This window comes from Pararge aegeria, chromosome 7 (genome assembly GCF_905163445.1).
Source record: "Pararge aegeria chromosome 7, ilParAegt1.1, whole genome shotgun sequence".
Classification (NCBI taxonomy): domain Eukaryota; kingdom Metazoa; phylum Arthropoda; class Insecta; order Lepidoptera; family Nymphalidae; genus Pararge; species Pararge aegeria.
Genome location: NC_053186.1, coordinates 1,851,002 through 1,923,090, shown reverse-complemented (window position 1 = coordinate 1,923,090; position 72,089 = coordinate 1,851,002). Strand labels below are relative to the sequence as shown.

The window sequence follows — 72,089 nt, the reverse complement described above, 5'->3', positions numbered from 1 at the left end:
ACTTGAAATAAATGAATTTTGAACTTTTAACTGCCACACCCCTAAATGTTTTGCTCGTTTTGTTCGTTTTGATATACCTATTGATTCCTTTCATGGTATTTTTTAAATTTGGTTGCAAATAGGAACAATATATAATGATTAATTGTAAAGTCAACTTCTCTTGAGGATGCTCCGGTTCGGAGCGTAACGTGCGTACAGAGTACATTGCCAAAGATCTGTTTGGTGTGTAGTATAAGGATTGTAGAAATTATAAATTACACCACACAGATTCTTTTGTTTTGTCGCCTTTAAAGATGTATTGATTATATTATTGTAATACATAAACTCAGTTTCATTTACTCAGGTTCGGTTAGCCCGTTACCATCTTACTCTGTATCATAACTTACCAACCGGTGAGTTACCAGCAGGTGAGATACCAGCAGGTGAGATTGCAGTATAAACTTGTAGTGGAATAAAAGAAAAAAGAACCGGTCGTAGACTGATCATCATGATGTCTGCCAGTTTACTAATCGCTGCCGCTTGTTGCCGTGTCCCAGGCCTATATCATCATTCGAGGCTCGCTTTTCGCCCGATTGTGATGTAATTATCCACACGGGACCATACAATATACAAATTGTGTTTTATAATAATAATATGAACATATTTTTGTTCATAAATTAAAGCCTACTTGTAAGTTACATTTGAATAATTGAACTTTATGTATTTTATGCCCGCTGTGGGCAGGAGAAATTTTATATTTTAAAGTGTAATAAATAATGGGATTCTCTTTTATTTTATTAGTGTTCTATCGACTTCTATGCGAGGCTATATCATACAAATAGGACGAGAAAATGGTAGTAACGTATAATTTTTGACAACTTTCCTCGCGCAGCGGTGAGCGGAGAGGTTCCGGGTTCGATCTCCTTGTGAGCTTTTTTGGAATTTTCAGAATTATTCTTTGATCTGCTCTGGTATGTGGCTAGTTACTTATCTTCCTACCGACAAAGATAGGTGGCCAGTCTTTCCTGTATAACCTACGCGTTTTTTATAAATTTGAAATGCATATAAAAATTTTCGGAACCGACAGGATTTGAACCTGCGACTCTCTGGCAGTCGCGGCCTTATTGCTTTCTCCAATTAAGCTAAATTTTATAATTTTTATAAATTATAAAAAAGCAATGTGTCATCGCTTTTTTCAAACGTGTCTCATTGTAATATGGACCTTTGAAAAAAGTAGATCGAAACTGCAACGTTTTCTTCTAGATGACGCTACAGTCGCTATAAGACTGATGTGAAAGGCATATACTAATTTCGGCATCGACGGTAGGAGAGCCGTAGCTTAATTGGAGAAAGCGCTCAGGCCGCGATTGCCAGAGAGTCGCAGCATCAAATACTGTCGGTTCCGAAAATTTTTATATGCATTTCAAATTTATAAAAAACGCGTAGGTTATACAGGAAAGACTGGCCACCTATCTTTGTCGGTAGGAAGATAAGTAACTAGCCACATACCAGAGAAGATCTAAGAAAAAAAAATTTTTATATGCATTTTAAATTTATAAAAATTGATAATTCCTCCAAATGTAGGTAAAAACACTAATAAAAATTATAAAAACCTACGGGTTATGATTCATACTCATACCCTAAACTTTAAAGGCATTTAATATTTTACTGATTCCAGAATAAAAAAATACCTCCAAAATCTGCTTGTATGATAGCCCCCTATTCCCCGATAAAAATCAATCGGGTGGAGGTATTTTCTATAATGGTAAAAATTATAATAAACTAGCGGACCCCAGCGCTATCTGTCGGGCTAATTTGTGAATCTAAACCATCCAGGGTGCCACCCAAACGTATACCAAAAATTCATTCAAATCGGTCCAGCCATCTAGGAGGAGTTCAGTGACATACACACGCTCACAAGAAATCCCTACTAATATTATAAATGTCAATGTAAGTTTGTTTGTTACGTTTGTTTGATACAAAAACTCCTTAACCGATCCTCATGAAACTTTGTGCACATATTCTTGGAAGTGTTAGAAGTAATATAGGATACTTTTTATCCCGACATTAAGCTCGATTCCTTTGGGAGAGGGGATGAAATATATACATAAGATATATTAATGTGCCATGTCTCACAATATCTTAACCCGATGGCTTATCTAAAGGTAAAGGTAAGGTTGTTTTTTGAAAATTATTTGCTTATATCAGTAACCTGTGCGTAGGTACATCATTTCCAGTCACATAAATTTTGTGATATTGGAGTTGCTACATTCCTTAGTAGAGAGGTTAAAGATTAGTTAAGTAAGTGTAGGTTAAGTAGTTAGATTAACAGACGGACGGACGGATAAAAATAAATTTTACCCAAGTTAACTGTATATCGTATATCGTTCAATTATACGTATGTCAGTTTAGAATTAAGAAATAAAACATAACTCAGTCCAAAAACCTTTAAAAACCATCACCTACGTGGCATATCTAATCGTAACAAGAATTCGCCACATCTTAAAGTCAAATATAAATAAAATCGTCCAGTCACAGTCGTATTTCACATTCAAACGACAAAACGATTTCATACTCGCCACACAGCACCACAAACAGTTCGAAATTCACAATGAGCCTTAACGGTCGAAATGCGTACACCTGATAATCAATTTCCCACAACAATTTACTCTTAAACTCCACACAAAGTTAGGTTTCCCCAAAACAGGCAATTTTCAACTCTAAAAACCTGGTAACACGTCAAATTTCAATTTTCGAACTGCATGTTGTCAAACCAAATATTCTAAGAAAACCCGCAGTTTTAAATCCGATTCATTAAGGCCAAGCGTAGCATATTAGGCATTCGACTATTGTTAAACCTTATCCTTATTATACAAACTTTTCATATCCAACCTTATTTCGTGACTGAAAAGGTTTTATTTTGAGTAAAAAGCTTAAAATTTACCCCCACTGCGTTTCGAATCGCGCCAAAATATTGACATTAAATTTGACAGCTCACAGAGTATTAATTGTCACCTGGACATAGAGCATAGAGTATAAACAAAGCCCTGTTTACACCGTTGCAAATTGTACTTTTTTTTTGGCAAAGGTAAACTTTTGTCCCTTTGTTTGTTTTCATCGCTTTGTTAGGGATGAAAGGTTTGTTCTACTGTTTTACGCGTGCCATGTTCTTAATGTAAAAAAACACACCTAATTTGGTTTCGTAAGCGATACCTGAAACCCTGTTATTTTATTAGAACTATCATACCTTCTGCCCTGCTGCTGTAGTCGAAATAAGATATCTATCTTCTTCCGACATAAACTGACTATGTATTAGGCAATTCATAATAAAATCATATACCTGATTGGCAACGACTTCAATTGACAATCTACGTGACAGGTATTACCTAAGCGTTAAATTGCTTGGCGGTACGTTTTTGTCAGTAGGGAAGTAACTAGCCACGGCCGAAGCCTCCTACCAAAAACAGTACATACACTAACTATTGTTCAGTGCTATACTTTCTATCTTGCGACATTTCTCGTCTACTTGGTCCGTCAATTACAATTTTTACTTTGTCGCAGAATAACGTTATTTATATGACAACCGAATTAAAAACGTTTCAGTAGTTCTTGAGATGCGCACAGAAAGACAAATTCGACGAAAATAATTTGTTTTATATTATTATGTACATCATCAATCATCACAGCAACCCATTATCGGCCCACTACAGAGCACGGGTCTAATCCCATAATGAGAAGGGGTTAAGGCCGCAGTCCACCACGCTGGCCCAGTTCGGATCGGTGGACTCCACAAACCTTCGAGATCATTAAGTAGGTAGCATGCAGGTTTCCACACGACGTTTTCCTTCACCGTTGAAGCTAGAGATATTTTAATTACTTAAAACGCACATAACTTAGAAAAGTAGAGGTGCTGGGATTCGAACTCGGCGCCCAGAAAGTGAAGTCGAGCTTCTACCCAATGCGCTATTACCGCTATAAATTTATAATTACAATTATAAATGTACACTATACACTACTTAATATAACCAACATTAATTACGCTTTCTTAATGCGAAATGTAAGGTGAAAAAAAAAGTTTTCTCGCGTGCAGTTTATAAGTGAAAAAACGCCACCATTTTCCTTTATAACGCGAAATTTATTTCTTAATTCTACATTCTTTCGCCTTAATGTACTGTAAAGTAACACGTAGTAAATAGCCCCAATGATATTTTAACGGCTTCGATATCGGTCAAGGGTGATCCGCTGAATGTATTCGTGGTTCCGTACGACCATTCTTTTTGATGTAAAACTCATCTTGGGAGTTATAGTGACCCTAGGCGTCACGGCAAACGACATGAAGCTCTTTCATGCCATCATGCCACCGCTCTCGACTCCTTTGATTGTAATAATGGAAGGATAATGTGTTTAACTGACTATGTATTCGTAATGATTGATTGTTTTTGTATACAATTAGATTGTTTTTCATTAATTACACATAAATATTTGTGATGTAAAAGGTAATCGTCAAATAATTTGTAAAGTTATTACAAATTTGTAGTTGCTATGTTTACAATGTGAAATTAAATAAATAAAAATTGATGTAATACTTTATTGGACCGATTCTTGTAGTTTCATTGTCTTTGGCCTCATCTAAACTTCCCGATTTTTCAGGGTTACTAAACAATAGAATAGAATAGAATAAGTAATATGGTGTTGTAAGTGGGAATAGTTCCAACAGTTTGCCACTTTCTGGCGTTCAATTTTCTTACATACTTATTTAGAGTTAATTCAATATGGCGGATATGAAAGACAGATTTATTTTAATATAAGATCTTTGTTATTAAATAAGGGCTTATAAATTTTTTTTTGTAGCTAATCGTTTTCCAGTTCAACCCAGTTTTAAATTTCTATAAAAATTAAACTTCTCTGATCTCTAATCGGGTTTAAGTTTTCAAAAACTTAAACCCGTTATCAACCCATTACCGGCCACTATAGTGCACTATAGTGTACTCCTCTCAGAATGAGAATGGTTTAGGCCATAGTCCACCACACTGGTCCAGTGCGGTTTGGTGGACTTCTATGTGAATAAATGTATTATGTTACTAATTTTTTTTTCCACACGCGCAAAAAAAAAAAAATTTATCTAGGAAAATAATAATTACAAAATAAAATTAATATTTACAATAAATATAAGCCATCACAAATATAAACATCTTAACTTTGTCGCAGAATCAAGCAATTTATATGCCACAACCGAATTAAAGCCATTTCAGTAGTTCTTGAGATTCGCACAGACAGACAAACTCGACGAAAATAATTTGTTTTATAATAGGTATTATGTCACACGGGTGCAATTACCAGTATAAATGTAGGTACACTGTACATTACTTAATATAACTACCTACATTTTACTTTCTTAATACGAAATGAACTAAAAATTATTATCTGACTAACATACTTTTCCATTACTACTTAAATAAAAATGAATTTTCATCTTCTTTCCATTATGACGTTTACTTTCTTTTATAAAGTTTATATTTTTTTGTTTTTATATGTGATTTCATAACTGGACTTCCCTCAACTAAATAGGTACTGACAGAATACCAGCGTTGTGGTTACATTAGTATCCGGAACATTAAGCTGAGTCAGAACCTTTTTGTTGGCACGACACATCATAGACTTACGCTATTAATAATTAAGTACAAAATTTTAAGTTACTCCGTATGTAAGTCTGTTTGTGTTGTTCTGGTAAATAAACAAATTCTATTCTATTCTAAATGTAAGGTGTTTTTTTTTTCACAGAGTTAGTAGAACATTATGGCAAAAATCGACAAGGGATTCTATTTCGAGTGGATCTCTAGAAGAGCTAATTATGATTGCCTTTATTGATGAAAAAACCTGCATATCTAGAAACGCGCAGGTGATTCAAAATGGTGTTTGCGGTAATTACACCAATTACACGAGCATCCGTCGCCAATAGCCGGCGGGAAGGCTTATTAAGCGCTAAAAATTATTTGCGAAACATTTCACGCAAAAAAATGTATATAAACTAGAAATAGGTACCTCGGTCGGTCATTATTTGTCGAATAGCGAATAATTTAGTACATTATTCGATGATCTATACTAGTTTTATAAACAGACAACATTCTTTTTTTTGTATGTTTGTATATTATAAAGAAAAACAAAAACTACCACATAGTTATTTACACCGAATTTAATATTTATTTTAAAAATCCTTTAATCTATAGGTATAATAATGTTTATACTTTATTTATACTTTATTACTCCCTTCAATGGGTAGTTGAAATAAAGACGAAATTGCGTTTCTGTGACAAAACAAGAAACAACATTTAAAGCCCTTACAGGCCCTCCAGGTCTTTAAAATCAAATCATTTCTTCCTAAAATAAACTATATTTTAAATGTCACTTATCACTGTAAAAACATTGGTGACTTTAAGAAAAGGTTCGATATATGAATTCGAAAAAAGAGTCCTTTACATCTATAGACAGGTACATTCTAAGTTTCATAAGCTATTTTCAATGCCAAGTAAAATAAGATTTCAGACTGAAATAGTGGTGTTTTAAACGAAGCTACAGGAATGTGATTTCGGAGCTCTTATTTTTTTTATTTAACTCTTTATTTGTAGACCACACTGAAGTTAGGGAAATAAAAGATTAATAGATATACAAAGGTGGAAGTAGGATACAAAGGCAGCCTTATCGCTAAGTAGCGATCTCTGCCAGGCAACTAAAATTTAAGGATTAAGAAAACTAAAAAGAAAAACGAAAAGGTGGGATACACTGTTTAAAAAATACATACGAATAACTACATACTAAAACAAAAAAACAGACTACACAAATACAACAATACTATTGATAATTATATAGAAATAACTATACTTAATATATATACCACCCTCGTAGCTTTAGTTTTAAGTTTACGATTGTAGTTATCGCCATCACTACTCACTGCTATGTACACATTTTGTATACAATAACGCATCAAAAGTGCCATCTATGTGCCTATTTGAATAAAGGAATATTTGACTTTGACTTTGACTTTGACTTTATACTTTAACATACAATAAATACTTAAATATGAGTTAGAGTGAATAAATAATTAATAGTCGTCTTTACTGAGCGAGATAATGAGCCTTAAGAGCATTTTAAAATATGCCCAGTGACTTCGACTGTCTTATGTTCAATGGGAGTGCATGTTACTCGTATGTGCGTTTTAAGTTATTAAATATCACTTGCTTCAACGGTGAAGGAAAACATCGTGAGGAAACCTGCATGCCTGAGAGTTCTACATAATGTTCTCAAAGGTGTGTGGAGTCCACCAATCTGCACTGGGCCAGCGTGGTGGGCTACGGCCTTAACCCCTTCTCATTGTGGGAGGAGACCCGTGCTCTTTAGAGGGCCGGAAATGGTTTGATGTGATGATGATGATTTATTTATTAATTTAGGGAAACCAACCGCTGGTACATTTCTTCTTGTCCAAATTTCTACGTTATGAGCTAAGTGAATAAAATAAATAAATATACAACGACAATACACACATCGCCATCTAGCCCCAAGGTAAGCAAGCGTAGCTTTTGTTATGGGTACTAAGATGACTGATGAATATTTTTTTATCGCGTTAACACCAGATTAAAATAATTTAAACCCTTTGCCCTAAGTGTCTACAAGAACAATACTTCCTTTTACAATCTTATCGTTCGCATGTGCCGCCTTTATAATGATTTAGTATCAAATAATCGTAATATTGACATTTATAACAAAAGGGTAAATATTTTTAAAAATCAAATTATTAAGCACTGTTCCACATAATCTTTAGGGAAATCATATATATATATATATAATTTTTTTTAAGTGTTTCTTTTTTGTTTCAACTTTAATTTTATCTTTACTCTCTGTTTAATTTAATTCCAAGTTGTGTACACATACTTTGGGTTGTAGCTTAGAACAAAACTTGTAATTACTTATATTTAGATTTACTTTTAGTTATTACCTGTTTTGTGTACTTAATAACAATAAACAATAAGAATAAATACTTATAATATACAGATAAACACCCAGACACTGAAAAACATTCATGTTCATCACACGAACATGTTCCAATTGTGGGAATCGAACCCACGGCCTTGGACTTAGAAAGCAGGGTCGCTGCAAACTGCGCCAGTCGGCCGTCGTTGTTCAATGTTCAGCTTATTACAGGTTTTCACAACGTTTGCAAATAATTGCAAAATTAATTACATATTAAATATACTTACTTATCAATAAGGTTATAATGTTAAAAAATAAAAAAGAATTGAAAAAAAAAATTAAAAAAAATCACATGCATGTATGTCCAAGTTTGTTTAAGCTTATTAATTTTTATAATATGTATAATGTTGATGGATTAGTGCAGCAGTTTACTTAAACCTTTAAACTTAGTTGAAACCGCGGATAACAGCTAGTGTTATAAACAAGAGATGCCGCCGTCAGCGATTTTTTGTCGATTAGCGAATAATGGTGTCTTTTGTAAGTTAATGAATACTTAATACAAGATAAAAACTCACAGATACTTATAGTCAGTGGCGTGCACTTCATATATGCGCAAAAGCACTGCATACCCAAATTATTTTATTTAGCTCGTATTGAAGGGGATTTTTTTCATTTCATGCTATGTATCTACTTTATGCATACCCTGGCCGAATACCCCGTGCACGCCACTGACTTAAGGGAATGCTTTTTATAACTCTTACAATGCCTATCCTTAAGTTTTTATGACTCGTAATGGTGATTTTCTTCATTTTATATCATCTGCATACCCTGTGTATACCCTCTATGCACGCCACTGCTTATAGTGGCTTTGGAATAATGCATTTAACAGCCGGTTGGCGCAGTGGGCAGCGACCCTGCTTTCTGAGTGAAGGCCGTGGGTTTGATTCCCACTACTGGAAAATGTTTGTGTGATGAACATGAATGTTTTTAAGTGAGTTAAATATAACTCACTTAAAAACATTCATGTTCCGAAGCGTGTTATTAAATAATGAACTTATGTGGTCTACGTCTACATATTAATTATTGTTTTACATTAAAATTCTGGTAATATAAAGTAGGAAAAAAACGTGTGTGTATACTTATGTACACGCGATAGACGTTATACTTCTTTGGCGTAACAGGATAAAAATCTTTTAAAAAAATTTATCTTTCGCCTCATTCCGCGTTTGTAAAATCTACTCTAACAATAGAAAAAGTTATTTAATACGTTGAAATATTTATTATAACGCATTATCTAGTTATCTCATTATCGAAAAATCAAGTTTCATCATTAATTTTTTTTAATATTTGTTTGTACAATTGAATCAATTAAATCACCGGAATGAGCCCGCAGACTTAAAAAAAAATAATTGTTGACTATAGCTAACTTCAGGGTGTCGGTTTTTCGTGACGGTGTGCGCGTCATAAAAATTTACTCTCATCATTTTTCCCTAACTCGCCAAAAGAAGTATAACATCAATAATGAATTAGTTACAGATGATGTCAGTCCCCACCGAAGTGAGGTGAAGGAAGGAATATATATTATAAAATAACTGGCGAATCATGTAGCAACCAGGATATTGTGCTGACATGACGAGTCGGCTTCGTAACTGCGTATTTATTTGTATATTATATGTATTCATGTATATTATTCATAAAACAATTCATCAGTTATCTTAGTACCCATAACGCAAGCTACGCTTACTTTGGGGCTAGATGACGTTGTGTGTATTGTCGTAGTTTATTTATTTATTTCATTCAAAATTATTTCAACAAGGCTCGAAAAAACAAGCCTCTCTGTTAGTACTTACTTAGAGTCTCTATGCACCGGTTTTTTTAGAGAAAATGCCTGATACATACCACTCCGTTGGGGGAAACGGAGTAGTTATGTGGGACTTGCACCCATTAAAAACTCTGTGTGTACCTCGATAGACCTATAAGTGAGAGGAGCGCGGGGTTCACTTGCGTATTCACCGCACTCTCGCCAAGGTTTTGACCCCCCAATGCATGCGGGTCCCATCATCAATGGCCTGATCGCTACCGATTACTGCACCTACGGTAGTTATATCCACCGACATTCATCTGCAAACAAAAACTTAAAATAACCTAAATTAAAAACACACAAACGCAAAAAAAATATAATACAATTAATAATTCTAATCTTAGGTAATAAAATTATACATTACGAGAAATATACGTGAGCTATAAAATAATCCCATCAAACCGACGCATAAACCCCGAGACATAAACAGCGTTAATGCCCGATTCACATCACTCCAGTCACTGGAACCAGAAGAATTCATACTAGTCCATCCATACTAATATTATTAATGCGAATGTTGTCTTTTCTAATCTGCTGAACGGGTTATTTAAAATATGTGCACGGAAATAGATATCTCGAGGAAGGCGTAGGTCATTTAAACATTTGATTTGGATTAAGCGTGTTAATTAAAGGATGAAAGTTTGTATAAAAGTCAAAATATCTTATATTATATTAAGTTATCATTTGCATTGATATGCAAATTGATATTTTAATTGGTTGTCAATAAAAATTAAAATATTGGTATAATTTTAAGCTTTGACATAATTGTCAAGTTCAATTTGCAAGTTCAAGTATAAACTCGGAAACTTATGTGTCATTATTGTAGTGTCTTTCTACAACATTAAAGTTAATGCTAAGGTATATGTATGTGTTGGTGTACAATAAAGTTTATTAAAAAAGACGATGGTAGAATCAAGACTAAGGTCTAGATGCGACAAGTTTGATGAATAGGTATATATAATAGACTGCGATCAATCGGAAACAGAAAGGATCGTTATGAAATTTAGCAAGGAAATATGTTATAACTTAAGGAAGGGCGTAGATTACACAAATTTTTAATTTGAGAAATAAATAAAGGATTACAATTTGTATAAAAACCCGCGATTTTTTATAACTTTGAATTGATATTTTGGTTGCCCATGACAATAAAAATACAGATGAGTTTTACACAAGATTGTTAACTTCCATTTCGCTCTATCCGGCTGTTTGATTACTGCCGCAATGAATGTAGGGTTTGAGAGATTTGTTTTATCTGGCCTTTAAATTATTTAAACCTATCGAAACGACCGCAAATGGACGCTACTTCCACAATTTGCATTTACAAAAACCGCTAAAACGAACGGTCGGGGAACACCCAGGCGGTGGGGATGAAATTGGTTTCTGAGACCCGTAGTACAATCTTAAAATACGGATAACGATGTTTCTGAAGTCCAACAGATACAAACGTATACGTGCATAACTTGTTTTTTAACTGAAATTTATTATTGATAGTCCCGTATGGCGTTAACAAATATTGTTCAATACCGCGTAGATACATTGAAGATAATTGCACAGAAGATTCCAGAAAACCTATCCTCAGCATTATCATGACAGCTAATGGAGGTTCACTGTTTAAAATGGGTCTTTCGTAGGGAGTTCTAAGTCCAAGGTGTAGTGCCTCTTTGATTCCCTGTAGTCTAACCACCTAGTGAGGGTCTACCAAAGCAACGTTTGCCTGTGCGGGGCCATTCCAGCACCTTGGGACCCCACTACGTAGCTGGATTCGATTCATCATAATTATTATTTTTCTTAATTTTATGAAGCTTAAGCGCCTGTGATAGGTCTACATGAATAAAAAAAATTTGAATTTGAATTGTTAAAAACTACAGGGCACGGATCTCGCAAAATAAGATGGATTTCGGCCGCAGTCCACCACGCGGGCCAAGTGTGGATTGTTGGGCTGGAATAGGCTCGATGGAATGGTATTGATACGCAACTGGAACAATGTGTTCCAGCATTAACGTCGATATATAAACAGCCTTAAAACATGGCGGAAAACTGAAACCAAAACAGTTTAATTACTTACGCTGCGTTCGTTAACTAAGACCCGGCTAAGACGCTTATCAACGATTCTAAGTTATAACTTACTAGTTTCTGCCCGCGACTTCGCCTGCGTGGACTTCAGACTTGGGTCCAAAGCTTCGCGAGTTAACAATTTTTAATCTTACCACGGGAATTTTTAAAAAACTCAACTCCGACAGGGCAGTCCGCATTCAAAGATTTTTTTTTAGGCAAAGGTATCAATTAACTATCTATGAGATACCAAAAGAATAATATATATATTAAAATAAAAATAAAATACTTTATGTTCCGCTATACAAAACACCAATTTCTTATGTAAGGATCTAATTTATTTAGAAAGATTATTTTGTATGTTTGTACCGAATATTCTCCGAAAGTCCCTACTGAAGCAATTTAAAGTCGCCAGAAGGATAGCTTCCTTCTACTATGATGAAAGTACTAGAATTTATTTTCAAAACTATTGGAGATCCTTAAGAAAATTGCCAAAATGTAAACCAAAGTAGCACAATTTTATTTAATTCATTCGTTGACGTACGCTGAGAAAGTTATTGACATACAAATGATGTATTTATGACTAAATTACTTACTCATTATTACCTACAAAAAAATAAGCGAACTATAGTGAAGTCGCAATAGCAGGTTCTATGTTCTAAAATTTTATGTATCGAAATAAAAGTGAGACGTAGTCAAAACTCTTATTCAAATAAATAGTTTTATCATCAAGGTTATTAATGTAGCAGTAAAATACTTTTTTACTCGTTCCAATTTGATATTAACACACCTAAACAAAACAATAATTTAATGGACTCATTTATAGAAGTCGCAATAGCAGGTTCTATGTTCTAAAATTTTATGTATCGAAATAAAAGTGAGACGTAGTCAAAACTCTCATTCAAATAAATAGTTTTATCATCAAGGTTATTAATGTAGCAGTAAAACACTTTTTTACTCGTTCCAATTTGATATTAACACACCTAAACAAAGCAATAATTTAAAGGAATCATTTATATGAAAAGGTTATTGTTATAAACACCCTATTTTTATTACAAGAACACACAACTTAAAATATATCTGTAAAACTAATTCTTTTTCTTAGTCGTGCACTCTTGGCAGAGTGGTCGTGGCTGCTGAGATGAATATAATGGCGTTAGACATCACTGGATTGCACGGCTTCACGCGCGAGTCTTCTCCACTTTTGGCGGTTGGTAGCATGTCGAAAACATTCTACCACAGTTGTCTGGGTCATTTCACCGTATCTATCCAACGAGTAGGTGACCGCCCTCTTGCCCTTTTTCCTTCAACCTGTCCTTGCACCACCAATCGTTCAATCGACCCCTCATTCCTTTAGATGTGGCCAAAAAACTTGAATATGCGTAACTGCACCGTAGACGAAAAAACTAATTACCTACACGTAAATTGAATGCCACACAAATTAAAACAAAACCAAACAGTACGAAGTCACGTGCAACAGCTAGTACCTTACAATATCTTATTATTAGCAATGTTAATTCATATTTTACACTACTTATCTGTCTTTAAAAGTCTACACGTAAATACAAAAAATACAATTTGGTAGAAAGCTAAAAAACAATTATTGATGATTAAACGAACTTACCTGTAAGTAAAGTTACCTGTCGAAATCAAATTAAGGCTATTAGGCATCTTCCCACCCCGCTCGTTTACTGGTTAGTGGGCCGGTAGTGGAATGATGATTATGAAAAAATGAAAAATTTGAGCTAGAAAAAGTAATAAAAAATCCATAGAGGAATATAATAGAAACCTGTACCGTAGAATCGACTGTAAATATAAAAAGTCTTATTGTACTTATAATTCTGATAGAACTTCACTTACAGGTAAGTTCGTTTAATCATCAATTACTTTTCACTCATATCTCGAAATATACTTTTCACAGTTAGCTGCGTTTCACTTAGCGGCTTTACAAGCGAGGACCACACACGTAGCTCACTGGAGCCGAGTCTCAAACTCATAACAATAATTACGGGCGGGTATAATTTCGCGGTGTTGCCAGCGAAAAAAAACTATTAAAACATAACATAACCTTACCTTATTAATCTGTCAACAACTCAATTTATGGCGGGAAGCCGATGGTGACGCCCTCTGCGATTCAACTCCCAACCAATGACGCGACTCCTGCTCTGACTTGACCGCAACATCATAAATATTTTTGTCTCATTCTAACGTATGGTGAAATAAGCTCTATGATTTTTTTTGTTTCGTTCACTCGGTAATGGGGTGCTTTTCTTGTCGTTTTCCTTATCAAAGTTTTGGATTGAAATGATTTGGTTAATTGGTTATTTTTTTTTAATTAAGCTGACATTTTCTTTTAGATTTAATTAGAGATTTGGGGTTTGAGTTTTATTTATTTGTAGTTTTCTGCGTTGCACGCAATGTTTTAGTGTTTGCTACCTTTTATTTTAATTGAAGTTCTTAAAAATAGGTTGCAATTTAATCTTAGAATAGGTAACTACTTATTATTTATAATTGCATAATTCATTCTGTTTTACTTTAAAAAAAATTGGACCTAGGATTAAAGTTATTTACATACAAAATACATATATTTTAATGTGTTTTATATAAAAAAGTATTTCAGTCCAATTAGGTAGGTATACGAAAGTGAAAAAATTATGAAGTATTAAAAACAAGTCATAAAATATTCAACTGTCTTTATACACGTATATTTCACGCGCAGATTCACTAAAATAGGAGGTATAAATTAATATACTGCGGTATTTCACTAAAGTATTTAAGTTCGTTTATGATTATAGTTTCTATGTTGATTTTTCATACACAATTTAAATCCCTGTTTTACCCCTTATAGTTTAATTTTAATCATTATTCGCCAAAAGGCCCGATCTGACACGTGGTTTGAACTGCGCTTTGATAGACTAGTCAATCAGTCACATACCTACCTATTCCTTTAAATTTTACATACATAAAACCTAGTAATATGGTTCCTGTAGGTATCAGCAGAGGTATATACCAACCTAATTACTTACCCACACAAATAATTGGGTATCCGAACCACAACATAATCAACCTTTCACAAAAAAAAATCCCTAATTACATTACCAAAGACAACCATTACTTTTTTAATTTTCGGGAACCATATTCGGATTTCGAACGTCTTTAATTCACTCCCAGCGTTTCCCGCCTCGGCCCCGTAATTATCGCGCCGAGCCTAAAAAAAAATAATTCAACGTCGGCCATTTTGTTTCGGGTACGGCTTAAAAACTTAATTTTAAACGTCGTTAGTGAGAATTATTTTTGTGGGGATATAGTAATCAGAAGGGACTAGTTTGGGAGTTTGGCCCGGTTTGAATTTCGAACACCTTTTTGAAATTAGGTTCTTTGATTGTATTTCTGAGGCTGAGTTTCTGAGGCTGTAGGCTGAGTTTGCGGCCATTTGCCATATTGTTAATATTAATGGATGATTCTTTTAGTTATTAATCTTGTATTAGCAATAGTGTATGGCAATAAAGGATTTTTATTATTATTATTATTATTATTATTTACTGTTGCTTTTTATTTTTTATCGGAATAATAGGGAGTTCTTTTTAGGTCATGATTATGTAATCATAGGTCATCATAATGAAAACATTTCTGGTTTCTTATTTTCTGATTTCTCTATGTAGGTATAGAAATCAGAAAATAATGCTTGAATGTTTTTGAAGATGAGGTTTTCGCTACTTAATCAAGGCTCAAGTGCTTAAGTAATTTAAATTAAATTTGGAATTTAGTTTTCACTTAGTTAATATTTTATCTGTAAGAAGCGGTTTACAAACTAATGAAGAGAAAAGCAGGTACATTTTATTCGGTTCGAATTTAAAAGCAGAAACGAAACAAATAAGTCCGACCGTAACAAATCCGTACGATTTAAACTTAATTAGTTATTAAAACATTTTACCTTTCCAAAAACTCTCCGATGTCCAAAAAACATGATTCCAAAAACAGTTAACCTAAACCAGAAAATATGTTATTAAAAACCCAAAGTTTTTATGGTTCATCAACTAAAAAAAAATATGGATGGACCCCACGGTTTCTAAAATATAATTTACCTCGGCTTATACAACATATTCAGCAAAATTACGACCCGATTAATACATTTATAATGACTCCATCCCTTTCTAACATACAGTAAAAGTTAGCTCGCTCTCTCTAATGTCATTTTGAAAATGGAACACTGCGTGAGCGCATGAAATTAGTCCCGCTTTTTCATCTCCAGCCGCGTCCGATTTGAATTTGGAAGCTTTTTATTTTTTATCGAGAGGCGAAGGACGTTGAAAGCGTCGGCCATTTTGTTCTTTTTTTTTAATTATCAATGTTTCGGAGCTCGGAGCGAACATACTTAATGTGGCTGCCTTATTTTTTTGGGGGGGAATTTATATTTTTCGGTAGAATGTCATTTGGGTAAATTGCGTCTCTGGAAGGAGCTATCGGCTTAATGTTCTACACAGGGTGCTCTTAAACAGTCCATACTAATATTTAATAATTTATTAAGTTCATATCGCATTTGCGAAAAGACCGCCATTGCGTAACACTTAAACTAGCTTTACGGTTTCTCTATCGTAAGTATCGAGTGCAAAAAGGAATTCAATCAATCAATTAAATTTCAAAGAAGTTACAAAAGAAGTAACAAGATGTGGATGGACAAGGAATCACTTTTTTAACCATTTTTTTTTCATCATTGTCATCTACAATCAGCCGATAGACTATAAGTAGATGACGCATATCACCAATGATCCTAAATATTGTTATTACTTATTTGAAGAAACAATACTTTTGAATTGGTGTAAGTATCTACTTGCATCATAAATAAAAAATAGAACTTACACTATACAATTTACGATGTAGATACAAACATTGTTAATACGAAAGACTGTTTGTTGGTTTTTCCTTCTTTCACGAAATATAGGGTACTTTTATCGCAGGAAAAATAAACGCGGACGAAGAAAGTGTGTAACAGCTTATGTTGCAGAATAAACACACAGTTTATTTTGTGTAAAGCACAATGCTGCAATTATTTAGTCACGTTATTATTAATTATTGTATAAAGATCTGTGTACGGTAGTGGGTTACAATGAGCTGGTGATGATTATATTGATCTAAGATAACCTACATAACTATCCAGATTTAACTCTATTGCTGCGCAAAAGAATATAATAGAAAGAATGTTCACCAATAATAAGAAGTATAGCTTCTTCTTTAATTTATTTTCGGAGCAACCTGTATATTATTTTCTCGTCTTAAGAACTTTTTCTTGTAATTTCTTCGGTTCAGATTATAACGTTTGTGCCCACCGACCGACAGCTGATTTTTTTATTATTAGATATCTTTGTGTTACGGACTCTTAACTCTCATGTGTCTCTGGTCCTTGGTGACTTATTTAATTGGTTTTGTAGATAAGATGTGATAGCTTTACATACAGGGAGTAAGTGGTTTTTATTACAGTGAGTAATCAAAGCGGTGATACTTAATAGCCTAGTGGGTAAGGCTTTGGCATCACGTTCATCACATCACATCGGAGAACCACGTTTCATCTCCGGCAAACACTTTTAACTTTTCTGAGTTATGTTACTCTCCGTCCTTTAAACTAACTCTATGCCAAAACTCAAGCTGATTGGTTACTTAATTAGGGCTGAAGCAAGGACAAACAAACAAACCCATTCGCTTTATAATATAACTAGCTATTGCGACTTCGTCTGCGTTTGATTTTGTTTTTTGATGTGGCATTCAATTTAGTTGTAGTTCTAAAAAAATTTTAAGTATTCAGTGTCGTATTCAGTACCTTAAATGAGGGGGTTGCTGTTGGCCGCTGAGGAGTTATTTCCTCTATCTTCAATCAAATTCATCAGATCTACACAAAAGTTGGGCAAAATTAAACACATATTATAACCTCTATAGTTAAAAAATTATTTAAATCGGTTATACTCGTAATTTGTCGGAGTTATGATGTAAAATCGTCGAACACTTTCATCCCCTCTCTCAAAAGAACGGAGCTTAATGTCGGGATAAAAAGTATCCTCCTATATTACTTCTAACACTTTCAAGAATATGTGTACAAAGTTTCATGATCATGATCGGTTAGTTTTTGCGTGAAAGCGTAACAAACAAACTTACATTCACATTTATAATATTAAGTAGGGGATTGCAAGTCCCTATCCCTATCCCTACATAGGAATGGGACTTGCAATCCCTCGCGACTTCGTCCGCTTATACCTTAAAAGATAGACACATGCTGTCGCGACCTTTTTTTACAACTTTTAAAGTGGAAAATCTTTGTGTCAAGTATGATTTCATGGAAACTCTTACTATTTACGCAGCGGAAGCTCTCAAAAGGATAAGAAAACCTCGATTTTGATAAGTTCTTCATTGGTGCTGTAGAATTATAGCTCACAGCCTTCCTCGATAAATGCGCTTTTTTTCTTTTATTCCTCTACAAGCTAGCCCTTAACTGCAATCTCACCTGGTGGTATGTGGTGATGCAGTATAAGATGGTAGCGGGCTAACCTGTTAGGGAGTATGGTAGTCGTACCCCTAATCGATTCATACGCGACATCGCACTGGAACACTAAACCAATACTGAAATAATTTTTCAAATCAGGCCTGAGATCATTGCATTCAAGTAAACAAACAAACAAACAAACTCTTCAGCTTTATACAATAAAGCTGAAGAGTTTGTTTGTTTGTTGAATATAAGTTAGATTTAGGACTAGTATTTAACCCAACTACGGTTTTCTTTATTTACTAGCTAACCCGTGCAACTTCGTCGGCACCAAATCGGTTATTACAGGTTTTAACATCTTAAAAAAACATAGACTAATTGCAGCGCCGCCAGGGCCAGATTTATTCCAAAACTATATTTTTCGCTTATGTCCTTTATCTCCGACAATATTTTTCAGATTTTCAGTAAAATTAGACAACACATGCTTGTTAGTAAAAAATCGGTTCAAATTTAACGAAGCTATGAAGTAAACTTGACAAATTTTTTTATCCTATTTCCCGGAGGAAACGGTTTATCGACATAAAAAGTATCCTATATGTTGACCCGGCTGGTTGTACCAGCTACCACTACACCAAATTTTATTTATATCCGTTCAGTAGTTTTCACGTTTAGTAGTATGCCCGGACAGTCAGACAGGCAGACTGACAAAAATTAAATAAAAATCTATTTTGGACTCGGCATCTATTACAGACTTGACGTTTCAAAAGTGCTTGTATTAGGCTTACTTGAAATAATGGATTTTGAATTTGAATTTTCAATTTTTGAATTTGAATTTTGAATTTGGATTTTTGAATTTTGAATTTTGAATATTAAAAAGCATCCCAAGGTTAAAATTTTCAAAATACATTAAATGTACAGAAATCTGCTAGTTACAGTTTTATTATAAGTATAGATATAGATTATACAATTCCACTGTCTAAATTGTATCCGGTAAAAAAAATTGGCAAATATTTTCGCAATTTACTTACCTACATCGGTTTGTGAATTGTTTGTTATGAGGTAAAAGTTACTTAACGGGGAGTGATCTAACCCTCCCCCGAGGGTAGATTAAGAAAAATGTTCACCCGCTTATGAAATATGATGATTCGCCCGATTTCGGGGTACCCTGTAGAGTGTCCATGAAATCTCTTAAAATTTTATTTGCATTATTTTATTCCACTACAAGTTTGCGCTTACTTGTCTGTTATCTCATCTGGTAAATTTATCTCATTTGACGCTTTTAAGAGACGCTTTAAAGCTGAGGACGATGATGAGTATAAGGAGAAGTTTACCTCTGCTCAACGAGGATCTTGGTCAGCCTGGTGACTTCTGCTCGGAGCTGATGCAGTTCTTTGTCTCGAGCGCGAGCTTCTTGCTCGGAGTCACGCTCGCGAGCAGCAAGACGAGCGCGCATATCGTTTAAGCTATGAAATAAGGAATGTTAACACTTTCCCTGAAAACACAATACCATAATGTTTTGTTGACCACTCAATTGGCGCAGTGGGCAGCGACCCTGCTTTCTGAGTCCCAGGCCGTGAGTTCGATTCCCACAACTGGAAAAGGTTTGTGTGATCATGAATGTTTTTCAGTGTCTGGGTGTTTATCAGTTAACATTATAAGTATTTATGTACATTGTTCATAAAAATATTCTTCAGTCAACCTAGTACCCAAAACACAAGTTACGCTTGCTTTGGGGCTAGATAGCGATGTGTGTATTGTCGTAGTATGTTTATTAAATTGTAATGGTAGCGGGCTAACCTGTGCTATTGGCAGTTTTATTAAAGAAATTAATAACAAACACGTTTTTAATAGATTTTTTTTTAAATTTGCAATCAGAGATAAGCAGTTCATCATCACCATCATCACATCAACCCTTCAGACCGGAAAAAAACAATGTTGCTTGGCGGCAGACATAAGAATTGGTAGTAGGTTCTTACCCCGACGTGCTATGTAAATTTTTTTTTCTTAGAAAAAAGTTAAGTGTTTATTATTATACGGTATAATTTATACCGCATAAGTTGAGTACCATTTTCCAACTAGCCTTATGTATTTTGTAGTCGTGGGAACCATACGCCTTGAAAGCGCTAGTAATTTTGTAAATCCCAGTGACTCTAAAGCCGTGGTCACTCCCGGGAAAGGCCAGGTGCGTATACAATGCTCGCTAATGTAGAAGACGCGCCCTCACCTTACAATATTTATTTATATACCGGCCCAGTGTGAACGCGCCCCGAGTGATTTGTGATTTGGGGTTTATTTCAATATAGTGTTTTGAAATGAGGTGTCTATATACTACTATGATGTGATAGCGTAGTAGTTAGGTCTTCGTCTCCCCTTTAAAAAGGACCGAATTCGATCCCCGGCAAGTGCAATGTTTTCGGAGTTTTAAGTTAAGCTGTTACCTTGTAATTAATATTTAAATGACATCGATGAAAACCGCGTTAATAGACGGTCACATAGATGTTGTCGACCATGGATACCGTGTGTTATCTGTGGTCACGAGGGTGGCAGCATTGAACTAGCGGCGCGCTCGGCGCGCGAGTTAACGTGAAACGTGTGGTACGACGGCTGTTGAAATGGCGGCAAGGCTGTACCTTTTTCCCATCAGTTGGCCCCATGCGAAAAAATTATAAGCGTATTGCGAAAAATATCAGTATCCTCGGTATTGTATTAAAGCTTATTTAATAAAAAACTACCGTTCGTATTAAGCCTGTACCGTTTTATTATTTGTAATGTTCATATTTATCAATTGCATTCTATAAATACGTATTCATTCAACTCCTGCGAAAAGAACATTATTGTACCTACCTGCATATTGATGTAAATTGATAAATGGTGTATGTTTTTAGATTGTCTTTTAAGATAGGTGTCATTTAAATATGCAAATAATCACTTGATTTAATGGTGAAGGAAAACATTGTGAGGAAGTCTTCATAACGTTCCAGAGAGTTCTCCATAACGTTCTCAAGAAGCGTGTTAAGTCTACCAATCTGTACTTGGCCGGCGTGGTAAACCCCCTCCCCCAACCCTTCTCATTCTCAGAGGAGATTTCTGTAAAATTATATAATTTTTTGGATATAGTAGATACTTGCGACCATCGTAGGGTAGTTTTTTAAAATTATTCATCCTGCCTGTTGTCGGTGTCGTGCGAGGCGACTAAGGGAATTTAACAGAGAACGGGCATCAGCTTCCTCCGTGCTACTACTAGTCTACTGCAATGATAAGCGCGTTTGCCCAGCATGGTGATTTTGGCAAGGGCAATATTGGAGGAAGCCTTCCATAGTTCCAGGTTTTTGGACTGTTATCGGCTAAGGCTATGTTATTTTAAATTTATATCAGTAACTTTATGCGATATTTTTGAAAGGTCACCCCTTAATCGTTTTTCATGAGAAAGGTGGCCCAGCAGTGCGATATCATACATAAACAATAAATACGCAAATATACTACGTCATTACACACATTGCTATTTAGCCCCAAAGTAAACGTAGCTTGTGTTACGGGTACTTTTTTTATTTTTTTTTTTCCACTACAAGTTAGCCCTAGACTGCAATCTCACCTGGTGGTAAGTGATGATGCAGTTTAAGATGGTAGCGGGCTAACCTGTTAGGGAGTATGGTAGTCATACCCCTAATCGGTTTTCACTTGCGGCACGTCTTTCTCGGTAGGGTCGTGACTAGCCACGGCCAAAGCCTCCCACCAGGCAGATACTAAGATGACCGATGAATATTTTCATGAATAATACGTATAAACACCCAGACACTAAAAAAAAAAGACGGGTTGCCCTCCGGGAGTGCCGGCAGAAGTGAAAACTTGATTATTAATTAACGTTGAGCATGTTTGATATTTTGGAATGGTTAGGGAATAATTTTGCACCAATTGCTTTATCAGTATAAAAGTACTATCATTTATGTGGTAGAATACAATATTCATTTATTGCGCTATCGTACACAAACATGACAATTTATATTACATTAAAAATGTAACACTTTAAAACTATTAATATTACACTATAACACTTAACTATTATTATTAACTATTATTATTAAACTATTTATATTACATTTTCGCCGCGCCGTAGAGAGGGGATAGCTGTCTACTCTCCATCCGTCTTACGCTTTTTCGATCAGGTCACGTGTCCTGACGCGAGTTTAAGATTTTATACCCATTACAGAAAAAGTGCTCAACGTCGCTAAAGAAGTTTTCACTTCAAAAATTCCCGGTCGTCACACAAACATTTTCCAGTAGTGGGAATCGAATCCCCGGCCTTGGACTCAGAAAGCAGGGTCACTGCAAACTGCGCTAATCGGCCGATAGGTACTATATCACACTATGTCACGATATCATGGGATATTATTATTATTTTTAAACGTAGCTTAGTACCTATAGCAAAATTACAGTAACTCTATACTAAACACATTAAGACAAATCAAAACCCCTCCTAATTCAACATCATTATATAACTTTTTATAGCTGTGAGTTCAGTTCCTGAACGTAATCGATTCCCGCCCTCGCGGACACTGACAGCTGTCAAAGTTCCCGCGCCCGCCATCATTGCTGCAGACATCATCAAAATTCGATTAAACCGGTACATATAGCTTAGAACGTAATAATTTTAGAATTAGAAAAGTAACATATTAACTGAGAAATTTCAAATGTTTTATTTTGAATTTTCAAACGCAATTTTTCGCGTTTATAAAAATCCCTTGGGACCGTAAGTTTTACACGTACCTACGAGTAATTATAAGAGAATCATATATTTGACGGCCAATTGGCGCAGTGTGCAGCGACTCTGCTTCCTGAGTCAAAGGCCGGTCGATTCCCACAACTGGAAAATGTTTGTAAGATGAACACAAAATGTTTCTCAGGAGATACTGAATATAGATACTGGTGTTTTTAAACGGTTTTATTTAGCTCACCCCTTTTGTTTTATTTATTATTCTTGGGTCAAATTTAGTAATTCAAATTTCACCCTCTTCCTGTCAACCGATTAATCTGAAATTTTGTATACACTTTGGATTTTGGTGACAATACAATTATGTTTATTTGAAGTATTTATGTATATTATTCATAAAATATTCACCAGTTATCTAAGTACCCAAAGCACAAGCTACGCTTACTTTGGGGCTAGGTGGCGATGTGTGTATTGTAGTAGTATATTTATTTATATGTCTGCCTCTGAAATGCAAGCCATCCTTATCAAAGACTAGCGTACCCAGCCCGCTGCGCCGGGCTAGATTTTGCTTTATTTTATTTAAACAAGATACTGACATCAATAAATTTTTAATTTAAGTCTCACAATATATAAATCATTTATTTCTCTCCGTATTCATTCTCTTCTATTCTCTTTTCGAGCGGGTGAAGATCATTATCTACACCCGTGTACACCCAACAATAGAATATCATCATAGTAAATAAAAGCTGTATTTGACAGTTTGACAGTTCAAAAATAGGAGTGATCCGATCGTCACCAAACTTTACAGGATTACTCGGGTCTATCCGGAAATTCCCGGAAAGTTTCATCGAAATCGGTCCAGCCGTTTCGAAGCCTATACGGAACATACCCACACACTTTCTCTTTTATATAGGTATATAGATTTGTTTAATTCTGAAGCCTTGCATAGGTAACAAAGATAAAATCCCTCGGGAGCGTCACCCTGGGGCCTAGGGTGGGATAAGAAGTATCAAAGGTAAATCCATCTGCAGGTGGCTAGCTATAAATATTTCACCAAGAGCAAGAGTATCAGTGGCACTTGGTTTGCAGTAAAGGTACAAATACATATGTAATTTAAATAAATATACCTAATATATATATTTATATATATTATGTATATTATATAACAAACATAATATATGCAAGTAGATTTTAACACACAGTTTGAAAGAAAAAGAATTTAAAGAATCTACTTCTAATTCCATCAAAAGAGAGGTAGTAGTCCTTCAGACGACTCTTAAATATCGGAAGGGAACTACTTCCACGGATTTCAGCAGGCAGATTGTTCCAGAGCATAATTGCCTTAAAGGTGAAAGAATCACTGAAGAACTTAAGAAGAAGAAAAAGAAATACTTTATTGCACACAAACATCAGAATATACATAAAATATAGAATAAACAACAACAAGAATTGTAGGCATGCAAAGGCGGCAAGATTGCTGCAAGCAATCTCTTACAGGCAACCTCTGGCAGAAGGAAAAGCTGCAAGAGAGCGGGATAGTGCAATTATACTACATATAATATTCACATATATTCGGCAATAAATAGACATACATATAAAATAAATAAATATATAAATACATATGTATATATCTTACAGAAGGTTTTACAAAATGGGAGTACCAGACGGTTACCAAGGCGGGATCGAAGGTTGGAATGAGAAGATGAGTCAGAAATAAAGCGAAAACGATCCTTTAAATAAGAGGGAGATAAATGACTATTAAGAATAGAATAAAAGAAGGAAAATAGATGGAGTTCACAGTTCAAGGAGTTTATTATCCGCAGTCGAAGTTGGAACACACTACCAGCAGTGGCGTGCACAGGGTTTTTGACCAGGGTATGCATAAAGAAGTGTGAAATGGCATAAAATGGAAAAATCCATCCCCTTTATGAGTAATACAAATTTTTTAGGGTATGCAATGCTTTTGTGCATGTCTGAAGTGTACGCCACTGACTACCAGACCATTTCGGCGTCGAGTCGACTAGAGCTTATAATAGTCTTTTAACTATTACTGGTAGTTGAGTCAGTAAGTATCTCTTTCGATAATGCACGTAAAATGGCAGCCTCGCCATAATACCTACCACTTTATTACCAACCAGTAGCTGTTCAGCGTGCAAAATTGTTTAGTAGTGTGACCATGAGGTGTGAAAATCGAGGGAATTTCCGTATGTGTCACCATCGAGTCAACTAATTGCAAATATTATAAATGCAAGAGGTCGCAGCGGTGATAGCCTAGTGGATAAGGCTTCGGCTTCCTTTTCTGGGAGGCCGCGTTCTATCCACGGAAAGCACCTCCTTTCAGATTTTTAAGCAATCTATGTACCTATATGATAATATTATAAAGAGTAAAGATTTATTGTTTGTATGGTTGTACCCAATAGGCTCCGAAAATACTGGATCGAATTTGACCATTTTTTAGCCAAATAATAAATAAATAAATAAATAAATAAATATACTACGACAATACACACATCGCCATCTAGCCCCAAAGTAAGCGTAGCTTGTGTTACGGGTACTGAGATAGCTGATAAATATTTCTATATGAATATAATACACATAAATACTTATAATATACAGATAAACACCCAGACACTGAAAAACATTCATGTTCATCTCACAAACACTCTCCAGTTGTGGGAATCGAACCCACGGCCTTGGACTCAGAAAGCAGGGTCGCTGCCCACTGCGCCACTCGGCCGTCAAAATGATAGTTTAACTATCAAGAAGTAGCATAGCCTACAATTTATTTTCAAAAAAGTTGGAGATCCTTAAGAAAATTGCAATAATGTTACCCAAAGCAGTAAAATTTTGCCTTTACTGGACGTGCGCTGAGAAAACTATTGTTGCATAAAAATATGTACTACATGATTAAAGTTCTTATCAGAAGAAAGTGACGTTTGACAGCAATGATACGTAATCGTACGTAATCGTACGTACTGTCGTGAGATAGGTACGTAAGAACCCTGTGAGTTAGGATGAAGACGAGGTATAAGATAGTGTGGTCACCCCACTCCCAACCGGTTGTTTTAGCCAATTTTACGATTCAATTATTCATCACATTATAGATGGCTACCTACCGTTCGATGACCACCGCGCGTCCAATAAATCATTTATTTATTTATTAAGAGCACTAACGACACACATTTTTTTTTTTCAATATAGCACACACACAATGATATGCACTGATATTAAATTACAAGTATACATAGCATTGACAAAGCCTCATGTAATTTCATTAAAAACAAATATATTTTCATTTGTTAAATACAATAAATGGGAGTAGAAAATTGAAGGTTAGCTAAGCACACGTCAATATAACCTTGTCATTGAATATTATAGAATATCGCAATCGTCAGAAAATTTATTAATAATTTATTTATCACAAAAGTAATAAATAACCAAGTATAATTAGAGATTTACAAAAAACTTTGCAATTTAAAATATTTTTTTTAAAACTATTTTTGACGGCCGACTGGCGTAGTGGACAAGCGACCATGCTTTCTGAGTCCTAGGCCGTGGGCTCGATTCCCACAACTGAAAAATGTTTTGATGAACAAAATTGTTTTTCAGTGTCTGGGTGTTTATCTGTATATTATAAGTATTTATGTTATTATATTCATAAAAAAAATATTCAATAGCTATCTTAGTACCCATAACACAAGCTACGCTTACTTTGGGGCTAGATGGCGATGTGCGTATTGTCGTAGTGTATTTATTTATTTATTTTTATTCACTTTTCTATTCACAATTGATCCGTTTGAAAATATTGGAAATGAATAATCCTAATTGATTATGATATTTGCCACTAGCTGGCGTATAAGTCAAGAAGCGTGGTGTATATGACATGTACTGACGACCAATCCAAATAATTATTAATTATAAATAGAAGAAACTAGACAGACGTTTGAAGTAAGCGTTACTTCTGTCAGAAAAAAATCGGATTTACTTCCTAGTCGCGCCTAAAGAAGTTTTACTTAAATAAAAAATTCTTTCGTCCCAGTAGTTTCCATCCAACTTCCGCGGGATGAAAAACATAATCAAACGCGAAGCATGTTTGGCTAGATGTAATTAAAACGTAATTTCAGTGCTGTTACGTGTGTGTTTGTATGTGTGTTACGGCGAGTGGAAGTGCTACGTTTATTTCCGTTCGCTACGTGTGTGGTCCCGGGTTTTATTGGCTTGTACGGGCTCGTTAAGGCGAGGGCTTCAGGTTTCATAACAACGTGTTATTTTTAGATTTATTTTGCCGACCTCCCTGGCACAATCGTGTGATTTAATAAGTGCAAGTGCAATGTCCAGGGTTGGGTTCCCAGTATAGTACATATTTGATTTGCATAATCGAGACTACATAATTTACTTGTATCCAAAATATATATAAGGTAACACTAATATGTATAGATATATGATCATCAGCGTTGTAGTATTCCTTGGAAGGTACCCACTGTCATGTTACTGCAACACAGAGCTGAGGAGGTAACGTAAAAACGAAGGGGTGTTATAAGTTTGTGGTGTCTGTGTATGTGTATGTGCGCGGGTGGGTATATGTCTGTCTGTCGTATTTCCCAATTTTAAATGCTATGATAATATAATATTAAGGATTATTTAAACGATAAAAAAGCTTGGGTGTGAATTGCTCTAGCTACATAGCTTAATTTAAATTTACTGGAAGATGATGGTGATAACAAAAAAAATAAATTTACCCGGCTAAGTTTGTTGTGGGCTCTTCTTAGACCAGGGCGCGTTTGGAACCCTCGTAGCTTTAGATTTAAGTTGGCGAACGAAGTTATCACCATCCCGTAACAATTATGTAAACAAATATGTATGAACGCCTCATAAGTGCCTGTGATAGGCCTACATGAATAAAGAAATTTTGATGAGCTGTGCCACAAAAAGTTCTACTACTGTTAATAGTCAGCTATCGCCTTAAGCTGCGTCGGTGTAATTTTGTAAACACACCGCTCGTTCGCGGTTTCGCCGGCTCTTTATTGCGATATAACGCGGTTTATTTGCTCTCCAGCAATTATCTCAGGGAAAAGTAACATTTTTTTTAAGTGAAAACTACTTTAATTCAGTACTTTTTCGGTGACTAAAAAATTTTTTTAATTAAAAGTATAATAAACCCCCAGCTTTCCAACTCCAACGTTTCATGTATAACAGAGTGTAATAGTGTATTGTATATTCTACAATATATCAGTCCGCCATTTTGTGGCAGCGGCCATCTTGTTCTGATTTTAATTGAACATAACTAAGAAGTAGGAACACTTCCGACAAATTCACCTTTCAAAAAAAATAATATTATCAAAATTTGTTCAACCGTACGGTAAGTATGTGTGCACACACACACAAACACACGCGTGTCACAGCAGATTGCCTAGTTTTGTATAATCTTTTGAATTTTTTCATACTGTTATATATATACAAAAAAAATAGTTGAGTGTTTGGGAGTCACAGTAAATTATTGAAACCTCAAAACATGTACCTACTAAATTCTAGCTAGTAAAGTAATTCTATTCTATTCATAGACACAGACACGTCAAACTTATTACACCCTGTCGTTAATGCGTTGGGGGTTACTAAAAAAACAATGTTTTAATCCGTTACACGTAACGCGCAATTAGTTTCTGTCAACATGCAATTTGTAATTTTCAATACAATGTTTCTACAGCCTATATATCTTATATTATCTTCAGATGTCAAGTTTACGCGATGAGTGGTACCTACTTAGGTAATTTATAATACACATTGTATATAAAGCATCTATAGATGTGCCGACAATTAGAAAATATCGCGTATCTACTAGCGACCCTTCCCGGCTTCGCATGGGTGCGATGTAAGTAACCTATGTAGGTACATTTTTTAGCGGGGTTTGATTGTTGCCCCAGCCCGCTGCTAGACCGCCTCTTTTAAAATCTCTGATATCTTCTCAGATATTCATTTGAATGAAATACAGATATAGACAATATTGATCTACTTACATGAAATCCACACACGTATATAATGTATGTAATTGGATAAAGAATGATACTGTATTTTTTTAAATAACTTTGTAAATAAACTATATATTTTTTTGTAATATGTAAAAGATTAGAATGGTTAACCTTAGGAGATATACGCATACAATCTTTGTAAGGTATATTGATTTGGTACACTGATTTGATCTATCGCGCACCAAAATAAGTTTACATTACAAATCACTGAATTTCTTGTTTTTACTCTACCATAATACGCTTGTATCTATCTATATATATATATAAATGTTATGTTAGTTTGTGTACATCCGCTTCAAAAACTCAATAAGTTCTGCACCGATCGAGCTGAACTTTTTGCATGATATATAATACGCATCAAGGATTGTTTTTTATCTATTTTTCTCAACCATTCAATCACAATGTGCCACAGCAAAGCATGGTACATATACCTTCCTCTAGAACCACTCTTCCTATGGCTGAAAACTGTATTAATATTAGTTGCGTATTGTAAAAGATGTAAACCTACAAACGGCGGGAGCGATTTTTTTACTATTATAACTAATCATCACAGGTAGGGTGGTAACTAGCCACGGCCGAAGCCAGACCAGAACAGAGGAAATTTAGAAATTGTAAGGAATTTACAATACACAAGGATCTCACAGAGCTCACCCCAGCCGTAAAGACGTAACGCCAAGGAAGTTAATAATAAAAATATTTTTTTTTCATTTGAGAAAAGAAAACAACACATGAAACTACATATAAAGTACCCGCTGGACAAAACACACTTATCAATGAGAACATAAAAAAAAAGATCTTAAAATTAGGTAACTAAATAAAATAAACTATAAACAAAGAAATATAGTTCTATGTTGGCAGTGACATATTAATATGTAACGTTAAAATTACTGTGGTGTTGTATCTCCCAGCGTTATGCTGTAACAGTGGTTTTGTGACCACGTTAGTATTAAGTTAGCTAAGATAGCTTTTTCTTTACGATGTCGTTGACGTTATAAAAAATTATAAACTGGTTACCTCGCTACCATCTTAAACTCAATCGTCACTTAAAATAACGTCATCTAGTGGAATAAAAAAATAACTTACAAACTTAGATTTCACACTGCGATTCATTAAACAACTATATCCAAAAACTCCTCATCCGTTGCTCCGTTGCTACGTTATTGAAGAACAAACGAACATACATACGCTCGCATTTGTAACATTACTACTAACGATAAATAAAATGTATAAAGTTAAAGGTCGGTACGTCTGTTGATGCTGAAATCCGTTAACTTAATATTAGTCTTTCACCATAAACTTAATATTAAAAGCAACGAAGCCTAAACAAACTAACAATTATACTACAATGGCGGACGATTGACAGTTGACAGCTATTTAGGCGGGAAAGCTGTGACAGCGCGCGACGGCTCGTTAGTGACGCCATGTTTTTTTACGTTTTTTTTTCTTCACATTGTTCTTTAGAAAGTTGGTTGCTGTTTTTGCGTTCGACACTTCGGTTATTTAATTCGCTTTTATAAGCTTGACTAAAAAAAGAGCCACGCAAATCGGCCGATAAACTTAAGTAATATCGGTGCATACAGTTAAATTGGGTAACTTTGCTTTTTAATCAGTCAGTCAAATCCAGAATCTTCAGTTGATCTGAGGATTCTGAATCGGATCGATTATTAGTATTAGGCGTAAGAAATCAACCCTCAAAGTCTAATTCCAAAGCCAAAACTCAATAACAAAATGAATTTTAATATCAGACTGAATACACCGACATCAACGGGACATCCCACATCCATAGAGCTATAATTATTTTTACACAGACACCTATTAACATAAGTGTAAGTGTCAAAGTATACAATCAGCCATTTTGCATCCGTTTCCGTTCTAACAAGGTCTAGGTCAAGCGGATTTCTATTTTCGAACTGTCTTCCAAAATCCATCGATTTTTTAACCGAACGGAATCAGAAGCGTATCATATTGAAACGATTTTTATGTTTACAAACGTTTGTTAAAACAGGGGTGTAATGATCTAAGAGTTCCAAATTCAAAATTTATTTCCTTTTTTTTTTTGGACGGCCGAATTGCGCAGTTTGCAGCGACCCCGCTTTCTGAGTTCAAGGCCGTGGGTTCGATTTCCACAACTGGAAAATGTTTGTGTGATGAGCACGAGTGTTTTTCAGTATCTGGGTGTTTATATGTATATTATAAGTATTTATGTGTATTATTCATAAAAATATTCATCAGTCATCTCAGTACCCATAACACAAGCTACGCATACTTAGGGGCTAGATAGCGATGTGTGCGTCGTCGTAGTATATAAACTAGTATATAAAAATATCTCCGTACCCTCAATGTGATAGCCGAGAAGACGGATTTATTTTGTTGCACTCTCAGTGAACTCACAAATATAGCGATTTGGATTTTATCATATACATTATAGTTATATATATATATTATTAAAATTTACATAACATGCTGCATTGTCGTATTAGGATAACTTTTTCCAGTAATGACAAAAATGTAAGATGGGAATAAATAAATAAATAAATAATAATAAACTGATGAGAGATGTCTCTTAAAAAGTTCAGTTTGTATTAAACGTAAGCTTATAGAAAAGTCCTATTATAGTATAAAGGACTACGTAATCGATAAAAAAGCTTGGGTGTGAATTATTGCTCTAACCAGGTTGGTCTTCTAATAATTTTAAATGACATTGTGAGATGGTGATAACAAAAAAAAACCACCCGGCTAAGTTTGTTGTGGGCTTCTTCTTAGACCAGGACGCGTTTGGGACTCTCGTAGCTTTAGTTTTAAGTTTAGGAATGTGGTTATCGCCATCATCTCAGTACCGTGTAATTCTTATGTATGCATCAAAAGTGCCACTTGCCTGCGTGCCTACTTGAATAAAGATATTTTTTACTTTGACTTTGACTTTGACTTTGAACTTTTCAAGTAGGCCTAATATAAGCACTTTTGAAACGTCAAGTCTGTCTGTGCGTAGTGACTCTACCACTTGTTCGGAAGGCAGATTCTACCGAGAAGAAGCCGTCAAGAAACTCAGCAGTTGCTCTTTTCCAACATCAACAATTTACATTTTACATTTTAACATTCATTTTTCTATCTTGAGAGAGATGAAAGCGGAGCTGGATGCTTCCAAGCAACCTTGTCATTAGATTCATGTATATATGAATGAGCTTCCTTAACCCAGCATAACCTCTTATCTAACATCTAATATATATAAAAAAAAAAAAAAAATTGGAGATAGCCTATACCATTCCACTGCCCGGAATAAAGACCTATCTTTAAGGGAGGTTAGCCTAATATCACCACGCTTCACCACGGGCAGACAGGTTACTGAACGCAGTAGACGGTGTGATAGCACGGAGAACGCTGCCGGGCGTTTTCCGCTATATAACCTTAGTCGCTCCTTATGACACGGGAAGAGGAGCTCGGTAAGCAGGCTAAAAGGAAATTAACATGCTTAACTTTATAATTATTGCAATGAATAATTGTTAAGACTCCTCTATTTTCATTCATCGTAGAGTCAACGTCTCCTGAGGATGTTGCGTTGTCCGAGTGAAACGTGCGTAGAGATATGTTTGGTGTAGAGTATAAAAATTGAAGAAATTATAAAATACATGATAAAGATTCTCCTGCTATACGCGGAGTAGAGCAATTTAAGCAAAATTTAAATAATATATCATGAAATTCCTCAAAGTAACGCTAAATCGCTTAGCGGCACTTCTTTGCCAAAACCTACCACCAGACAAGACTACAGAAAAGTGTCAGAAGTTATAAATTCTCAAATTGCCGCTACGGGGCAGTGAACCCGGGACCTCCTACTTAAACCGTGCGCCGCGCCACGGAGGTCGTCTGAGCATAAGTACAAATTAAAATGGAATTCAAGTTCACTATTAGCGCGGACAGCTGAACGAAATAGCTTTATTATACCGTAGCATTATTAAATGCAGTTATTTATCAAAGTGTATTATTTCGATCGATAATGGGGTAAACGTGTCGAATTTATTGGCTTTTATTACAACTCCTCAAGAGTGAACTGGCGTTTTATTTATTGATTAGATTACCTATTTACTGTAAGCGGTAATAGAACAGTGGGCCAGACTTCGACTTCACTTTTGGATACCGAGTTCGATTCCCAGCACGCACCTTTTTTTCGTGTTTTATTATATTTCACTACAGCCAAAATTTCACCGATAATCTACAATGTATACTCATACAACATATAATAATATATTAAATCTTTAACTTATATATTAAATCTATATACTTACTACTAATGTTACTATATTTCTGACATAATCGATATTGACGGCCGATTGGCGCAGTGGGCAGCGACCTTGCTTTCTGAGTCCAAGGCCGTGGGTTCGATTCCCACAACTGGAAAATGTTTGTGTGATGAACATGGTGTTTATCTGTATATTATAAGTATTTATATGTATTATATTCATAAAGATATTCAACAGCTATCTTAGTACCCATAACACAAGCTACGCTTACTTTGGGGCTAGATGGTGATGTGTGTATTGTCGTAGTATATTTATTTATTTATTTATTTATATTTATATCCTGTAGGTACAACATAATATACAATTAATTACCTAGAAACGTTTACCCCACACTGCCGTATTTTTAATCTGTTTTCTTTATTTTATTACAGTGGACTGCAATCTCACCTGGGGGTAAGTGATGATGCACTCTAAGACGGTAGCGGGCTAACCTGTTGGGAGTACGTTACCTAGTCCCCTAATCGGTTTCCAAAAGGCATCGCATCGGAACGCTAAATCGCTTAGCGGCACGTCTTTACCAGACCAGACAAATTCCTAACTTGTATTTGTGTAGTTAATATGTAAATGTAGTATGTATGTTCATGTAAGTTTATATTACATTTTTTTTTTTTTTTTGCAACTTACTTTATGCACCATCCATTTTCCACTCTTTTATCGGCTTCGTACGCTCAGGTTGCCTTTAAAAGATCACTTTTAGTGATAAGGCCGCCTTTGCACCCTAGCACTAAGTACTATAACTGTTTTCCTTGTATTTTCCTTTTTTTTGTTGTGTTGCAATAAAGTTTTTTCTATTCTATTCTATTCTATTCTTGCCCTTGAGAGTCGAACCAGTGACCTCCTACTTACATTGACAGGGCTCGCCATTGCGCCACGGAGGTTGTCTAACTTTTTCAAAGTTAAGTGCGATTTAAGCAATACAAATATCACTTGCTTCAACGGTGAAGGAAAACGCCGTGAGGGAACCTGCATGCCTGAGAGTTCTACATAATGTTCTCAAATGTGTGTGGAGTCCACCAATCTGCACTGGGCCAGCGTGGTGGACTACGGCTTTACCACTTCTCATTGAGACCCGTGCTCTGTAGTGGGCCGGTAATGGTTTGATGTGATGACGATGATACTGAGTTTACTAGGCTACACAAAATTGCAAATTCATTCAAGGGCAATTGTATAATATTTTATCACAAATTACCAAATGATATCTTTGTTATGTCTCTCAATAAGTTCAAAGTTCGTATAAAACGTAAGCTTACACAAAAATCCTATTATTATATTAAGGATTACTTAAACGATAAAAAAGCTTGGGTGTGAATTACTCTAGCTTCATAGCTTAATATAAATTTACTGTGAGATGGTACTAACAGAAAAAAAATTACCCGGCTAAGTTTGTTGTGGGCTCTTCTTAGATCAGGCTGCGTTTGGAACCCTCGTAGCTTTAGGTTTCAGTTGGCGAATGAAGTTATCACCATCCCCTTACAATTATGTAAACAAATATGTATGAACGCTTCATAAGTGCCTGTGATAGGCCTACATGAATAAAGAAATTTTGAATTGAATATATGTTGTTTGAACCTATTCGTAGATTATCGCTGAAAATTTGGCTTTAAGGTTTCCTCGTTTTGCTGGAAATACAGAAGAATCCTAAAATTTATGAATCGCTTACTTTTTGCGTCGAATCTTGAAGGGAAATAATTTTTCAGTGTCATTTTTAATTAAATATTCATTTTGACGTGACGAAAACCACACGTTGCGATATGCTACAGGTGACTTCAACTTACAAAAAACGCGCATTGTTTTTTATTTAATTTATTCGTGTTACCGCGTTATGGAAATGAAAAATCCGATGGTAGTGAATTTTTCTGAATTTATATACCTAAGTTGCCCGCGGCTTCGCTCACGTTAGGTTCAATTTATGATTTGGTAAATTTTAACTATAAAGGTTTAAAAAATGTCTTGCTGCCAATAGAAAAATATGAACGTAAATTACTTAAAAATCAGAAAAGTTCATATACATTTTCATCCCTTATTTTCATGCCTTTGGAGTTGGAATTTTTTTAATGTGATTTTTTTTTATTGTGAAACATGTATTTCTTTATTTTTAATCAGAAACCTACAAAGTAAAACTTAAAGTTTCATGGAATTAACTTGAAAAATAAATTGATAAAAGATGGATTTTACACAAACATTCATCACCATTTAACCCTCTTAGGGTTAAAATTTTCAAAAATCCGTTCTTAGCGGATTCCTACATTGTAATAACTACGTATCTGTGTGCAAAATTTCAGCCCGATCCGTCTGTACGTTGATAGATCAGTCAGTCAGTCAGTCAGTCAGTCAGCCTTTGCCTATTATATATAGATAGAAGACTACCTTCTGCCCCCGACTTAGATAAAGGTCGTTAGTTGCTCGTTAACAATTTGAACCCTACGGGAAGTATTTGAGAGATCGGTATAGAAAGTACGTAGTGTTGTATAGGTACTTTGTTTTGTTATACTTTTCTTTTTGTTCTATATACTTTTTGTGGTGTGCAATAAAAGTATATTCATTCATTCATTCAAAGTACCTACATGTTATAATCCATAGCAATTTTCAATTTTCCCCCGGGAAATACTTCAGGGATCGGCATAAAAGGTAGCCTATGTTCTTTTCCATGTCAAATGCTACATGCATACCATATTTCATCCAAATCCGTTCAGCCGTTTTCGCGTGATTGAGTAACAAACATCCACACTTTCACATTTATGATATAAGTAGGATAACTAGCTGTTGCGCACCTGCTTCGTCCGCTTTTATTATGGTTTTTTAAAAATCCCGTGAGAAACGTTTGTATTCCAGAAGCCTAAATTCTCCGTTGCCAAAAAACAAGGTGGTTTTTCTTTCACCATCAGGTGAGCCGACTCTTGGTCCGTCTAAAAAAAAAAAAATGTGCCCTGTGATTTTCTGCGACTCTGTCCACCTAGTTGCAAGGCCTGCAAGGCTGCGTTTCCCAGTAGAAATCTCTATTGAGGAAGCATAATTTTTATTTAAATTCCAGAATATACAACGTGTAATGAAATTACGAAATAATGTTGAAGGGTGCATAAGTATATGTCATAAGGAATCACCCTGTGAAATATTAAATCAAAAGAAGTATATTTATTTTTCCATAGAAACAAATTTAAATACTTACTTATGACAACCCTATTGAAGATAAAAAACCCGACACGCACATAGTACCTACGTAATAAAGTGAACGGAGACACTTGATTTTACGTTTGCCTGTGATGTTAGGGTTGTGTCGGATTTCTTTCATTCAAAACTATGGCCATGGTTATACAAATTTCAAATTCAAATTCAAATTCATTTATTTCAAGTAGGCCTACTTTATAAGCACTTTTGAAACGTCAAGTACCTATGCATGTTTGTGTGACTCTACCACCGGTTCGGAAAGCAGATTCTACCGAGAAGAGCCGGCAAGAAACTCAGTAGTTGCTCTTTTCCAACATCAACATTTACAATCATTTTGCTATCTTGCGGGAGATGAGAGCGAGGCTGGCTGCTTCCATTCTACCTTGTCATTGAGGAATTCATCAAATGTATAGTAACCTCGCTGTACTAGATGCGTTTTTACACATTTTTTAAATGTATGCATTGGTAGGTCAAGAATTTCCTTAGGAATCATGTTGTAAAAGCGTATACTCAACCCCACAAAGGAGTTCTGCACCTTTCGCAGACGATATGCAGATATCACTAATTTATGACCGTTTCTGGTAAGTCGATTGTTAATTTCAGCTTTTGATTTATAAAGAGTAATATTTTGCCTTACAAAGACTATATTATTATAAATGTATTGCGAAGCTACTGTAAGAATACCTATTTGTTTAAATTTTACACGAAGCGATTCGCGTGATCCAAGTTTATATATTGATCGTACGGCTCTTTTCTGTAGTATAAATATACTTTCAATATACTCCAAAACTACTAGCGTTTCTGCTTCACAGATAAGTCTCAGAGACAGTAAATAATGCCTTCTAAAGCCTTAGAACTATTCTTCCGGTTTTCATTTACACGTTGTAAAGCTACGAACATAATTTTCTACCTTAACGCTCCATTATATTTGTATTTTTTGAATTTTCTGTGTGTGGTGTACAGTAAAATTGCATTCATTCATTTATTAATAACTGCTAAAAATTCATCAACTACTGCGAAAAAAACACTATTGTTCAAGTTATTTGCATTTAACAGTACCTTTTGTTAGGTACGGAATAATAAATTACTAATTAACTACTTAATTTACTTATAATTACATTTGTAGCTTGCATGTAGGTACATGTATTTTTAATTCGCTGACCGAATTAAGTACAACAATAAAAATACCTACTTACAACTCAATTACACGCCCAATGCGTAATTAGCGAAAAAAAATATACCTACAACCTAACAATATAGCCATACTCATTCAAAATGGCGACCGGTCTATCAATATAATAATACTGTCAAAGTTTAATTGAAATTCTGCGCCGCTCAAAGCTCCGCGTCCCGTATTATTGATACATTATGAACCTACAAAAGAGCCATAGCAATTTACAACTGAATTACAAATCTCCATGCCCCTAAATACACAATCAGGTTAAATCAATTGTCTATATACACCTCCCTTTCCAACAAACTGAAAAGCCGGTAAGACTGCGCGGGACAAAAGATCGTTTGCCTCGTTGGGCAACGACAGTTACGCCTTCGAATAACAAGGGTGGGGATTTCAAACCTTGTTTGCTCTTTGGGCGTGTCTGGGTTTCGAACGCGTGGGGGCACAGTCGTACGGTGGCCGCCGCCGCGAGCACATCTCGCTGTCAAGCCCGTTTTGACAGCTTGACAGTTCGGAAATTTGAATTGCTAAGTGGATTGAGACATGTATTAATATTTAACGACTCGAAGATTGATACCGATACCGTTTACATTAAAGGTGTTTGTAAACAGATAGACTTTTACAAGATGGCGTTCGAAGATCGCTGCAGTCCTAATCAGGCCAACAGCCCCGGTCCAGTTACTGGTAGAGTCCCGGCACCTCATTCTAATACAGTCGAAGTGAGAAACGCGTACCAAAGTCAGTATACTTGCACAACCATAGATTCTAGATTTGACAGATCAATGACAGTCGTCAAAGTGCAGCCTAACTCGCCGCCAATGAGTCCCGAACACAGTCAGAATGAAATGGACTACCAAAATTACTTCAGACCAGAAACGCCAGACGTGAAACCTGTAATCCAAGGCAGTTTTGATGACAAGAGGATCCGCCAGCCTCCACCTACAATCCCGTTTTCGATAAGCAACATTTTACACCCGGAGTTCGGGCTGACTGCGATTCGAAAAACGAACAAAATAGAAGGACCAAAACCCGTTGGTCCCAATCACAGTATTTTGTACAAACCTTATTTATCGAACGATGGGTCAAAGGACTATTCGAAATTTAATTTTGATTTTTGTAAATCTAAGGATGATTTTGGTGCATTACCACCCCTCGGCGGTTTAAGGCAGACTGTGTCAAATATCGGAGAGCAGGTACAGAAAGAGCCACCAAAGATTGTAGAGGCACAAAAGAGGCCGGACTCAGCAAGTTCTATAGTCTCTTCTACTTCAAGCGGGGCCCTGTCCACGTGTGGGAGCACAGATACCAACAGTCAGAGTGGGAATAGTAATCTATGGCCGGCGTGGGTCTACTGTACGAGATACAGCGATAGGCCTAGTTCTGGTAAGTACCTAAATACTTGTTTTTGTAAGTAGAGAAAAATGAGACACTCATTAAAGCCTAAAATTATTGATATATTTACCTCCTGTCCGTTAAGCAAACGTCAATAAGCCATTCGAAATTTCAGGTGACCTTAAAACTTAATTGACGTTTCGGTTTACGGCCGCTAAAGAGTTTAGCCGTCGGGCACTGATATTACCACTAACAGCTGATGAAAATTGATATATCATTAAGTGGAATTAAAAAGAGACCGATTTATTTTTAAAACATAAAAAGTATTTTTGTCATGATTACTATTTATCGTATTACATTAGCATACACTTTTATATACCTATATAATCTTAAGTATCAAGGCAATATTAAAAATGTGAAAAAATAAATAAAATGCAGAAACATGTCGTTGAATTAAATACGTGTTAAAATGTTTTTTTTTTGCTATGCAGTCAATGACCTGAACAGGGATTATAACGTCACTGCACAACGTCTCTCGCTGTCGTTGCAGGGTGTTTTTCTGCACCGAATTTATAAATATGTACTCTCTTTTTACGTACCGTATTATTTCTTGTTATTTCTTCTATTGTAATTGAGTTCTTAGTGATTTTCCGATGTACCTAGGTTACCCAGATATCACACATGCGGGTATGCCTACCTAAATTACGTATTTATTAAATAATGGCATTAATTTTGTACCTATATCACTATATTTAAATCAGCCACTAAGTTATAATTAAATATATTATGACAATACACACATCGCCATCTCGCCCCAGAGTAAGCGTAGCTTGTATTATGGGTGCCAAGATAGCTGTTGAATATTTTTATGAAGATTATACAAAAATACTTATTATATACATATAAACACCCAGACACTGAAAAACATTACTGTTCGTCACACAAACATTTTCCAGCTGTGGGAATCGAACCCACGGCCTTGGACTCAGAAAGCAGGGTCGCTGTTATATCTTCATTTCTCTTTATGTCAATAGTCTTTAACAGTCCACGGCTGGACGCAAGGCCTCTCATAAAATGATGGTTTTCACTTTTCCCATTACCATCACGCTGGGCAGACGGGTTGGTGATCGCAGTAGATGTGGTAGTAGTAGCACAGATTACGCTGCTGACCGTTATCCGTTATATGCACTGTCGTCTCGTACGAAACACGTGGGAAGAGGGATGGCGACAGCTGTGTTCTAATCTGCCGTAAAGACATGGCAAATATTTATCTATAACAATAAATATTCGCCAAATTGTACGTTCTACCTTATTGTGCTGTTGTATTTGTTTCTCTGTAAATTTTCTCCGTGGTGTACAATAAAAGTGTATTCATTCATTCATTCATTCATTCATTCATTATTGGAAGCGGTGATAGCTCAGTGGGTACGACTTACTTTTCAGGGGTGCGAGTTCGAATACCAACCCGCACTTTTAACTTTTCTAAGTTATGTGCGTTTTTAATTCAAATATCACTTGATTCAACTGTGAAGGAAAACATCTGCATGCCTGAGAGTTCTACATATGTTCTCAAAGGTGCTTGGAGTCCACAAGCTCGCACTGTGCCAGTGTGGTGGAATACGCCCTTAACCCCTTCTCATTTTTGGAGGAGACCCTTGGCTTGAAGGGCCGTTAAAGGGTTGATATGATGATGATGGACAGTAAAATCTTATTAGATTTTTGTCGCCAGTTTTTATTTAACTCTTATCATTCCCATACGTATAAAGTAGGCATTTTCTAGTTTGAATTTTTATTCCAATTTCTAACATGCCGCCTACGACTGAGATGAAATTTGACATAACTATTTTACTTAGGTGTAGAACGTACTTTATTTTTTTTATTGACAATAAGTTACCTCGCTCTATTAAAATACTACTCTAGATCAGAATAAAATAGATCAAAAACCAGGCATCTAAGGCTAAAGTCTTAAGAATAATTGTAAACGCTATAATCTATGTTTATAGAAATATACTTTTTTAAATCACTGCAAGAAAGCTTTTGACTGCAATCTCAGCTTTAAAAAATGTGAGCCAATATAAAAAAAAGAAAAATGATTGTAAAAAAATGGTAGAGCAACTACTAATAAAGCTTACTTGAAATAAATGAACTTTGTATTTTAAATTTTAAAAACTATAAACAAATCGTGGACGACGACACGTGCAACTGCTGTTTTAAAGTAAAACAAATTAATTATGACTGTAAAAAGTTAATTTGATTAGTTAACCGTTCCAAAATTTAATTAATTCATAATAACTAATTGCTGTCAATGCAATTTACCCTGATGAATAATTGATTTTTGTAATTTTATAAATAAATATAATACAACAAAACTGGTCCTGTTTTGAAAAGAGGAGTTCAAAATTTAAAATTCAAAATTCATTTATTTCAAGTAGGCACTTTTGAAACGTCAAGTCAGTCTGTTCGTAGTGACTCTACCACCGGTTCGGAAGGCAGATTCCACTGAGAAGAGCCGGCAAGAAACTCAGCAGATTGCTCTTTTCCAACATCATTTTAGTTCAGTAGTAATACAAACGTTCAGAAAAATTATATATTGTCGACCTTTCTGGCGCAGAGGTAATCGCTGTGGTTTTGTGCGTGGGAGGCCTCAGGTTCGATTCCCGGTGGGGTAATTTAGAATTTCTGAATGTTCTCCGGTCTGGTTTGGTGGAAGGCTCGGGCCGTGACTGGACTCAAGAACTATTAGGTTTTCGGTTTCACCAATACCTCTCAGAGACAGTTCATAATTTACCTACCTCTATTAACATGTTGTTTACTCATTTTCAGTAGTGGACTAAAAAAAGACAGTCACAGGAAACTTCTCCTTAATTTTTTTTAACTGTAATGTTGCCATTTCATAAAAACAATGCTGCCGTTATAAAAAATTAAAACCACCGGACACGAATCAAAGTATTTCATTTGAGACCTACATTTAGAGAGTTTGTGGCCATCTTGGACCGATTTGAAATATAGCTAAAAAAAAAAAACAAATTCGGTTCATCCGTGCGGGAACTACGATGCCACAGACACACACACAAGCACGTCAAACTTACAACACCCTTTCGTTTTTCCCGACGCAAAAAAAAATCGGGCTATAAACAAAGAAAATTCATTTAGAAATACCCCCCATGCTTAAAAGAGGGAAAATCCTAAATCAAGTCAATGTAAATTTTCAAAATGAACAGTTTCCTATTAACTATGCATTGACTCTTTAATTACACTTGCTAATGAAGATGTAATTTCTTATCTGGGAATCGGCTGTTCTAATTGAGATGCTGTTTTTTTGTTTTCATAGTTCATGTGCAATAAATCGTGGAGAGATAATAACTTTATTGCTTGCGGATAGGTAAAAAGTAGTGTTGCCCAAATTCAGTCTTGGTCTTGCAGTCTTGGTCTTGTTCTTGCGTTTTTGCAAGACCAAGACCAAGAACAAGACCGCGTATTTTTAGCAAGACCAAGACCAAGACTGACCGTGCAAGACTTGAGCAAGAACAAGACATAGCCTGCAAGACTCTTGCGTCTTGCAGCTAGGACTTAGCGCTATTTCACGGAGTAGTTAGGTGTAACAGTTCGGTGTATAGGTAGGTAGGTACGCTTAGGAATTCTATGAGACGCAAAAAACTATATCAAAGAATATGAAAAACTGGACCTATGCGCATTACGACTAATACCATAAACATAGCGAATAAAAAAATATCTATTAAAATCAAACTGAGTGCATGCATAGTTATGTTTTAACCATCGGCACTTTGATAATGCGGCATCAAAAGTTTTGTACTTACTTCTCAAAGAAATTTGCCGCTTTTCGGAAGTACATGGTTATGATACACGCGCCGGCGGCTTCTTTTGAAATCTAAAACAATCGTTGCCGCCGCGCCGAAATCATAACATTTGACACTATTCATGCAAAATAATTTCGAATTTTAAGAGTACCTACAGGTGTTCCAAAGAATAAATAAGTTTCAGAGTGCTTAGAATGAAAATGAATACATTATACTGATCACGCAAGTAGTATTATGATTAGGATAAAATGGTGAGGATAGGTAGTAGATGTCATAATAATTCATTCTAGTAAGTAATTATAATATTGATTACTTATATGGTTTTAAACTAATTACTTAGGTACTATTATTGTACATTTAGTCATTATATTTCTTAAGTTTTTACAAGAAAAAATAGCAAAAAAGTGTTCGAATATCTCTGAGAGAGATGATGAGAGTAAGTATTTACTAGCTGTGCCCGCGACTTCGTCCACGAGGAATAGTAACTTTGGAGGTATAGTGACGTTCAGGATTTATTTATTTATTTTAAAACTTCTGTCATCAAACATACAAACGAACTCTTCAGCTTTATTCAAATAAATGATAAATCGTAAAACTCTTTTATTAAATTTCTTATAAGTTGAGGGTTCAATCTCTTTCTAGACAGATAAGTATTGTTCTTTAAAATACAGTCAAGTTATTGTAATTAATTTGTTTTTTTACATGTTTTAGCAAATGTAAGCTTATAAATCATAAATGTTTATTAAGAAACAGTTACTTCCATGGAAAACGACATATAGGTCAGTTGATTTTTCGAATTTCTTATCAAATCTTCAGTTATTTATTAATCTGCTTGATCTTTACTATGGCTATGTTAATTCAAGCTCACAATGTTCCAATTCTAATACGTTTTTCTAAGATTTAAAGTAAACTTTAATAAATAGTAATAGACTAATAGGTAATTGCAAGACTTGCAAGACTCTTGCTGCAAGACCAAGACCAAGACCAAGACTGGGAGCGCAAGACCAAGACCAAGACCAAGACCAGGTGTATTGGCGCAAGACCAAGACCAAGACTGGCTAAGTCTCGTCTTGTTCTTGCATTTGGGCAACACTAGTAAAAAGGCGTTTTATGGTAAAATTGTATAATTATTTAGAATGGTATACAATAGCAAGGTACCATTAAATCACAAGTCAGTGATTTCCTGTAAATTAACCTTTTTACGTGTCTCCAGGATACAAAAGAGCCGGCTAAGTGCGAGTTGGAATTGCACGTATGCAGTGGCGTGCATTTCATACGTGCAGTAAAGCACTGCTTACCCTAAAATTAATGTATAAATAAAATTAATAAATAAATATACTACGACAATACACACATCGCCATCTAGCCCCAAAGTAAGCGTAGCTTGTTTTATGGGTACTAAGATGACTGATGAATAAACATCCAGACACCGAAAAATGTTCATGCTAGTCACCCAAACACTTTCCAGTAGTGGGAATCGAACCCACGGCTTTGGGCTCAGAAAGCAGGGTCGCTGCAAACTGCGCCAATCCGCCGTCGGTATAATTTATAAAGGTGAAGGATTTTTCCATTTTATGCCATTTTCCCTAAATTACTATTGATCGAAATTCGATCATAATTAATTTAAATTATAAGTTTGAACATTATTTATCTATTTTCAAAGATTATACTTCTATAATCACAGATTTCGCCACGAATACATTGTGAATTTGTCTTATGTCACTGCTGAAAAAGAGTATACAACGTGTAACGGAATTTCGAAATAATGTTAACTGACAACCCTATTGAAGATAAAATACCAACACGTGCATAGTACCTACGCTACCTAATAAAGTGACAGGAGTCGCTAGATTTAATCCCGGAATAATGTACGGCTCCTGTGGGATTTGTTTTGTTTTTAACAAAGGATGCGTTTGACCTTTTTTTTTGTACAGCAGTTCAGGTGTCAAAAAAAAACTTCCCAACGACTGGTACAATACACTTTAAAAAAAATTAACTCTGCAGCGTTTGTCATAAAAATACGCAATGTCAACCACAGCATAAGTTGCATACGGTCAATTGGGGTCACCTATGACACCGGAACAAAAAGATTGTAACTTTAATTCTATTAAAACAATAATTCACACACTCATTGTGTAAACCCATTTTAGAGTTCTTTTTTATGAAAAGATATAATATCTCTCTTATATAAAAAAATCTCGTGTTTCGACTGAAATTTGGTTTGATTTCTATCTTTCTGTGTATGCAGTAGGTCTGAGAATAGCATGTAAGGTGTTTTGCATACCAAAAATTTCTGCCATGCCATCTTTGAAATCCAAAAATAAACGAAGGCGAAGTTGGGGGCAGTATTATACATTATTTGATAAAGCTGGTTAAATGGCCGGTAGTGAGGCCCCATATTTCTAGCCCTCGTGAGTTTTACCTTCTTTTGAAGTCGTTCAAAAATCTAAGACAATGAGACATTCGTGCGAAGCAATCAAGCGACTCCCACAGATGTCATATCAGAGCAGATTAAAAAGATACGCCATTGACAACATAATTACGTTTATGCCGTTCCAATTTTAAATTATCGCTCTTTAAACACGTTTCGCGCTTGTCGAGGTAACCAGTTTTTTTTTAATAATATTTACACACGCACACATGCGTGAATGGCCTGTGTGTTTTAGGGCAGAATGTTTTGAGCGATGCGTATCGGATTCAAATAAGATTCCGATGCTTATCAGAAAATCCACTTTGTGTTACGAATCCGAGTAGTGAGGATTGGTCATACAAGAAAGAGAGAAAAAATACGGGAAAATAATTTTTATTGCCACACATTTGAGTAAAATAAAAATGTGTGAGAGAGGCTCAGTATAGCAAACTAGTACAAAGAGTAGAAGTCGGTAGTCAAGGTTTGTTGACCTCTCTGGCGCAGTGGTGAGCTCTGTTTCTGTAAGAGTAGTTTAGTGAATAAGTGGGAGTTGATCTCCAACAGTGGAAATATGGGAATTTATAATTTCTTAATTCTCTCTTCTCTGGCTTTGTGGTAGGCTTTGTCTTTGGCATATTGGGATAAAAGCCTCCTCCTCCAAACAAAAAATAAGAACATACCTATAATAGATAAAAGACACTACATCTTTCGCGATACGTTCTACCTACATGTCAATTTTATCGAAATTATTTCATTATCGCGTTTACCGGGTACCTTCAGCTTTTTGCACTTCAGCCATCTTGGTTATTAAATGCCACGCCCACTCGCGCTTAAAAAGTTTAAACGACTCTATTTAGCTGATAATAGTCTGTGGGTAAGTCTGAAAGCTTACTAATTATGATAAAACTAGCGGTTGCCATGCGCGTGCGCACAACTTCTTGAAAGTTAATTTTCAAACTTTCTTCTGCTATTCTTTTTTCAAATCTCCACCTACTTTTTTATATTATTAATGCGAAAGCTTGAATGGACGTTTGTTGCTCAATTACGACAGAACGGCAAAACGTATCTGGATGAAATTTAGCACGGAGATAGATTTTTTTTATTACCCTACAAGCAATCTTTCTGTGGTATTTAAGTGATGTTGCAGTCTAAGAGCAGACAAACCTGTTAGCCTTCTCACAAGTTAGTCAGTTAAGTTTTACCCATAATCTAATAAGTTTCTATGCAGCATTTTAAAGGTACGTTTATGTCATTATAATACCTTGATAAATAACGCCTAACCTAAGGAGCCTGCGTAACGCGGTTAAAATCATGAGGGTTAATCAGCTACACACAATCCGAAAAAAAAGCATACATTAACTTTTCACCAATTTTATCACCTACGAGTTCGTGAAATGTTTTTTTTCTATAGACATCGCCTAAACCATTAGGCATTCGATTTAGGCGATTCCTAGTTTTCGTGAAAACGAGCATTAAACGCTTGGCGGGACCTCCTCGATAGATAATATATAACATTTAAAAAACCTACTCCTAATGTTTAATAATAATCCTTTATTGCCATACACTATTGTTAATACAAGATTTTTAACTAAATGTTTATCAATTAATATTAACAATATGGCAAATGGCCGCAAACTCAGCCTTATGCTGCGCATTGGCAACAATGCTCAACAATTTTTAGTGCTGAATATTGTGTTGTGTAAGTTAGTGTAGTGTTAGTAACGTTTATTATTCTGCTAGTCGAGCCCATTCCTTTGATACCTACTTATATTAACAGAATTTCGAAAAAAATATGCAAACCACCATTTTGTGGCGGCGGCTATCTTGGATCGAGTTTCATTAAACATAGCTAAGAACACTCCCAACACGGGATTCACCTTCTACAAAAAAAATCAAAATCAAAATCTGTACAACCGGTTTGGAAATACGATACTGGGACAGACACACCCACACCCACACACACACACACCCACCAACCTATACATACACACACCCACACACACACACAGACACACATACACACACTCTCTCACACACACACATACACACAAAACCAACACACACTCAAACGCCCACCATACACACACACACACATACATAGACACGTCAAACATATAAGTTATAACACCCTGCCGTTTTTGCATCGGGGAGTTAAAAACGGACGTACTCGTAAGTAAACGTTCTACCAACGTAATAATAACGTAACCGCGCCTTCTTATAAGTAATTACTTAATCAATTAACGAGCACCGTATTTCTCATAAAAATCTTGTTTCTCACATAACTGCATATGAAACGGGCAAGCAATATGTTCAGTTTTGGAATGCAATGTCGTTAAATTTTATCATCTACCCTCATGGTATCCTAATATGGGACTTGCGTTTTTCTCATAGAAAACTAACCGTGTGTAGGAATTAAGTATTCATATATATATAAATGTTATGTTGGTTTGTGTACGCTTCAAAAACTCAAAAAGTTTACCGATCGAGCTGAAATTTTAGCATGATATATAATACGCATCAAGGATTATTTTTATCTATTTTTCTCAACCTTACAATCAAAATGTGCCACAGGAAAGCGTGGCAGGGTACAGCTAATATATATATATATATATTCGATACCCGCGACTTTGTCCACGCTTATTTTAGGTTTTTTTAATACTTTTGGGGTGCTATATCATAAAACATAAACACAGTCAAAAAATTAATTTTTTTTAGGTGTGGACCAACCAACGTAAGCTTGTAGAAAAATCCTATCATAATATCGAGGATTACCTAAACGATAAAAAAGCTTGCGTGTGTCTCTCTGATAGCTCTGACTTCATAGCTATATTAATTGACTGTGTGATGGTAATAACAAAAAAATACCCGGCTAAGTTTGTTGTAGGCTCTTTGTTTGCGCGTTTAAAACCTTAGTAGCTTTAGGTTTAAGTTGGCGAACATAGTTATCGTCCACAATGATTTAAACATATATGTATGAACGCTTCATAAGTACCTGTGATAGGCCTACATGAAGAAATAATATTTTGATTTGAATTTGACCTTATCGCTTTGGTAGAGTAAGTTCTCTAAATATAGACTACCATAAGGATTTGTATAAATAAAACACAAAATAAGGAAGCGAAATCAGTCTTTTTGAATGCAATTAGTACAGAAACTATTTTAGAATTATAAGCAATACTCAAAATGTCTTAAAGAAACAAATTATTTAACAAACTAAATTTTTCTATAAAATATGACAAATTTAAACATTTTAAAATGGGCAGCTCAATATGGACCACTAGGTTTTTTAAATGGACCTATGGTGTCTAATATGGAGCACACTAAGTTTAATAGCGAATAACATCCATTTTTATTTAACAATTATAATTACGTTCCTCAGTGTAGTAGTAACGACCACCATAGATACAAATGAAACGTCGGCATTCTTACATATTACGCAAGTTACTGTCGAACCTCTTTCAGCTGATGTTGTAGACTTTATTTGTCTTTTACCTTTTTCGGCCAATATTTCTGGTATTTTTGAAGGTACCACCGTTATTCCGGTCTCATCAACATTGTATTATTTGCCGTATATTTGAATTTATCCATAGCTTCATCTAACAGCTTGAAAGCCAATATTGCCATAGTCATAGAATCTTTGTCCCATTTTTGCCTATTCCTTTGTTTAGGTGTTGTCGCCATATCCTAAAACAAAAAGTGAACAAGGCTTACAATATATAGTCTATGGATCATAATATGGACCACTAGTCCATTTTCAAAACCATTCATAGGTCCATATTACAAAATGATGCAATATCAAAGTTATAATTTCGTAAAAAAATAATGTTATAAGATACAGCCACGAATTACTTGACGAATAATTAGTAGCACTATAAAGTTTCCCGAATGGGGACAGTTCAAATATAATGATTATAATTGTAGCTGTAATAATGTTACAAAACTTACCGAAAATTTACATCAAATAGCGCTCTAATCTCAAAATGGTTGCCGCTGACACGTACGCACATCTAGCTCTGTTAGAATTCCCTGGCGGAACGCGACCAGGTATAGCCATCAAATGCATTTAACTTCACATTGATAGCAGCGCCATCTTGCCTAATGTTGCTATGGTCCATATTATAAGACTGGTCCATATTTAGAGAACTTACTCTACATATGGGATGCCATACCCCCTAAAAGGTTACCGCGCTACCATCTAAGACTGCAGTCTCTTATCTAGGCTAATTAAAAAAAGGCTTAAAAAGACACAGTTCGCAATACAATAATATTAGAAGGTATGAATTTTGTTTCATATTTGAACTTTCAGATAGGTTCCATAGAAATGTCATTAAATTCGTTTCAGCCGGTTTTTTAAAACAAACAAACCCAAAAAATATGACATTTAAGTAAACGAAATAACGTTTTTACAAATAAATTGCATCTCAAAGATTTGTAGTCCAAGAGCTAGGTGTCGCGATTTACTAACCTCCCTGTGAGCAGGCCGTGGGAGGTTCCAAGCGTTTGTTATTCTGACCGCTGGACTATACAAATAACCGTGTCGATCTCTTGTTACGTAAAAAACACAAATCTACCTCAGGTACCGTACATTTTCAGGGATAGACTGTAGCCTATGTGTTATTCGAGACCAAAATCTCTTTCTCTGCAAAATTTCAACCAGAAGGGCTATGCGCACCAAGAGAGATTCATGTGTTAAACGACTAAGACACCGGGAGGTACCTTTGCATCGTTCGAGACCATGTAGGACTGCGGTGCGTCGATAATGCAGTCGTATTTATATCAAAATACCCACCAACTCAATGTCATTAACATAAATATCTGGCAAATATGAATTTATAGTTATCAAAAGTTAAATATTTACCCAATTTATAAATTTACTGTAACATATGTCTACCAATTATCTTGTCAGTGTCTATAGAAAAAATACGACAGACGGCTAGAGATAACTATCTCGTGGTGCACATGCTAGCCCTAATGATCAGATCGGTCGTTCTGCATGACTAGCAGAAGATATTTATGGGAAAATAACAAAATTAAATATATTCATCTTCTATCTCTACTCTCTGGTCGTACGGGTTGAAATAATATCCAAATAATATACCTAAGTGTGATTTAAAGTTTTCCTCTAGCTTTTTGGCAGGTGGACAAGTAGATTATATCCCGTATCAGTGGACATAATCGGGGGATGAAATTTTTGTTTCCAGCATATTATTATGCTAACCGTGATTGCGTAACAAACATTAAAAATGTCCTTTTTATATCTAATCTTATCTTACTTAAGTAATAATATATTTATAGCTATAAAAAAAGAATTGCTATTCGTTAGTCTTAAGAAAACTTATGATTAGCTCAATCGATTTGGCTCATTTAGGTTTTGAAATACTCTTGGAAGTCTAAGGGAGGTCTACGTTGAGAAGTTGCCAGGAAAATGCTAAAAACGGCAATTTTATTCTCCCATAAAACAGTTGATATGTCACCATCCTAAGGAGTAAGGTTGTACGAAGTTCACCAGGTCAGCTAGTATTAGTATAGATATAACATAAGTGCATACAGAAATTTAAAGAATCTTAAACGGATTATAGTCCAAGAGCCAGGTGTCGCGGTGGATACGTCGTAAAAACGGACCGGATCGCGACCATCAAATCCCCGATATGGACCGTCTGCATCCCGAATACACGTACTGGTGGGAAGAAAAGTGTATCACGTTATGGCTTAATCTAATTTCACTACTAGTCGTTGTCGGCATTAAATCCCATGGAAACTATGAGTTTTTCCAGGTAGCCTATGTTACTCTCCGTACTTTCAATTAACTCTATGCCAAAAATCGAGTTTATTAGTTGCTGAGCTAGAGCGTTAAGTAAGGACAAACAAACACACACACTATCGCATTTATAACATTAGTACTTTAAGGATACAGTTTTTATATGTTTTTTCCTAGGAAAACCGACACTACGTCTGTCGGTTTTCCTTCTGCCCGGAAAAGCATGATATTTTAATCTTTGGTAACATACCGACGACAGCGCAGTGCGTTGACGACCTCCCTGGCGCAACAGTAAGCACTGTGAATTTAAGTAGGAGGTTCCGGGTTCGATTATTGGCAATTTGGGAATTTATAATATCTAAATTTTCTCTTGTCAGTGGCTAGTTACCCTACCGTCATAGACGAGGGGTATTAAAACCATACTCCCTAACAGGTTAACCCGCTACCATCTTAAACTGCATCATCACTACCAGCAACCAGGTGGGATTGCAGTTAAGGGCTGACTTGTAGTTAAAACAAATCCCTTTTCGTAAATTTAGCACTAACGTCCTATATGTAATTGAATAAAAAATCGTATGTACCTACGTAAAGTCTATGGCGTTTATCAAAGATTATTTTTTTTTAGGTACAAACTCTTACTTCTACTTCATACTACATTTGACGGCCGATTGGCGCAGTGGGCAGCGACCCTGCTATCTGAGTCCAAGGCCGTGGGTTCGATTCCCACAACTGGAAAATGTTGGTGTGATGAACATGAATGTTTTTCAGTGTCTGGGTGTTTATATGTATATTATAAGTATTTATGTAAGTTATTCATAAAAATATTCATCAGTCAGCTTAGTACCCATAACACAAGCTACGCTTACTTTGGGGCTAGATGGCGTTGTGTGTATTGTCGTAATAAAAAAAAAAAAAAAAAACTGTATGCCGCGACTGTACTCGCTCCGAAGCATTTAGTCCTTTAATTAGCGCGCTCACCAATTCTTGCTACTGTGACGGTTGTTCTTACATCGGTCGTGTAGGGATGTGCCCTGACTGAAACATCGATTAAAAAAGGTATAAAAAAGATGGCCGTCACAGAACGCCCGCCAGATGTTATTAAAAATGGACGAAAAAATACTGTTTACATTTTCATTATGACGTTTAAATAAAAATTCTTAAAAAATTAAAATACAAAATATGCGTGACGGCACAATTTCCGCTTCGAACCCCGTGATTCGCAGTGGAATATGGCAACCAATTGGCTGACGGGGCAGTTAATGATTTCATACTTGTAGCTAATTGAATACAATATTCGTAAAACAATGTACGTAATCCATAATTATGAATGCGCAACATTTAGCGCATTAACATAAATTATTTATTTATTAATTATTGACGGAGGATGCCATTTTTGTAACAACGGGATGTAATTGTTTAAAAATTCAATTGAAAAGGTAAATTATAATGTTACAATGTAGACCTGTATATAAAATGTAATTACTCAAAACTAGCGGTTGCCCTTGACTTCGTCCGCGAACAATTTCTAATTCGTCATCATTATTTTCTAATACCGGCTCAAGCATGGCTAGGAAATCTTTACAAAGGAAAGGACAAAACGTGTATGATTGAAAGTAAACTGAGAGTTGATAAAGCTGTGGGGGAAGATAAGTTTATATCCTTTCCCCGAGGAGATAATTGTCTCCTGCTCATGCTAGCCGCGCAGGACATCTATTATCAGGGTCTCTTCACAGAGTGATAAGGGTGAAACAGTAGTTCACGCGGTTCAAGTGCACTTTTGTAATTTCACACGCCTTTGAGAACACTATGTAGAACTCTCAGGCATGCAGGTCTCCAAAGCCAAAGCATGTGATATTTAATTGCTTGAACTAATAACGCACATAAATGTAAAAAGTCAGAAGCGCGTAGAATCAAACTCGGTTGCCGGTTAATAATATAACGTAGACGTCCGTTAAGAACGGAATTTTGGAGAGTTCATCTCTTAAGGGGACGTCACATTTCAGACAGGAGTTTGAAATTCGTACGAATTTACAACAACAATAGGACCCAAAAAAAAATCAAACATAATGAGGCATTAAGGTGGAAAACGCCTGGTTCTGAACTAAAAGACAAGCTTAATTAATAAGAACTGTTCAAACTCGCGCATCAAACCAATGACCTCGTGATTAATTTACGAACATACTAACCACTAGAGAAGCGATCACCAATCGTCACATACCATCAGGCAAAACCGCAGTGGAGCGCTAACTTGCCACTGAACAAAAAACAGATGTTACATAACCATTATCAGTAATAGCTAGCCTTCAATGCAACGACTAAGTACATAATAATTCAATGTAAATAAAAACGGCGATTTACAAAATCAATTCGCAGTAATAACCGTAATCATACAATTAACTCTTAAATTGTGTTTTCCTCGCTCAGTATGGCGACGGTAACCCATTTGAATAGAATCTAAGCAATGCGCACTTACGCATTAAAGTTGAACGCACATTTATACGCACCGTACAAATATTGATTAGTTCAAAACATGTCAATATCTGCAGTTTTCCTTCCTATTGAATCCGTTAAAGGTGATTATGGATTGTATGGAAAAGAAAGAGCGCCATCTAGTGACAATGCTACTTAATACTTACTACTCCTTAATTTCATGATGAAACGTATTAAACACTTATTGACATTCGTAGAAAACGTATTAGAAAAGGTTGAGAGTTCTGTTGCGTAAAAGTAATAAAAAGTTATAACTTACCTCGTTGAGATTTATGTAATTGTAAGCCCCAACTGAAATCACATCTGGTGGTGCAGTCTAAGATCGTAGCCGGCTGACCGGTTCGAGTTGGTGATATATTAAACGATTACCCTAATTCGGTTTGTACTTCGGGATCGTAACGGAATGATAACAACAGATTTTTTTGTGTCTAGATAGCTTATGAGAGGTGTATAGGCTTTTTATCTTGGAAAGTTGCACGGTTTTTTATTAACTGGACACATAACATACTACTAGTCAATTGAAACAGTAAATTATATTAGCAAGTTTTTTTTTTATTTCAATTATACTCATAATAAAATCCTTTACTGCTACACTCTATTGCTGTTAAAAGTTCTTTAGCTAGGTAATTACCACTTTATTATTTAACTATATGGCAAACAACAATGTTCAGCGCTGATTTTCAGACTGCTACAGTATCCAACTCGGCGTATAACTATGTCGCCCGTAGCGTTATTTCTATACTTAAAAAATTAGAAAATGTAATAAAAGTTTAAATTAAATTGAAAAAAGAACAAATACGGAATAAAACGCACACAATGAATACTACAGTTTATTGAACGGTATATGGCTAAGCTTTTAACAGTTTTAGGCGCGTTTGGATCTTTTCGGCGTTCAACATGGTCTAATATGCTAACAGCTTTAATTCCCTAAGTAAAGCGCAAAAAGGTATTTATTTCCATTTATAAATCACGCCAGGAATTCTTAGTTAATTAGACAGAATTTATTAAGAAATATATTTCAAAAAACACACACGTTTATGAAAATAATTATTGCATTCCTAGTTGATTGTGTGTTGGATGAAATATCGATATGATTTTGTGTAGATTTTCCACTTAACTAAAATTATAAATTGTACCAGCTACTAGACCACGCTTTGATTTGGGCCCCTAAGGCATTGCGCTTAGGGGCCCAAGTCTGCTATTTTGTTAATTGAGTCTCAGAGGTCGATCGAGGGCAAAATGTAAGTATTATAAAAAAAATATAATATTAAAGATTAATTATTATTTAAAATAGAAGTGCGATATATCAAAAATTTTTTTTTGTATTAAGTTTTTTGTCTGCATTACATGATTCTTTTTTAAATAAATAACTACTATTCACTAACATATTATTTATCCTACAGTTAATTCATGTTTTATATTTATCTCACTACTGATTTAAATTCAAAATTCATTTATTTCAAGTAGGCCCAGTTAAAAGTACTTTTGAAACGTCAAGCCATTCTGTTTGTTGTGACTCTACCACCGGTTCGGAAGGCAGATTGCACCGAGAAGAGCCGGCAAGAAACTCAGCAGAGTGCTCTTTTTCAACATAATTTTGCAGTTTACAATGAAATAATATATTCATAATAAATTTTCTATCTTGTGAGAGATAAAAGCGGAGCCTGCTTTGTCATTGATCGACCAATCCTAGACTTGGGATCCAGTCTGATATTGAATCCCATTCCTGTGGAATCTTCAGAAGCCTTAAAAAACTGCCGACTCGCAGATACTAACACTGAGTTAAGTAAACTGAATTTTAAAACGCACACAGAAGTCAAAGAGTACAATAACGTTAAATATCTTACAAATAAAAACAACAAATCTGTTTCATCAGCCAACCAATAAAATGAACTTTTTGTTTATCGATATAATTTTAGTCAACACGGTTCTACACTAAGCAAAGCCACCGAGATAAATTGCTCTAAACGTAATTGTTTAATAATTAATATCCAATTTATCGATAACATTTAATCGACACCGGCCACCATTACTCCAGTACTGAGAACCGGCCACCAGGCCTACTGTTTTTCTATCCCGGTATTCGCTAATAACTTGATTTCAACAGTTTTGGTGTGTTTTTTCCGTCTTTTGTTCCCTCGTACACTCGCAACATGAAATAAATTTTCCATTTATTGCCCCACATATTTTGACGTAGGAACTAGTGTTGCCAGGGTTGTCACACAATTATAATTTGAATATGACAAATTCGCAATTCGCGAGTCTGTTTGTTTGATTGTGGTCCATCTTAAACGCAGCAACGAAACAACTGACTGACGTGTATTTTTTTTTGAAACAATCTAATATCCGCACCGTTGCATAGGTTTTATTTGATTAATGATAAAGGTAGATTTGAAATAGGAACAGTTTTGTGTATGGAGTTATTGTATTGTTTTTTTTTGTTTTGTTGTTTTGTTCTTATTCAGAAGTATCACAACTAAGAAGTAGGTACTTCGGAATTGGCAATGACAGATGGTAATGGGATGAAGGCAGATAAGAATATAGTTATCTCCACCCTCTTTTCGCGGTTGTCGTACGAGGCGACTAAGTGAATGTAACGAAGAGGAGGCAACAGGGTTTTCTGTCCCAATACTACCTACCACCTTCTGTGTTCACTCACCCGTCTGCCGGGTGGTGATTATAGGTAGTATTGGGACAGAAAACTGACACGGGACAGTGACGTGACACTGTTATAGGCTATTGATAAAAGTACCAAAAAGTAGCTAAGCGAAGTAGCTAATTCCCGTAATCTCCACTACTGAGCTGAAGGCAAAAACAGAAGTGTTTGTACATTTCACAGTACAAACTGATTTTACACGGTTGTGAGGATTGAAGTAAGTTTAAAATGGATGTGGCAAGTTAAATTTAGCAATTAGTTCTAAGTTACTAAATTGGACATCCCCGGCGCGGCGCAGTGGTGAGCGCTGTGGTCTTATAAGTAGAGGTCTCGGCTTCGCACCCCGCCAAATTTGAGAATTCATTATTTTTGAATTTTCTCTAGTCTAGTTTGATGGAAGGCTTCGGCCGTGGCTAGTTCCCACCGTACCAACAAATATGTGCCGCCAAGCGATTCAATGTTAATGCTGCGTAGAAACTGATTAGAGCTGCATGGGTTTAATCTTGTCCAACGAGCTTGATTGATCCAAATTCAATTTCAAAATTTGTAAAAATGTAGGCCTATCACAGGAACTTATGAAGCGTCCATACATAATGTGTTAACATAATTGATTGACTGTTAAATATGAATCTCCCCATTGCCTACTTTAGACTTAGATAGATAGATAGAACGTCTTTATTGCATATATAGAAAAAAAAACAAATTAAACAAAACAAGAGGTAAAAAAATATACGAGTATATGCGAAAAGGCGGCCTTATCGCTTAAAGCGATCTCCTCCACTACTGCTACTTTCATGCTATCACTTAATACTGTTCGAAGTCTTTTATCATCCTAATTAAATCCTAATTTAATGCTGGGAATATGCTACTTGCTTATCAAAGTTAACTTAACAAAATTAATCAATCGTAACAAAATAAACAACAAAATTTATTACATTTAAAACGCCGCATCCAAACACTCATACATCCACGTCTCATTACGTATTCAGTTCGCATTACAAGCATTATCCAATGCCGTTCAAAAGTGTTCTTTATTACTGGTACGTAGTAAAGCTCAATTTGGTATAGCAAATACATTAATGGTTTGTTTTAACTTTATAAATGGATTTTAAGCGTTAAGTGTAAACGAAATAAGGTTGCTTTTTGTTTGTGTTAAGTTTGCAAGAATTGATTTTTTTTCGGGGGGTAGTATTATGGGTTATTATGGGGTGAGTTTACATAACACTTTTTACTATGTAATGATTTCGGATTTATTTTTGGGTGATTTTACTCCCCTTTTTGGGTGTTATTACCCCCCATTGTAAGCATTTACCCTATATGAATTATGAGTAGGTAGGTATCTCTTACATTTGAGTGTATGTTTGTTTCTTGACTCAAGGCTGTTAAACCCCCGACGCAAAAACAAAGAGCTGTTATAAGTTTAATGTATGTTTGTATGTCTGTCTGTGGCATCGTATTTCTCGAAGAGATGAACCTTTTTTAATTTTTTTTTTTTAAAGTTGAATTAGTCTGAAGTGTTCTTAGCTAACCAAGTTGCTCCTTAAATAGGTTTAATTGACAATGTGAGATGGTGATTAAAAAAAAAAAACCTGCTGAATTTGTTGTGATCTTTTCTTAGATCAGGGCGCGTTTGGAACCCGCGATGCTATAGTTTTAATTTGACGAATTTAGTTATCGCCATCAACTCACTTCATGAAATGTACACATCAAAAGTGCCATCTATGTTCCTATTGATATAAAGAAATATTTGACATTGACTTTAATATATTGATATAGTTTACTGTAGTGGTAGGTACTCTGCGAATATTTTAATAGAGGTCATTCAATATTCTCAGATCAGAGGAATATATTTGAGTATTTCAACGTCCAAAAGCGTGTCGAATGACGCCAATGACCGCGGTATAGGTGCCATGCTTCGCGCAACAGTGCTACACGAAGGGACCACGAACAATCTATCTTCATCTAGATATACTTCTCGGTGCGTGTGTATGTCACTAAACTCCTAGGCGGCTGGACAGATTTGAATGAATTTTTCGGTATGCGTTTGGGTGGCACCCTTGATGGTTTAGATTCACAAATCAGCCCGACAGATGGCGCTTGGGTCAGCTAGAATACTTATATAAAATAAAGTTGTGTTAGTTACACCATTATTACTCAAGCACGGCTGGACCAATTTTTGTTATATTAAATTTTCGGAATACATTAGTCCGTAATAGGAGAAAAAGTATTAAAATATACTTCAAAAAAACTGTTTGGTGGTACGAAGTTCGCCGGGGCAGTTAGTTTATTATAAACGTGCAACAGAAAGAAAGCCAAAAAAACCTCGGAAATGCGTAGCTTTCCACTGACCACATTTTAATATTTTAATTTAATAATAAACTAAGCTAAAAGTAATAGATTTAACAAAAGAAACAAGCAAAAAAAAAACAATAATTAAAAAATACAGCAATAAAATTAATACCACTAAACTAACTAAATAAGCCCACAACTATAATAATAATTACATAAAACTAACATATATTTACTATTAATTAACTAACATATATTATATAAACCGAAAAATAAATATGTACATATATCGATAAATAATAAAGATACACAGTGTAAAAGGTAGATACATAATTTAAACTAACTACAGCTATAAGTATATAATATTAAAATTAAATGTAAGGTTAAAAATTAAAATTAAATTTACCGTCCGGTAAAGGTATACCGCATGCGAAGACGCGAGGCACAGTTAGTTCAGGGCATAATTCCTCATTATAATTCCGCTATAATTGAGGCAATTTGGCCGAAATTAACAAAATGGCGGCTCATTTTGGAGTAAGACATAAAATTCCATTATACTCGTTATTGCTTTCAACGCACATAGTTTCGGAGGTATAGCATTTTTTGGTGAATTGCTGAGCTTTCTGTTAAACTGCCCCGTTGGTTTTTTGGTTGATTATGGATCCCGAATTCTGGGTTGGATTCCCGGAACGATAACATTAACCACAAATGGCTTAGTGATCAACTAACAAGCGAACTGTAGTAGGTAATGGCTTGATATAAAATAAAAAATAAAAGTCATTTATTTCGACCGACTTGGATCACAAATGGTTGGTAAAATAGTTGGAAAATCCAAAAGTGCACGCCTCATAATCTCATTAATTACAATAAAATTGAGATTATTTGTAAATAATAAATAAACTACATCCAATTATACCGTGAAAATTAATAGGCTTGTATTCCTCAAAATACTTAAGCCTATAAAAAAAACCAACTCGATAAGTGAAGTATTTCGCTCGTTATCGTGACCACTAGATGCGGAATCCGCACATACAGACACACGGACGTCCAAGACAGAACTTTTTTAAACTTTTTTTTAATTAGTTTAAATAATAAAAAGAGATTTAAAAATATCATGAGTGTTAAAAATAGTGTTTTTTTCTCAACATTTGTCTATTTATATTCACTTATAAAAGCAATAGAGAATAAAAAAAGTTACATTTTAAGTTGGAGAATCACTCGGTGTGCGTAAACAGTAATACCCACCTCAACGCTTCGCTTATGAGGCGTGCAAAACAAAGTTAAATATTAGTAAACTTACCCTAAGGAAATAGTTTATATAAAACCCTTCTGGCATGCCCGATTGGAAAGCACATGTACCATGCAGAAATGGCACAGGTACTGACAAACAATCCTGCCAGCCAGTGCCCTCAGAAGGCCGCTGGAACTAGCCCGAACCCTGCGCACCAAGGATGTACACCGTTTTCGCATGATCGTGTAGAAACAATATAGATATGATAACACCCCTGTATTTATTAATAAACCAACGAAAAATAAATTTTTGTAGGGAAATAATAAATACAAATTAAAATTAATCCGTACTTATATTTTATATATTATATATATTTATTTATATATTATATTATAATATAAATATGAATATAAGTTTGTTTTTTACGCTTTCATGCAAAAACTACTAAACCGATCATCACTAAACTTTGTACACATATTCCTGAGGGTATTAAAAGTAATATAGCATGCTTTTAATCCCAAAATTAAGCTCAGTTCTGTCGGGAGAGGGGACGAAAGTGGTTGACGATTTTACACTAGGCTTAGCTATCCTAAATATATAAAGTGCTGCCATATATATGAGGCACATGTCTTTCGAAAAACAAAAACAAAAGCGGACGAAGTCGCCGGCAACAGCTAGTATTAACAATAAATATAAGCCGTCTAAATGTTCACTTATGGGCATCCTACCCAAAATGCTGGCGCTATTGCCCCTTTGAATTGCTAGACTTAGCCGTTGGGCTAAATAAGCGCCAGCTCTTGGGTCACCAGATGTAAGGACCAATTTTTGTGACGATGTTAATAAAATTTTTCGTGTCCGAAGACCCATGGCTCCAGAGTCTCAAACGCAAGCGCCGCAAAAACGTAGTCGTTACAAATAACGGAGTATTTACGCCGCTTAAGCATTTGAGCAGATTCGGCAGCTGCTGCCACTTTTTGGGACGTACTCGGCAAGTGAGAAGCTGCCAACGAATCAACGCAGGTCGCATCCCACACCAGCGCACGCCCCATCGACCACGGTACTATAATAAATAATAAATAAATAAAATAAAATAAAATAATTTTATTTCAAATACAAAATTTAACACTTAATAAATATAAAAGACAGATTTTAAAAATAAATAAATAAAGAATAAAAAAACAGCAATTAATTAAAATCTAGAATTAAAAATTAGAATAAATTAAATTTCTATTAAAAAATAAATAAAATTTCATTTCAAATTAAAATTAAAATCCAACTATGTTATATTATTTCGTATTATTTTATATTATTTATATTTTCACTAGTCATAACGTCTGGTATCTTGCCATCATCCTTGAACAAACCGGGAGGTTCCAATTCCATTGTATTAATTCGGTCAAATTATTAGGTCGGTTGGTGGCACAATTAAAAACTATTTTTCCGACCTTCACAATTTGACGAAGGGGGACCACCTAAGTTGCTGATCTCATATCCCCATTAATACCATTTTTTCGCATTCCCGACTCGCGCTTAGCCGTTTTTGTCACACGATCGGATGTCTAAATCGATTAAGCAATTTTATGTTACTTAATTGCGCTTAGCTATGCGAAATGGTGCGGCTTTCCGCGTACCCACCCGGCGTTTCAAAACAGATGGTTTACTGAGAAATATTGTACTTTGCACACATATAATTATTTACTTAGCCCTAATAAGACTTTAGTAAGGCTGTTATGAAGAAATAACGCGAACTTAAACATATAATATGTTGAACTAGAGTTTCTAAAGTAGATATCCTATTAACCAGTTTTTTAAATTCATTAAAGATTTTAAACTAAGACTTTCTAAAAAATATATAATATACCCAATGGGTACATACCACGATAATATTTTTGGATTTTGACGATATTATAAATAGCTAATTATGTATTTTGTTTGACAAAATGTGGTTAGTGAATTGTAAGCACACTTTTTTAAAAATCCCGTGGGATCGTTTCTTCACCTGAGATAAAAAGTAGCCCATGTACGCTTCCACTACCACTTAACTAACTCTATGCCAAAAAACAAGTTGATTCGTTTCTTAGTGTGGGCGGACAGGAAGGAAAAACATACAAACATACTTTCGCATATAATATCCGTAAGGATTAGTAGGGAAATAAAGACTTAATAATCAAATCTGTTTGTAGTGACTCTACCACCGGTTCAAGAGGCAGATTCTACCGAAAAGAAGCCGACGACAAACTGAAAAACCATTCATGTTCATCACACAAACATTTTCCAGTTATGGGAATAGAACCCATGGCCTTGGACAAAGGAAGCAGGGTCGCTGACCCCTGCGCCAATCGTCCGTCAAAAGTAAAAGATGCTAGCGGGCTAACCTGTTAGTAGTCATACTAACAGGTTAGCCCGCTAGCATCTAACTGTCAAGTTAGACCAGAAAAAAATCAGAAATCAAAAATTCTCAAATTTCTCTCTGAACTCTGGACCACCCGCTTGTAAGGACAAAGCGCTCACCACTGAGCCAGGGAAGTCAACAAATGACAAAAAAGCCAGTTCATCATCATATCAACCCATTAGCGGGTCACTATAGGGCATGGTCTCATCCCATTGTTCAGGCCGTAGTTCACCACGTTGGCCCTGTGAGGATTGGTGGACTTCACACGCCTCTGAGAACATTATGAAGAACTATCAGGCATGCAGGTTTCCTCACGATGTTTTCCTTCGCCGTTGAAGCAAGTGATATTTTATTCACTTAAAACGCAAATAACTAAGAATAGCTACAGCTGGGATTCAAACACGGCCCGAAAGTGAAGTCCTAGCCACTTCGCTAAAAAAGCCACAATTAAAAGTTAGAAACATAAGGCCGGTTAGCACAAGTTTGTATATTAACATTCCCTCCCCCGGGACCGCTCGTTACGGGGGTGATAGTAATTTATTGGATGTGTTTATTTGTCTGTCCTTTCCCTACTAACTGCGGAACCCTTCGGTGATTATTTGCGGACTTGGTTAACCCATTAGCGACAGTCATTTAGTCAAACCAGCAGTTCGCGCGACTTAGCCCTCGTTTGATTCGTGAAAGATTCCTGAACCGTTTATTTTTTCAGGCTAAAGATTATCAAGGCAATAAATGAATAGGTAGCTATCAGGCACTCATCTTACACAAGAAGAAAATATTGTTTTTTTTTTAAGACAATTCACGCATCTCCATCTAGCTCCAAAGTTAGCGTAGCTTGTGCTATGGGTACTAAGATGACTGATGAATATATTTATGAATAATAATAAACATAAATACTTATAAAATACAGATAAACACCCAGACACTGAAAAACATTGTCCAGTTGTGGGAATCGAACCCACGGCCTTGGATTCAGAAAGCAGGGTCACCGCCCTCTGCGTCAATCGGCCATGTTAAATTTTATAATGATATTGGAAAAGAGCTGCTGATTTTCATAATCATCAGCCTTCGTAAAAATAATCACCGCAGAGAAAATATAGAAAAAGGTAATCCATCCGCGCATTTATAAAATAATTTAGGATGCTACAACATAGAAAGATAGAGCCCAGATACAATTTAAGCCTTTGCCAAAATTCAAAAAAAGGAACAATTAAAAGAGCTTATAAAAGTGCTGCATACGCTCGGAAAAGCAATATTTTCCAACCACGTTAAGAAACATTACACCTCGTTACGGAAAATCCTATACCAGACCGAAGTTTGTTTAATTAAAAACCCGAATAAAAAAAAAAGTTACTGCCCGCTTTTATCGAGTGATAAACTGCCTTAAAACAAAACTTGCATAAAAAGAACCTCTATTTGTAAGATTTTAAAACGCATTTTTCATTCGCTCGTTCTCTTTACACGTATCGTGTTTACACCATTTCCTGTTCTATTCTTGTAGCAATAAAACACAGAATTCATTAAAGATGCTTTCGTTCCATTTTCAAATTGATTGCGTCAAGCGAATTTGCGTTATAAAACACCGGTAATACAATTTAAAAGCGATAAATGTTTTGATTATTGAACGTTTTATTTTTAAATCGTTTACTTTCATACTCCCAAGCGAATTTTTACCTTTACAATTAGGGAAAAAATATTACCATTAGAAACCAATATACATAAATATAACTTAAATAAAATTTGTTTACAGATGTTCTAAAACGATATAGGTAAGTTTGGTAAATCTACTTTTTTTTTTTTTGTAAATTCCCTCTGTTAGAATTAATATAAATTATTCAAGCCTTATGTTTGAAGTAGTTTTTAAAAGTCACGTAAAGATAAATTATTATAATTTATTTTTGCATATAATTCGTAACAGAGGAGAGAAAATTTTAAATTGTCGTGGTGTTGACGCCATTTTTTGTTGTCGCGGATTAAAATATAGTAGGAGATCTATTTGTCTTTACGTTATACGACTTTTTCTATTGAGATAGGTTTTCTTTCGAATAAGATTAAGAATTTTGTTTTGTCACCAGGATGTGTCAGATTTGATGTCACATATATACATTTTTTTTAATTTTCACATAGTTTCAGTAGTACACACCTACTTTTTTACCGTATTACTTTTGTTATCAATAAACTACCCATTGACTTTTGGAGATGTCTCTTAAAAAGTTCAAAGTTCGTATTTTAAACGTAAGAGTATAGAAAAGTGTTATTATAGTATAAAGGACTAAGTTATCGATAAAAAAGCTTGGGTGTAATTATTGCTCTAACCAGCTGCTCTTCTAATCATTTTGAATGGCAATGTGAGATGGTGACAGCAAAAAAAAAACCCGGCTAAGTTTGTTGTGGGCTTCTTCTTAGACCAGGACGCGTTTGGAACCCTCGTAGCTTTAATTTTAAGTTTACGAATATGGCTATCGCCAGCATCTCACTAACGTGTAATTCTTATGCAGTGTACGCATCAAAAGTGCCACCTGTGAATAAAGATATTTTTGACTTTGAACGGAGAATAAATCTTCTCAAATGATATTCAAATGCGATACAGATCTCTAAGACTACTTCTTACTCGTAGCTCCACAAAGTGGGTAAGATGAATTCTGCCTTATTTATTGGAGTCAGAATCTCCGCCACCCAGTGTGGTGGTGAATTCTACATGGTCTTCAGGTATGAGATGATGGTGATGCGCCCAAAGCACATATTGGAAGGCATCTGATTATAATGAAGTATTCCCCCGTGCCAGAGGAAGTCTGTAGAAGGGCGCTAAATTAAGAAAATGACGAATTATACGATTGTTATAACTAGATAAAGAAATTTAAATGAACTCTAAATAACCAAAACACCGCTTAATTGTAGCAGAAAGTGTTAAATAACACTTTATCACCGCCCCTTCAGTCTTATTTTAGCAGCTACTGATTTTCTAGCTATCGCATCGTGTCGGATTCGTATCGTACAGTAAACTACCTCCCTCTGGTGATAGGGGTTCGCCGCGTGTAGATTTATTGCAGGCCATAGTCGCACGCTAAACTGCGATCGCTGCTACAGATAAAGTAAAATTTACTGTTCAAATATTAAGCTAGACTAGACGATTGTAGTTCTTAAAAAGCCATAGACAATGTATATATCTACGTTTTGTAGGTACTTTATTTGATTTATAAATTTAGCAGAAAAGTTATAAATATCACCGTGGGTACCACCGTACCGTAAACATAAATACCCGGCCACTGAAAAACATTCATGCTCATCATACAAACATTTTCCAGTAGTGGGAATCGAACCCACGCACAAAATTTAGCGTCGATTTTCAATGATATGTAGCTAAGCTGATTTAAAATAACAATAGTTTATTAAATTATGATTAATATTTATTCACAAATAAATTCTCAAAATAACATTACTATATCTTCACTTAGTTACTAATTATTCTTTAAAAAATACAGTCAATAATCAGGATTTTAAGATAATTAGTGAAGATAAAGATATTTTTGCTCGTGACCATATTAATTAAAACGAACTTACGATCGGAATTTTTTATTGTAAGTTGCTTTACTATTACAATAAGTGTTGTAAATTAAAACGCAACGAGATTTTAATCAGTTTTTTATTATCAATTTGGATAATGAAAATGTTAAAGCGAGTACCGAGTAGTTTAAGCGCCATTAAACTTTTGACGTTTCGTTTCTTTTTTTTTATTAGTAAGAAGCGAAGGTTTTAACAGCAGCATTAAAATGTAATCAAAAAAGATTTAAGCGTTTCGTAATAACAACTTAATTGTAAATAATTAACGAACTAAAATGAAATGAAATAAGTAATCTTTGTTTTACCTAAGTTACTCGATAAGAAATGTAGGGAATTGCTCAGTCATATTTTCTGGAAGTTGCTTATACCTATATATAATTTAATTTTTTAATTATCCTTTGTTATGTTACGTCGAAATTGATGAACTATTTGTAATGAAATTGGTCAAGAGGATACTGTTTTGGATGAAGTTGGATACTTCATGAAGTTATGTGGCCTTGGTATAAAACATGCGTCCAGTACGTTTTTTTTTTATTTTTTTTTATTCCACAACAAGTTTAGTTAGCTATACCTATACTTTTGCGTATATAGAGTTGTTTCGTTGTTTGTATAGACAATAGACATAGATAATATGGTGTCTGGTGGTCGCCATATTGAATATTGATTACTGTAATGTCTTTATTAACACTCGCAAGATGAAGATAAATCTATGCACGTAAGAATCATTCAAATCGGCCTAAGCATTTGGTTTCTAGAGCGCAATATATATACAACCAAACATGTAGACGGCCGATTTGCTCAGTTAGTAGTGTACCTACTTTCTGAGCCAAAGTCTGTGGGTTCGATTCCCACAACCGGAAAATTTTTGTGTTATGAACCTGAATGTTTTTCAGTGTCTCGGTGTATCATCATCATCATATCAACCCATTACAGTCCCCCTCAAGTAACGGGTCTCCTACCACAGTGAGAAGGGGGTTAAGGCCGTAGTCCGCCATGCTGGCCCAGTGCGGATTCGTGGATTTATTCATTAACAATCATCAGTCATCCTAGTACCAACAACACAAGATACGCTTAAATTGTGGCTAAATAGAGATGTGTGTATTGCCGTTATACTATTTACTCTCGTAATTTAATTATTTGTACATAGGAGAATAAACACATTACCTCTCTCAGAACAGTCGAGTAAAAGAAACTACGTAGTTGACGCTGAGGTCAACGCGGCCCCGTAATGGTAATAGTTCAATTTAACTTTGCAATGTAATGTTTGTACCCTCAAAACCGTATTTATCTTCATTTAAACCCATTTAACTGAATTAATGTTGTTTAATTGATATTTTGTTCTCCAACAAGACTCCATTTTGTAATAATTAGAGACAGCCCTATTTAGAGAAGGGTAAGAGTAATTACAAGTGTAATTACATGTAATTAGCATTGATAATCGTTTTGAGTTATGTCGTGTGCTGGGTTCTTTTTAAGGGTTTCGTATCAAAATAGTAAAAGTGCAAGGTCACCTACAACCAAGCGTAGTTGGTCACCGCTTAATACATCCGACTATTCATCAATAGAAGTCACGGAAACGAGTGACGTGCATAGAGGGTATGCACAGGGTATGCAGATGACATAAAATGAAGAAAATCTCCAGTACTAGTTATAAATACTTAAGGGTAGGATTTTATAACTTTTACAATGCCTATCCTTAAGTTTTTATAGCTCTTACTGGAGATTTTCTTCATTTTATATCATCTGCATACCTGTGCGTACCCTCTATGCACGCCACTGCTCAGTGGTAGGGCTTCGACCTTACTTTCGGGGGGCCGAGTTCGAATGCAAGCACGCACCTCTAACGTTACTAAGTTATGTGTGTTTTAGGCAATTAAAATATAACTTGCTTCAACGGTGAAGGAAAACTTAAATCGCGAGATGTCTTCCTTCACCGCACCTTCATGCCTGAGAGTTCTCCATAATGTTCTCAAAGGTGTGTGGAGTCCACCAATCCGCACTAGGCCAGCGTGGTGGACTACGGCCTTAAATCTTTTTCATTGTGAGAGGAGACTCGTGCCCCACTGGGCACTGGGCGTGCATAGGGTTTACCGCCAGGGTATGCATAAAGAAGCAAGATGCCATATTATAATGGTAAAATCGTTTGCATTTATGAGTTATAATTTTTTTAGGGTAGGCAGTGCTTTTGTGCTTGTATGAAGTGCACGCCACCGCTCGTGCCCAGTGGGCTAGTAATGGGTTGATATGATGATCCACACAACTAAGAACATACAGGTTCCTTAGTTCAGCCATTATTGCGTGCGCTGTGTCCAAGAAATGTAAAAACGCCCTGCGCACATCTCACTTCACACATGCGTAATGTTGCTAGCTCAAAAACTTCTCCCATTTACCCCATTTTATGGTAAACGTTTAGAACATTAGAGGTAAAATAATTAATTTGAACTGTTAAATGGAGTGCAGTGGCTAACCGCCTGTTTGAGAAACACTACTAAAGTGGAGTGGTTTTTGATGTGTCAATAATAGTAGTAGTAACATAGGCTACCTTTTTATCCCAGGAAAACAACCGGTTCCCACGGAATTTGATTTATTATATTTGATTAAAAAACGCGGTCGAAATACGCGGATCACAGTATATTAAAAGGCCACCAAGGTGCAATAAACCCTTCTAATAAACATACTTAAATATAAAAAAAATAATAACATTTTCTCTTGTCAACAGGTCCGAGAAGTAGAAGAATGAAGAACAAGTCGGTTCCAGAAGAGAAGAGACCGAGAACGGCTTTCAGTGCAGCGCAACTGGCTCGACTAAAGGTAACTTCCTTACCCATTGACATATAGGCCCAGACCGAACATACATCAACGAACAACTCCTGCAAAATCCCGCCCTGTGTTCACGTAGGCGTACGTGTTTAGTCTCACGTGCCTGTTTTTACACCAGCAACCACGCTCGGTATACCTGTACGCAGCAATGCCGCTTGGCAGCAGTATTAAGCATGGCGGCAGTTCCCCGGACGGGCGCTGTTCCAAAAAGCATTAAATACTACAAAAGGGATGGCTTACTGTTCTTACAAATAATCCATTCACGTCATCATCACGTCAACCCATTACCGGCCCACTACAGAGCACTGGTCTCCTCGCACAGTGTGAAAGGGGTAAGGCCGTAGTCCACCACGCTGGCCCAGTGCAGATTGGTGGACTCCACACACTTTGAGAACATTATGAAGAACTGCATGGCGTTCAGGTTTCCTCACGATGTTTTACTTCACCGTTGAAGCAAGTGATATTTTAATTACTTAAAACGCACATAACTTAGAAAAGTAAGAGGTGGGATTCGAAACGCCCTTGAAAGTGAAGTCGAGCTCCTACCCAATGCGCTATCACCGATATCATTAAATAAATAAATATACTACACAATACACACATCCCCATCTAGCCCCAAAGTAAGCGTAGCTTGTGTTATGGGTACTGAGATAGCTGATGAATATTTTTTTTTATGAATATATTACACATAAATTCTTATAATATACAGATAAACACCCAGACACTGAAAAACATTCATGTTCATCACACAAACATTTTCCAGTTGTAGAAATTAGGTACGTATCCATTGTTAGATACTAAATGTGCTAATAAACCATTTTTGTCAACAGCACGAGTTCGCCGAAAACCGCTACCTCACGGAAAGAAGGCGGCAATCCCTTGCAGCGGAGCTGGGACTCGCTGAGGCCCAGATCAAGATCTGGTTCCAGAACAAGCGGGCGAAGCTCAAGAAGGCCACAGGCCAGCGCAATCCCTTGGCCTTACAGCTGATGGCGCAAGGGCTGTACAACCATAGCACGGTGACTGAAAGTGATGAGGAAGAAGAAATTCATGTCACGTAGCCCTAATACCTAATTAACAGTAATAATGTGTATTATTGTATCTTCGCCTTAATAGAATCAACTGAATGTTATACCGCAAACTTTCCTCTTACTTTATTTGCTAACATCACTATTCTGTACCTACTTATAAAAATATCTGTCTACGCTCCAAACCGCTATCTGATGCATTTACGTTAGAAGAAAGTACTGGCGTTATTTTTTCTACTCATAAACTACATTGTGGTTCGTATACACTTTTGGAAAAGTTCGTAAAACCATTTATTAAATAAATAAGCATGACTCTCAATAAAAAATCACAATCGCCTCCCATACAAGACTCGGAGTGATTAGCGTTCGAATCCAATTTCAATACCAAGTTTAATAGGCTCAGACAGACATAGTCGGAGCGCCGTATCTTTACTTATATATCTATGCTAGAAGTAAAATAATAATAAAAAAAATGGTTCCTGCAAATCGCGTATCATAAAATAATCTTTTAAGTATATGTACTTAAATTTACTATAGTGTAAATATTTATTACTTATCAAAGAATGCACTTAAGGCCTTCATCTTTCTGACTATCATTGCTGTATAAGAGCTATATAAGGGCTATACACCAAGCTGTATAGGAGCACTATTGTCATTATAAAGCTCTCATACATCATATTAGTCTAATGTTTATGTATTATTAGGTCATAAAAGTTTATTAGATCCAAAAATAATTGTAATTAAAACGTTGTTATAATATTTAAAACATAAGCTTAACTAGAATCTCACTATCTCTAATATAAATTCATATTTAAACATATAAATAGATTTTTGCTAACAAGGCATCTTGACACTAACCAAAAGATATTGGAATAAAATCACCTTTAACACATGACGTAAACAAAATAGGAGTTGAGAGCTGTCATAGCTATTGTATAGCTCTTAAACAGCTTGTTTTACGTAAAGAGAGCTACGACGATGCTACTGCAGTGGGCGAATAATAAAAACATCGTCAGAGTGAACACAGTACATCTGTGTTCAAAAAATAAACATTTATTCATTAGCTTCATACCACCTTAACGATGCGATCTATTGGAAGTAATCCAAAATGGAAATTGCCATTCAAAACAAGCAATTTTTTTTTTAATAATTCCGCTGTTACGTTGTGGCTTATCTGTATTTTATTTTTCCTTAAACCTAGTATTGAGATAAAAATACCAAATAAGAAGAAGAAAGAAGAAATACTTTATTGCACGCAAACATCAAAATATACAGAGAATAAACCAAAAAGATAAAAATTTTATGCATGCAAGGACGGCCTTATTCCAAAGCACAATATCCTTCAAAAATATTCAACTATATTCACTTATTTTCTCTGAATTTAAAGAAAATATTATTTTTACGCAAGGCAACCTATGCTACTATAACCGTTATACAGCTGTTTGTGATAGTAAGGCTATAATTTAATAACTAATTAAACAAAAAAAGATGCGATGAAAATAACCAAGCAAGTTTGTATATATAGTTCTAGTTATTATCTAATAGTTAAACGCGGATTTCGGACTGAAATTCTTTTCACCGTGAAAATGTTTATCAAGGTCGCTTGTATTTTAAAACATAGGAAAACAAAATAAAACATTTGCTCGAGTTATGTTATCGTTCATATTAATATGAGTTGAATCGAATATGGTTTAGATGTAGTTTCACGATTAAAGCTACGTCAAATAATTCAAAATGCATCACCAGTAATCGCTGGGATGCATTTTGAATTACATTTGAACGTACGTACTAACAGCAAAATGCGGTTGCGTTATACCTACTTGGTTGCCAAAGCGAAAGTAGAAATCAGTTTAAAACCCCTATGGTTTTTACCAGGGCATAAAGCAGGAAGATCGCATAAAATTGCATAATTCTCCTTCTACACAAGTGGTATGAAATTTTTAGGGTATGCAGTGCATTTGTGCATATATGAAGTGCACGCCACTGGATAAAATCAGCCCTTTTTATTTCTTAATAACAGACGGACACTGCTGTATGCATTAACTATAATTATATTTAAAAGTAAATAACCCCTGTTAGAGGCTGCTCTAAAATTTCCTTCACTTAGGTTCGATTTTTCAAAGTAATTTTTAGTCCTAGCATGGAATTAGTGAAACGCCAAAAAGGAATGCTCGTAAGATTCCTTTAATTGCACTTTAGGTTAAAAGTACGCAATACTTTTTATATCATTAATTTCCAAAATCATAACTTAAATTATAATGACAGTATTTTTGTTTTTAAGATATTTCAATAAAAAATGTAAATATTGTAAATAACCTATGTATAAAGATGTTTTAAAAGTCATATTTATAATTTAGTTTTAACTCTAATCATTTAAATAGCTAATAAATAACTATGAAATTTATTATTATTACTTTGTAAAAATTAGTCGCCCATTATCTTCCATTTTTATTTGTTTTTTTGTAATGTATGTAAATAGTTAAACTACGAATGTTTAGAAATTTCCAAACCTATTACAATGTTCCTTCCTACCCGACTACGTTAGTATAAGCTTTTATGCTAACAAACATACCTTCGGGTCAGTGGCGTGCACTTGGTTTCTTA

General features: G+C 35.3%; 1 protein-coding gene across 1 annotated transcript; it reads left to right on the top strand.

Annotated features, from left to right (window-relative positions):
• The first annotated feature begins 38,174 nt into the window (after window positions 1–38,174).
• LOC120625126 (segmentation polarity homeobox protein engrailed-like) lies at window positions 38,175–69,895 on the top strand. The gene is made up of 3 exons (XM_039892066.1): window positions 38,175–39,083; window positions 68,357–68,448; window positions 69,288–69,895. Exons 1-3 carry the CDS (start codon window positions 38,327–38,329, stop codon window positions 69,516–69,518), a joined length of 1,080 nt encoding a protein of 359 aa, XP_039748000.1. The 5' UTR covers window positions 38,175–38,326; the 3' UTR covers window positions 69,519–69,895.
• Window positions 69,896–72,089: the final 2,194 nt, after the last annotated feature.

Coding starts and splice junctions, on each gene's coding strand:
- LOC120625126 (XM_039892066.1), top strand. CDS start 38,327: ATGGCGTTCGAAGATCGCTGCAGTCCTAATCAGGCCAACAGCCCCGGT. Junction 39,084..68,356: donor CAGCGATAGGCCTAGTTCTG/GTAAGTACCTAA, acceptor TCTTGTCAACAG/GTCCGAGAAGTAGAAGAATG. Junction 68,449..69,287: donor CGCAACTGGCTCGACTAAAG/GTAACTTCCTTA, acceptor TTTTGTCAACAG/CACGAGTTCGCCGAAAACCG.